The following is a 70,755-nucleotide window of genomic DNA, read 5'->3' as shown; positions in this document are numbered from 1 at the left end:
ATAAAAATAACAAATAATTCTTTTGTAAATTTTTAGATTTATTTATTTTATTATTATTAATTTTTTTTAAGGCATAATCTCTCTTCATAGCTCTGGCTATCCTGAAACTCACTATGTAGACCATGCAGGCCTCAGATTCTCAGAGATCCGCCTGCATCTGCCTCCCAGGTGTGAGGATTGAAGATGGGCACCGCCGTACCCCACCTATTTATTTTTTGTATGTGAGTATTTTGCCTGCATGTATGTATGCGCGCTACATCCGTGCAGTTCCTGAGGGGGTCAGTAGAGTGTGGTATCTCCTGGAACTGAAGGTACAGATGGTTGTGAGTGTCATGTGGGTGCTGGGAATCAAACCTGCGTCCTTTAGAAGAGCAACAAGTGCTCCTAACCACCGAACCATCGCCCCAGCTCCAAATAAACCTTTAGGAAAAGAAATAAGTGTTGTTTTCTTTCTCTAACACCTCATGGCAGAATTCCTTTTGAAGAAAGAAGCGTGGGTTGTGGGGACTGTTGTTTCACAGGAGACTGTGACGGTGTTGGCTGGTTTCCTGTCAGCTTGACACACGCTGGAGTCACCTGGAAGAGGGAACTCAACTGAGAAAACGCCCTGGTAGGACTGGCCTGTGGGCAAGCCTGTGGTGTATTTTCTTAACTAGAGACTGATGTACTGCGGATGCTGCCATCCCTGGACTGGTGGTGATCCTGGGCTCTATAAGAAAGTAGGTGGAGTAAGTCATAGGGAGTAAGCCAGTAAGCAGATTCCTCGGCTGCCTCGGCACTAGCTCCTGCCTCTAGATTTCAGCCCTGCTTGAGTTCCTGTCCTGCCTTCCCTCAGTGATGGAGTATGTCCTGAGAGCTGTAAAATGAGCTAATCTATTTCCTCCCCAAGTTGCTTCTGTATGTGTTTTATCACAGTGATAGGAAAGTAACTAAGACAAAGATTGAGCAAGCGCTGTAGAGAAGCTGGGCGTGCCGGCTGGTCCTAGTGTACCATAGATTGCATTCCTGGAGTGCTCCACTATCAAATTAAAACGTTGGTGTCTCTGGAAAACCCTGCAGGTGTGTTTTGAATAGCTTGAAAGACGGCCCGTGAACTGATCTACCAAGAAACTGCTGCAGACACAGCCTTGGCCCGAGAGAGCATTAGCAAATTAAAGAAGGGGAAAGAGGAAGGGCAAGCTACAGAAACACGCGGCTGAAAGACAGGAAGTCTGAGGTTTGTCAGTTGTTGAGCTTTTCGTGTCTCTTAAGGGTCTGTATGATCTGAGAGTTTCCTTTGGGATAACAAAATGCTAGTGAGCATTATTAAAAACCGACAATCAGGGGGTGGAGGCAGGAGGATGGAAAGTTCCAAGGCAACTACATAGCTACACAGCTAGGCCATGTCTGAAAATAAACACACACCACACACAGATACGCGCGCGCACACACCACACACACAACTGTGGGAGGTGGCACATGGCTGTAATTCCAGCACCTGGGAGGCAAAGGCAGAAGGTGGGAAACAAGTTGGAGACCAGCAAAGGCTTCCTGTGGAGACCCTGCCTTAGAATAAACAAGCAAATAATAAGAATAAAAATGCAAAGAGCAACGTAGGGTTTGGAGGTCTGGCGCCACGGTACAGTGCTTGCCTAGAATGTGCAAGGCTCTGGATTCACCTCCAGGGCTGCAGAAATAAAAACAAAAGACCTGAAGTAGGGTCTGGCAGTCAGCTCAGTTTGTGGAGTGCTTACCTCAAATGCAAGAAGTCCTGGATCCTGTCTCCAGGGCCACAGAAACCGGCAGTGACGCTGCATGCTTGTAATCCAGCACGTGGGGACAGAGGCGAAAGGGACAGGAGTTCAAGGCCATCCTCTACTACAGAGCATGTTCAAGGTCAGCCTGGGCCAGGAGACCCTGCTTCCCCCCCCCAAAAAAAAGACCCCCAGTAAAGCAACATGTTATTTAGATTCCAGAACAGTGGAGACCTTTCTAATTGAAGAAAGGGGTTAGCCTCCTTCTCCACCTTTCTCAAGAGATTCATTCTGTTTCCTAGGCTTTCAATTGTGAGTGGCCATTTTCCTTTCAAGTTCTGCACTCAATAACACAAAGCTGGGGACTGGGGAGATGGCTCAGGGGGCAGAGAGTTTGCTGTGGAAGTGTGAGGGATTAAGTTCGGATCCCTGGAGCACAGGTAAAGGCAGTACTCCTTGGGAATGCCAGCAGATCCAGAGAATCCCTGCAAGAGACCATCTCCAGAAAGGTGGAAGTCGAGAACTAACTTCCACGGGTGCCTAGTGCATCCATGCATGAGCTCACATACGTGCGCGTGTATACACGCACACACACACGCACGCGGCAGGCATCATAGCAGGCTTTTAAAAACTATTCCATAGCTGGTGGGGCATTGCACACCTTTATCCCCAGAACACAGGAGGCAAAGGCAAGCAGATTTCTATGAGTTCGAGGCCAACCTGATCTACAGAGTGAGATCCAGGACAACCAAGACTACACAGAGAAACCCTGTCTCAAAACCGCCTCGCCCCAAATTATTTAACTTTCAATTTATTCTTCTTTTGTTTTCTTGCTTTGCTTTGAGATAAGGTCTCTCTGTGTCGCCATAGCTGGCCTGCAACTTGCTATATAGGCCAAGCTGACCTCACACTAATAGAGATGCAACCATCCCTGCCTCTAGAATGCTGGAGTTAAAGGCATGCACCACTACAGCTCAGCTGCTGTGTTTTATATTCTTAAAGATTGTAACTAGTCTTTTTCTGTCCTGCAGGTCAGCTCCCAAATAATGACATGGAGACTTATGGTTATGAAAAAGTCAACCTATAGCTCAGGCTTGTTCCTGACTAGCTCTTGTAACTTAAATTAGCGTATTTATATTATCTAAGCTTTATCATGTAGTGTTTCCTCTCTTCCATTTTGCACCTCTTGCTTCCTCTCTGGGGTTCCTTATGTCTCTCTCCCACACCTAGATTCCTCCATCTTCCTTTCTCTCCCAGGAAGTCCTGCCTATACCTTCTGCCTAGCTATTGGCCATTCAGCTTTGTAATTACATCACTCACAGCAATACTCCTTCACATGGTGTGCAAATATCCCACAACAAAAGATATATTACTATTTTTATTTAAATGTCTGTGCCTGTGGAGTTTATGACACTTTGTGTACAGTGCCTCCCGAAGCCAAAACAAGGCCCCGAATTTCTGGAGCTGGAGTGGCAGGCATTTGCTTCCTCAGCAAGAGCAGCTCACATTCTTAACGGCTGAGCTGTCTCGACAGACCCAGTAACTGATTTTTTTTTTGTTTTATTTTTTCTTTTCGTTGTTTGCTTGTTTGTCTTGGTCTTGAACTCACAGACATCCCCCTGCCTCTGCCTCCCAGTGCTGTGATTAAAGGTGTGCGCCACCATGCCTAGCCCCTTAATCTTAATGGTTTTAATTATTTTGTTTTATTGATTTAGAGACAGGGAATCGGGGCTGGAGAGATGGCTCAGAGGTTAAGAGCATTGCCTGCTCTTCCAAAGGTCCTGAGTTCAATTCCCAGCAACCACATGGTGGCTTACAACCATCTGTAATGAGGTCTGGTGCTCTCTTCTGGCCTGCAGGCATACACACAGACAGAATACATAATAAATAATAAATAAATAAATATAGAGACAGGGACTCATTTACTATAAAGACCAGGCTGGCCTAGGAACTCAGAGATCCTGCTGAACTGACAGGTGGTAGATCTCCTAAGTAGTGGGATTACAGGTGTGCTCCACAATACCTGACTATCGTTTTGAGACAGGGTCTCGTGGACCCCAGGTTGGCCTGGGACTCCATAGCCTTTCTGCTGGGATTTCTCCAGCGCAATACTGCATTCACCTCTAAGCTCAGCTTGCTGTGTTACTTTTTTTTTTTTCTGTTTTGTGTTGAGTTTTTTCTTTGCTTTTTGTTGTTTTGTTTCTTGAGACATGGTTTCTCTGTAGCTTTGGAGCCTTTGCTGAAACTATCTACGTAGACCAGGCGGGCTACTCAACTCAGAGATCCGCCTGCCTCTGCCTCCCGAGTACTGGGATTAAAAGTGTGTGCCACCACAGCCAGGCCTCTTTCTGTTTTGTACATTTATCATGGATTTCCTCTGTATATGTGTATGTGTTTGTATACATTTGTGTATTACATGCATGTACACACACACACTACTACACATGTAGGTGCAGTACCTGTGGAGGCCAGAAGAAGGTAGTGGATCCCCTGGAGCTGGAGTTACAGATGGTTGTGAACCACCATGTGGGTGCTAGGAACCAACTTTCAACCCTCCCCAAGAGCAGCCAGTGCCCTTAACTGCTAAACCGTCTCTTGAGTCAAAACAGTTTGTTACTCTGTATCTCGGTCCAGGCTGATTTAGAATTCTCCATCTTATCATCTTCCGTCCTTGGCTTCTCCAGTGCCAGGGCAGAAGAGCGTGGCCATGTCTGGCCAGCTTGTTCTTAAACACAGAAGTCCTGTTTAAATAAACCACTTGCCACACTTACAGCATCCTCCATCTCAAAGCTGCTGTGGCTCCCTCTCCCAGGACCAGGAGCCACTGTTCTCACTTGGGACTGTATGTGGTCTGGTCCCCTTCTGCCTTCTGACCTCACTGCTCTCCCCTGGTGACAATGAGCTTCCTTGTCTCATTAGGAACACATCAGACGCGGTCCTGCCTCAAGGCTTCCAAATTTGCTGTGACTTCCACTCCGAGGCACCTCCAGCTAAATGCTAGAGTGCTGGTTAAAGCGCCCTTCAAGTGGCCCTGAGGACAGTAGTCAGCAAGTATTTTCCATCAGTATTCTATGGTTGGCTTTGCTTTAGTTGCTTTTTGTTGTCTTTCTTTCTTTGAGACAGGGTCTCTCTGTATAGCCCTGGCTGTTCTGGAACTAGCTCTATAGACCAGGTTGACCTGAAACTCACAGAGATCCTTCTGCCTCTGCCTCCCAAAATGCATCACGCCCCACCGCCCATTCCCCCACCCCCCCAGCAGTGTTTCATTATCTCACCATGCAGTCCTATCTCTACCTCCTGAGTGCCGGAATTATGGGTGTGTGCTGCCATGTCCGCTGTTGGGCTTCTTTCTAAAATTCTTATAATTCTTTTAATCTCAGTGCTTAGGAGGCAGAGGCAGGCGGATCTCTGAGTTTGAAGTCAACATGGTCTATAGAGCAAGTTTTAGGACAACCAAGGCTCCATAAAGAAACCTTGTCTTGAAGAACAAAAATAAAACAAACAAACACCTAGCAAAGTCAATTCAAGGGACAAAGGATTTATTTCAGCTCACAGTTCAACTGTACAGTTAACTATAGAGGGAGCATCCAGAAGGCCGGAGCTTGAGCCAGCTGTTCTCATCGCACCCACAGCTGGCAACAGAGAAGGACAAATGTTTGCTGACTTCTCCAAACTGTCCTGAGCCCCTGCTCAGGAAACAGTGCAGCCCACAGTAGAGATGGGTCTTCCTGAAAGAATTAACCTAACCACAACAGTCCCTCCTCATGGGCCCCAAGGTTAGCCTAAGCGATGTCATGCTATCTACACATGCCTAGAGGCTGTCTCTCCTGTGATTCCAGACCTTGTCCAGCTGACAGTTTGCAGTGACCATCATGGTGGTAAAGCATGTCCTGGCTGTGAGTTTTGTAAAGGCTCTACTCTCTGTCCTCTGGGCCCGCCTGAGAGGGCGTTGCTAGACGTGAAGGTTGATGGGAGAAGACCACCCTGCATAAGGGCATCCTCTTCCCATGAGCTGAGATGCAGGAATGGATAAAAGGAAGAAACGATGGGATTGGAGCCATGGTTCAGTTGCTAAGAGCACTTGCTGCCCCTGCTGCTCCTCCAGAGTTTGGGTCTCAGAACCCATGTCAGGTGCCTCATAACCATCTGTAACTCCATCTCTAGGGAAATGAAGCCTCAGGCCTCCATGGGCACAGATACTCACATGTTTATACACTATACACAGATGTGGACACACATAATCACCACATAATAAAAAGTAAATGCCAGGAGGTGGTGGCGGCACGTGCCTTTAATCCAAGCACTTGGGAAACAGAGGCAGGAGGGCTCTGTGAGTTCAAGGTCAGCCTGGTCTGCAGAGTGAGTTCCCAGACAGCTAGGGCTGTTAGAGAGAAAAACCCTGTCTCGAAAAAACAAAACAAAATAAAAACAAAAACAAAAACCAACCAAGCAAACAAACAAAAACCCTCTTTATCTGTTTAGAATCCTTTGAGAGTTCGAAGCCCCTGAAATGACTCAGTTGGTCAAGGCACGTCGTGCTAAGACTGACATCCTGAACTGGATCCCTGGAGCCTAGGTAAGTGGAGGAGAAAACAGACTCCCAAAAGCAGTCCTTTGACCTCCATATGCCCCCCCAACCCCATACAAACACAAGGAAATGATTTTTAGGAGGCTCCTGAGAATCTTCCAAATCACAGGGTCAGCGGTGGCGACAACATGATTGCATTAATTCCTATTTTTCCATTGTGACAAAATGCTTGACAGAAACAGCCTGAGAGAGGAAGGATGTGTTCGCTCTGGTTCTAGCAGTTTCCTGGGTCTTGGGTGGGGTGGGGTGGGTGGGTGGAGCAGAGGACTTCCCATCATGGAGACAGGAAGGGACCTGGTTGGCTACAACCAGGGAGGCCTGCCGCTGCCTCCCAGTGACCTCTCCAGGTGAATCTGCCTGTGGATTAAAGTCTTCATCCAGTCAGGGGACTCCAAGTCACACCCGGAGGTGTGCTGCGCTAATCTTCCAGGCATTTCCCAATCCAGTCCAGGTGGCGACCAAAACTAACCAATACAAACAGCCTCGTGTCAAACCTCATATTCAAAGAAGACCAAGGAGGGCTGGAGAGAGGGCTCATATTTGGTAGAGTATGTGCAGAGAGGTAAGGCCCTGGGTCTCATCCCAGCACCCCATAAATCAAGTGTGGTCCATGCCAGGAAGCCCGCTCCCCAAGAGGTGAAGGTAGGAAACTCAGACACTCTAAGCCATCCTCTGGCTCCAGATTGAGTTTGCAATCAAGCTGGGACACCTGAGATCCTGTCTTAAAAAGATAAACAAGCAGGGCTGGAGAGATGGCTCAGTGGTTAAGAGCATTGCCTGCTCTTCCAAAGGTCCTGAGTTCAATTCCCAGCAACCATTTGTAATGAGGTCTGGTGCCCTCTTCTGCCCTGCAGGCATACAAGCAAACAGAATAACGTATACCTAATAAATTAACAAATATTTTTAAAAAAATAAACAAGCAAACAAAAGACCAAGGCACCTGCAGGACATAGAAGTTGGCTTGCTCTATAGAGGTCATCCCTTACTCCTAGCAAATGAGTGAACAAAGAAGGAAATGTTTCCACACCTTCAAGACTAATTAACAGGTCAGATGGAGTGAAGGGGCACGTGTTCAATCCCGTCACTCAAAAGGCAGAGGTAGGCAGGGCAAACCAGCCTGCTTAGTAAATTCCAGAACATCCCTGGAGGGATGGCTCAGCCGTTAAAGGCTAGGCTCACAACCAAAACTATAATAAGAGTTCGGTTCCCAGCACCCATGGCTGTCCCTCCAGGTACATAAAAATAAATAAATAAATAAATAAATAAATAAATAAATAAATAAATAAATAAATAAATAATTTTAAAAAAGTAAATTCCAGAACAGCCAAGGCTGTCCTGTGAGAAGCCTATAAACAAACAAACAAAACAAAAGCCAAGGCAAATCTGAAATCCTGGCACTCAGAAGGCTGAGGCAGGACAATGGCAGAAGGCTTGAGGTAAGCCTGGGCTAGGGAGTGAAATACCACCTCAGATAAAGAAAGAAAAACGAAAGGAACAGACAGGCAGATGTGGTGCCTCAAACCTGTAATCCTAGCACCTAGGAGGCTGGAGCAGGATCGCCTCCAGTTTGAGACACTGTCACAAAACAAGCAATAAACTAACAGGGCTGGGAAGACAACTCAGTAAGGAGCCTTGCAAACATGAGGAGCTGAGTTCAGATTTCTGAAACCCAGAAAGACAAACAGACACACACACACACACACACACACACACTCACTTCTAGCTCTAGGAAAGGATTCTGGAGTTTGTTGACTGGTCAGTCTGGCCTATTCAGAGAGCTCCAGGCCAGTGAAAGACTCAAAATTAAGGTACATAGTTCCTGAAGAAAGATCAATACCCAAGGTTGACCTTTAGCCTCCACACACACGGGCATGCATGCACACTTATAAACATTCACATGCATTCACGCTTACACACACACACACACACACACACACACACACAAACACACTTACATGGATTCACCCAAGGAAAAAAAAAGCCCGGCAGTGGTGACACACACCTTTAATCACAGCACTCTGGAGGCAGAGACAGGTTCTGAGTTCCAGGCCAGCCTGGTATATAGTGCTGTTCCAGGCAGTCAGGGCTACGCAGGGAAACCCTGTCTAAAATAAAAGTAAAGAGAAAGATGATGTAATAATAATTAGTAGTAGTAACAATGTCTACAAATAGTGCAGACCCAGCCTTTGCAGTTAGACAAAATAAATAACTTCTGAAAGGTCAGAGTCCTTTTGGAAGAAAGCTGAGAATCGGGGGTGATGGGGGGTGTACAAAGCCAAAAACTCCACCTACCCTCCCCCGCAAAAGCAGAACTCATTGCTTCCCAGCCTGTTGCTTCTGTTCACCCACCTCCCTTGCTGTTTCGTTTATTTTTTTAATCTCTCCTCTTTTCATCTATATTTCTCTAACATTTCATGCTCCTTCTGGGCCCAGGGCTTTTGCATACCCTCTTCCCTTGCTTAGAGAACCTCTCAGTTTTCCACTTCCTCCCTCCTTGTTCCTCTCTGTCCTGTCTGTAGTAGGGTTTGGCTTCCAGTCTTCCATAAGGTTCCATTTACACACACACACACACCAGTCTTTTTTCCATTAATAATCTACATAGTATAGATTATAGTGATATTTTATTTATGTTTCAATAAATAGAGCTTACCTTTCTATAGTAACAATAAATTAATTAATACTGGTGGATCAAATCCCTTTCAACTGCCAATGTAGCCAAATATAAGATCTTTCTCTTTCTCTCTCTGGTTTATTCAAGGCTGGCCTCTATCTGGTTGTACAACCAAGGATACCCTTGAACTTTACTTCCAAGTGCTGGAATTTCAGGCCTAGCCCTGAGATGCACGTTCTAAGCAGTTACTCGACAAACCGGACTACATTCATAGACCTTATTACCTTGATCGAAACCCCCAAAGGGCACATCACCCCCACTCTGAACCAGGGTCTCGTTGTGTAGCATGGCTGTCCTAGAACTTGCTTTGTTGTAGACCTGGTTGGCCTCAAACTCAAAGAGATCCACCTGCCTCTACTCTGTTTGGGAGTCAAAAGTTCAGGAGTTCAAGACTATCCCCAGCTACATGGGGAATTCAAGGCCAGTCTACCTCACAGAGGCTCAGTTTCAAATAAAAGGAAAGAGATGAGAGAAACAGATCAGCAGTTAAGACCACTCATTGTTCTTCCAGAGGACCAGGGTTTGGTTCCCAGCACCCATGGAGCAGCTCAGAACCATCTGTAACTCCAGTTCCAGGGAAGCCTACTCCCTCTTCTGACCTCCTCAGACATCACAGTCATGGTGCACAGATACACACTCAGGCAAAGCACTCGTGCACATAAAATAAAGGACTAAATCTTGTTCTTAATTGTATTTATTTATGTGTATTTGTGCATCTTGCTGGCTCTCAAAAAAGTTTATCTTTCTTTTTTTCTGAGACAGGGTCTTGCTATATAGACCAGACTGGCCTCGAACTACCAGAGGTTTACCTGATTCTGCTTCCTGAGTGCTGGAATTAAAGGCATGTGCCACCATGGTCTGGCCTTTTTTTTTTTTTTTTTTTTTTTGGTTTTTCGAGACAGGGTTTCTCTGTGTAACAGCCCTGGCTGTCCTGAAACTAGCTCTGTAGACCAGGCTGGTCTCGAACTCACAGAGATCCGCCTGCCTCTGCCTCCCAAGTGCTGGGATTAAAGGCCTGCGCCACCATTGCCTGGCCGTCCGGCCTTTATAATCATTCTTTTTTTTAATATTTATTTATTTATTATGTACACAATATTCTGTCTGTGTGTATGCCTGCAGGCCAGAAGAGGGCACCAGACCTCATTCCAGATGGTTGTGAGCCACCATGTGGTTGCTGGGAATTGAGCTCAGGACCTTTGGAAGAGCAGGCAATGCTCTTAACCTCTGAGCCATCTCTCCAGCCCCCTTTATAATCATTCTTAACTCCAGTTCCAGGGGATCCGAAGAACATCAGGTATGCATGTAGTATGCATGTATACATACATACATGCAGGAAAGCTGTATATGCATAAAAATAAAATAAATAAGTTGTTAAATATGAGGAAAAAAATTTAAATTGTCATTATAAAACATTGCACGAGTCAGACAGTGGTGGTGCACACCTTAATTCCAGCACTCAAGAGGCAGAGGCAGCCTGAATTCGGTGACACAGTGAGTTCGAGGCCAGCCTGGCATACAGAGCTAGTTACAGGACAGCCAAGGCTGCATAAAGAGACCCTGTCATAAAAAACAGAAGCAAAGTAAATAAATGAAATAAAAAGTAAAAGAATCCCCCCCCAAAAACCAAAAAATTTCCATTGCTATTTCACATAGTAGGTGCTTTGCTTCTTTAAAAAAAAAACGTGTGTAGCAGGGTGCATATCTTTAATCAGATCACTCAAGAGGCAGAGACAGGTGGATCTCTGTGAGGGTGAGGCCAGCCTGGTGAATTCCAAGCCAGTCAGGTTACACAGACTCCCCGTTTCAAGGAAAAAAAAAAAACGAGTGAGGAAAGCCCACACAAAGAAAGCCATGGAGTAGCTTGGCGGCAGACTGTTTATAACGATCAAGGCTGCGGGCTTATCCCCAGAACCACAGAACAACAAAAATAAAATCAACAAAAGACGAAAGATTTAAAAGAACAGGAAAGAGTGTTTGTCTGTGTAAAAGTGAACCTTTTGTTGCTTACTTCCTCTTCAGACGGAGGTGGGGAGAGATCAGCAGAAGGGAAGTGATAGTGAGGATTTGGTCCAGAATAAGGAGTTTCCGGAACATTATCAAGTTGGTGTGTGTGTGTGTGTGTGTGTGTGTGTGTGTGTGTGTGTGTAACTGGGCTTCCTCCTGGACTCTGTCCACCAGCACCAATCACATGGATTCAGAAAGAGAACACTGAAGGCCTGTAAAATCTTCAAGGAAATTGACCTGTCAATTTGCCTGACGCTGAAGTAATTAGCCTCAGGCCTCACCTCATAACAAATAGCATTTTTGCCAAATCGTGGATATTTAAAGATTGAAAAAGCATTTCTCATACACTGAAAACAGATGAGAAATATTTACAAGGGCGTATGATACACTTTCATGTAGTTAAAAATGTATAAAAAGTTATGCAAAACGTTTACAATTTATTTTTATTTATTTATCTTCCTGTGACTGTATTTTGCCTGGTTATATGTCTCTGCACTACGTTGCCTGGTGCCCAGTGAGGGTGTTCTGTCCCTTGGGACTGCAGTTACAGGTGGCTGTGAGCCACCAAGTGGCTGATCGGACAGAAACCTACAAGCTTGGTCCTCTGGTCCTCTGTGAGAGCAGCCAGTGCTCTTGACCAGAGTCAGTCATCTCCTCAGCCCCCTAGTCTCCCTCCCAAAAAAAAAAAACCCACCTCTTTATTAGTGGCTGAGTGACTAGAAGCTGCAATTAAGAGAAACAGCCCTCCAAGCATATTAAGGCTAGAGTTTTTTTGCTTTTTTTTTTTAGTTTGTTCTGGTTTGCTTTGTTCGTTTCCATTTTTGTTTGGTCACCACTACTTTAAAAACATAGTATACAACTGGGTGTGGTGACCACACCCAGCAGGGGGTGAGGGGGAATGGGGACGAGGGGGGGTGAGGGGGGGGTAGGGGGCCGTGGCAAGAAGAGCTCTATGAGCTCAAGGCCAGCTTGCTACTTCAGGACTACTTACACAGAGTCTCTGTCTCAAAGAAACACACAGTTTACTTTTTTTTTTTAAAGCTTATTTTCTGTTCATGTGAGTGACTCAAGAGTCACTTCCCTCCTTCCACCGTGTGGGTTCTGGGGATGGAACTTAGGTTGTGAGGCAAGTGTCCAGTGTCCGTTGTCACTGACCCAGCCACCCTGCTAGCCCTTGGTACTTTCTTAACAGAGGAGCTACAGCTGTTCTGGCTGACCTGACTTGACAAGAGAGCCACTGTGAATGTATGATACGACCTGCCTGTGGGATCAACATTTAAAGAAACAAAAACAAAAAACCAGACAAGATTGGAGTGGCAACCCAGCCCGGAGACATGCAGTGCTGCTAGGTTTAGCTGTACGATCCTGGTCATGTCAGTTGCCATCCCTGGACCCTGTATTCCCCCTTCTGTGACTGGGGACATTCATAGTTTAGGATTAACTAAAAGGATACAGGTAAAGCCTGGTGGTAGTTGCGCACAACTTTAAATGGGTCTCTAGGAGACCAGCCTGGTCTACAGAGTGAGTTCCCAGAGAGGCTCCAAAGTTACAGAGAAACTCTGCCTCAAAAAACAAAAACAAACAAACAAGAATACAGATGAAGCTCAGTAGATGGTACCAGGAATGAAGGAGTGCCCGGAAGCCATGGACTCCTTTATGCAATGGTTGGTGACAATCCCTCTTTTTCCCTGCAAAAGGCTAGTGCTCTACAAATGAGACCCAGAGAAGCCCAGCACTACAGGGAGGGGTTTGCCACATCGGAGGGGCGCGTCACACACCGGAGAGCAGAGCTTTCTTTCACGGGGTTTGAAAGGCAGATTGGGCTGGAAGACAGCCTGAGAGAACACCACGGGTCGAGGGAAAGGCTGACTCCACCCAGCCCAGCCTAGCAGGAAGGCAGGACACAGGGACTTTTAGCTGAGTAACACAGCAGAATTCCTCCCCACGCAGCCTTCTTCCTCCTTCCCAAGATTGTAAAACCGCAAAAACAAAAAAAAAAAATCCAGTCTCCCAGGTGTTTTACTTACTCACTTGAGATAGCCCCCCCAACCCCCGTCCTTGATTGTCATTGATTGTCAACCTAAGCATTATACTGAGTTTGTCATCAAATTCCACAGTGTGTTTCCCATGGTGTCAGTATAACCACCCACTGGGTGAATTACTAGAAAAACGATGAGGTTTTTTTTTTTTCCTTTTTCTTCATTTCTCCCTCAATGATAGGGAAAAGCTGGTCTTACACCATTGTTCAAAATGTGAAATCAAACACTCAGCTACCCACACAAAGGAAATTAAAACCCAGTGGGGATCATTAATAAGATGTTAGTGGATGACAAGGATGGAATAGACAGAGGGTCTCGAGGGGGAGGAACCGGGATAAAATAATACCAGAATGCACTCAGGGAGAAAAAAGAAAGAGGAAGCCATGAAGGCCATTTCACAGGAAGCCCATACTTTAAACCACTTCCTTCTCTTACAGGTGATCTATCTGTTGTAAGGGGGAAGAGAGAGAGAGAGAGAGAGAGAGAGACAGAGAGACAGAGACAGAGAGAGAGACAGAGAGAGAGACAGACAGAGACAGAGACAGACAGAGACAGAGACAGAGAGACAGAGCAACACGAAGGGAGGGAGGAGAGGGAGGAGCAGGAAGCTTCAAGGCAGAGAGGAAACTGGCAGAAACCTTCCTTGCGGATCCTAGAAGTTGCTAACACAGGTTTTATAGGAGCATAAGACATACAAACTCCCAGGTTTCCCTTTCAAGATAAGAAGATGCAAATTTGGGGAAAGAAGAGACTGGAGTCCTGGAATCCCATAGGGCTGATTTTGTCTCTTCTGAGCCACTGTTAGTCAGTCAGGGGGGGGGGGATTCTCCTTCTCTCTGAGTCTTGAAGTCCTCTGTGAAATCCTTTCAACACTACTATGCAAACAGAAGGTGCTATCCAAAGAAGGAGGAACTTTACAGTCTTTGCTAAAGATGGAAAACAGAAGCTTCCAGCACCAACTATTCAGAAACTTCAGCAACTCAACTTTGCAGGATCTCCCCCTCCCAGCTCATTATTTTACATAAAATTATGTAATATGGTTTTGTTTCGTTCTTTTTTTTTCCCCCTCCAGACAATGAACTAGCTCTAGTAGACCAGGCTGACCTTGTCAAACTCAGACTTCCCCCTGCCTCTGCCTCCCAAGTACAGGGATTAAAGGCATGTGCCACCACCGCCTGGCTTGTTTTGTTCTTTTTAAAAAAAAATAATTTATTTAACTTTATTTTATGTGGATTGGTGTGAAGGTATCAGAAACTGGAGTTACAGACAGTTTTTAGCTGTCATGTAAGTGCTGGGAATTGAACCCCAGTCCTGTGGAAGAACAGACAGTGCTCTTAACCGCTGACCCCATCTCTCTAGCCCCTTGTTTTGTTCTTACTATGTAATCCTGGCTGTCCTAAAACTGCCTCTACTCACCAATTTCTGGAATTAGAGGTCCATACCATCATGTCTGGCCCAAAATTATGTTCTAAGATTAGAGACTTGCTGGGCAGTGGTGGCACACTTCCTTAATCCCAGCTCTCAAGAGGCAGAGGCTGTGAGTTCAAGGCCAGCCTGGTCTACTGGAGCTAGTTCCAGGACAGGCCCCAAAGCTACAGAGAAAAACCAAAAAAAAAAAAAAAAAAAAAAGAATAGAGGAGACTCAGACTCAGCACCTAGGTTAAATTCCCAGCACCCGTGCTTCTGGGCTCTCAACTATTCAACTCTGCAGAATTCCAGTGCCAGGGTTCTGGTGTCCTCTGGCCTCCCCAGGCACCAAGAATGTGCATAGTGCCTGAAGGCAAAACACATAAGATAAAAATAATCCTGTAAAGAATGCACATGAAGGTCTGGACTTGGCGGTGCACACCTTTAATCCCACCACTCCAGAGGCAGAGGCTGGAGAGTCTCTGTGAGTGTGAGGCTATCCTGGTCTACATAGTAGTGAGTTCTGGGCAGCCAGGACTATATAGAGAGACCCTGTTTCAAAAAAAAAAAAAGTATACAGAAACTATGTTAGGGATATAGCTTAGTTGGTAAACTGTTTGCTCAGCATGTGGGAAAACCTGGGCTCCATTCTCAGCATTCCATAAAGCCCCAAAGGTGACACCGCATATTCCAAGAAGTGCAGGCAGAAGGATCAGGAGTTCAAAGCCTACCTCAGCTGAAATCAAATTATAGATGGCAGCCTGAGCTTACACGACAGCACTTCTCAAAAATAAATAAACAAAATTAAGTATTTAAAATGAAGTATCCAGCCGGATGGTGGTAGCACAAGCCTTTAACTTCAGCAGTCAGGAGGTAGAGGCAGGCAGACCTCTGTGACTCTGAGGTCAGCCTGGTCTACAGAGCGAATTCCAGGATAGTCCCCAAAGCTACAGAGAAACCCTGTCTTGAAAATAAATAAACAAATAAGTAAATAAATAAAATGAAGTATTCCAAGCCACTCTTCCCTTCAGGAAAAAGACAGGATGAAACTGTTCTGAGCTAAAAGCCAGTTCTCTCACGTTTATTCTTGACACAAATATTTGTCGACTGCTGTTGGTCACGATGTGCTAGCCTGAGCTCAGGCAGTAGTGAGAAAGAGATCAAAGAAGTCAGTACTCCCTAGCCAACCAAACACACCCTTGCCTGTAACCCATCTCTGGCCAAATCCAGCAAGGGGTGAGGCTGTGCTGTATGTGAGGCTTCCTAGGAACACAGGCCAGCCTATCTGAGGGCCACGCCCATTTACAGTTCCCCGTGAAACTTGGAAGCCAGCCAGGGGTATGGCCAAATAGTTTACGGCACCAGAATTAGTTAATCACAGGCCCCAGAGAAATAGAGATAAGCCCCTCCGTGGGGGACCAGCAGGGTAAGGGGAGGTTTTGAGCTTCTGCCTTTGCTGGATCCTCCCCTCCTCCGCATTCTCCCCCTCCCCCAGCCATCCCAGTCCTGAGCAAATCTGGAACAGTGTCTGCCGGTTTAGGCTACCGTCTGCTTTTGACATAGAGAGAAAGAGAGGAAGAGAGAGAGAGAGAGAGAGAGAGAGAGAGAGAGAGAGAGAGAGAGAGAGAGAGAGAGAGAGAGAGAGAGAGAGAGAGAGAGAGAGAGAGAGAGAGAATGGTGTAAGCAGGTTTCGAAATCTTGATGATTTCATGAGGGAGTCAGTGTTTCCCTTGTTTCCCTTCAGAAAAGCGCCGTAATTGGCTTTGGAGAAGAACTGGCTTTGGGAAGCTTTTGAAACAGCCAGGAGCTCTGGGAGCAACCAGGCATCCCGGGCTGCGTGTTTACATCCTGCAGAGGGAGTTCATTCACCCGATACCGTGGGCTCTTGAAAAGAAAACTGTCACACACTCCCTCCTGCTGGCTTCCTGCTCTGTCTCTCTGTCTCTGTCTCTCTGTCTCTCTCTGACAAACGCTTTGAGGCTGTCGTTCTTTTTATTTTCCTTTTTTGGTTTTTCTATTTATTTATTATTTTTCTAGTTTTCTTGTCATAGAGTTGTTCACTAGTTTGTCCTTTAGATTGGCATATATTAATTATTTATAAAGATGAGTTGTATTATGACCTTTTAATACATGTATATAATGCATTTGGCCCTATTTACTCACTCCTTACCTCCTCTGTCCCTTCCTCACCCCCACTCTCTCACCTTCCAAAAAGACCCCTTTTACTTTTACACATGCATTCTGTTTTGTTTATTACCCAATGGGTTTAACTAAGGGCTGTTTATAGCAGGTGGGTGAGGGATGTCTTTCCATCTTACACCATTCAACAAATAAAAGTACACTTTCTCCTCGAGGAACTAGTGCTTTTCTTTGTTTGGTTTTTTGTTTGTTTGTTTTTCCTGAGACAGGGTTTCTCTGTAGCTTTGGAACCCGTGCTGGCACTAGCTCTGGTAGACCAGACTGGCCTCAAACTCACTCTTCCTGCCTCTGCCTCCCGAGTGCTGAGATTGAAGACCTGACTGCTGAAACTAGTGTTTTTAACCCCAGAAGGAGAGCAACTATGTTTACAGGAATGACACACTGTATGTTTCTTTAAACAGATAAACTACATGAATAAAACTATTTCAAATGTTACTTTTAAATCATTTGGCCACAATTCCATCTTTTTTTTTTAATTTAATAAATTTATTTTTGTGGCAAGTCAGGCAAGCACCCTGCTACTGAGTCACATCCCCCACCCAGTTCTCACTTCAATGTTAAAAGTTCCCTAAATATCCCTGAACCAATAAGAACTAAATGTCGTGACACAGGAATATGAAAATGCCACAAGGAAACCCTCACTTTCTTTGCGATTCTAGAAAAATTAATTTTAAAAATGCAAGAGAGAGAGAAAGATTTTTAAGATATCCTGTCTGTTTTGTGACTTGTAAGGCTGACAACAGAGGCCGCCCATTTCCCCTTTAGTGTGGCTTCTAGCAGTTTGGAAGCATAAATCCAGAGCCGTCGTCAGTGATTCATACGTGGAATATTGGTAATGTTATAGGTATGCAAATAGAAATTATTTGGGAAGACTCTGTAATTCAATAAATAAGGTTGAGGATATGTCTAAGGTTACTCGGAATCTATTTGCATACAGGCTTATCTTGTTTTGAAGGCAGAAGAAGGGTGGGGAGGGGAGGAGGAAGAAGAAAAAAAAATCCCAATTTCCACCACACGTTCTCAAAATACAGTCGCCGAAGACGACGGTCACAGGCCCTAAGTGCTGACTGTGGAGAATCCAAAACACACGAGAAACAGTCTCCAGTGTGACCGGCGCACACGCCACTGGCCTCGGGTCATCTTACTGAGAAAATTGCACAACCGCACTTTTTGTCCCCAGGGACTGCCGGGTTAGGTCGGGATTGGTTCCGTTTCCACTCGCGAGCTTTGCCTCTGCGTGGAGCCAAGGTCGAAGAGGGTCGCTGCACGTTTCCGCAAGCTAGACACGGGCAAGAGCGAGGGCACCCGGGAGACCGCAGCTGTGCGTTTTCCTTTACACCTAGTGCTTCTTTAATCCCGGCAAGGCAAACCAGAACCTTTGGTAGTTTGTGGGAGAAAAAAAAGGCAATAAGAAACAAAACCACAAAAAACCTGAAATTATCATGTATGTATTGGAAATGGTTCAAGAACACACCAGGATGAGCAAAGGAGGTTATTCAAAGAAGAGAATGGATTTAATTGTGAAAGTATTTATTTATTTATTTCTGCAAAGGGACAAACTTTATTCAGAGCAGAAGCAGGCCAGGTGGCTCTTGGTTACTTCCAGTCTGGGTCTACAAACTGAACAATGTAGTGGACCCTGTCTCAGAAACAAAACAAAAATGAAAGAAAGAACAAAGCTTTACTCTAAAGCAAGGCTACAGTACAGGTCAGTTAACGCCAGACTTAGACTAAGCAAGGACCAGCTGGTGTTAGGGCTCAGTGCATAACCGGCTTCTTGAGGAGACAGATGAATTATGTTCCTAGCACCAGTATGGTGGAAGGAGAGGGAGAACCTCTGACCCCCATGTAGGCCATGGCACAAGAGCCCCCACACACACAGATATATACACATACATAATTCTCAACAACTTATTTATATTTTATTTTAATTATTATCGTTATTTTTGTTTCTCTGTAGCTTTGGAGCCTTTCCTGGAACTCACTCTGTAGACCAGGGTGACCTCAAACTCATAGGTCCACCTGCCTCTGCCTCCCCAATGCTGGGATTAAGGTGTGTGCCCACCGTCTTCTGGGTATTTTATTTTAATTTTTGCTGTGTCATGAATTGAACCAAGGGTCTCTTGGATGGTGGGCAAGAGCTCTCTCTGTCAGTGATGACTTATTTTCGAGAAAGGTTTGACATAGCTGAGGCTCAACTTGTTTTGTAGCAGATGATGGCTTTGAACTTCTGATTCTCCTGTCTTCACCTGCAGACTGGTAGGATTACAGACTTTCACCAAGTACTTGTGTTTTTGTTTGTTTGTTTGTTTATTTTGGTTTAAGACAATCTACATAGCCTTAGTTGACCTGGAACTCACTATGTAGATTAGGCTGGCCTTAAACTGGTCTTCTAGCCTCTGCCTCCTGAGTGTTGGGTTGAAAGAAATATTAACTTTTTGTTTGGTTGTTTGTTAGTTTTTTTGTTCTTTTGGCTGTCCTGGAACTCACTGTGTAGAGCAGAGCAGGCCAGCCTTGGGGTAGAGATCTGCCTCCCATCTGCAGGCATGTGCTACTGCTGCAAGGCAGATAGTCTTCTAGGGACCATTAGAACGTAGGAGAATGAATTATAGACAGTCTACCGTGGTGGTAGAAACATCTCTGATCAGCTTGATAACTCATTTCCACTGTAAAAGCAGTTTTCAATTCTACGCTTGTGTGTGCTTCAAAACATACAAAAATAAGTGGGGAGAAAAAGATATTTTAATTGCTTTCAAATGTTCCAATAAACTCAGACCCAGAAACTGTTGCTCAGCACTTCCTTGCCAGATTATGACAGGCTTGTTTGCCAAATTTCCCTAAGCTCTCGCCTCCTCTTTCCAATCTTAGGAAGCCCCGAAGATATTAAGTGCTGCTGTCTGGTCAGTAATGCAAATGTTTGCAGAGGGCTTAAACCTCCAAATGCCCTGGGAAAGATGCAAACAGCAGGTCACTATCCTGACAACCACCCAAAACTTAAGGAACAGAAAAACAACAACAACAACAACAACTCACAGGTTTCCCCCAAAGAAAGAGCGTATATTTACTTTACGTTCTTGGTTAAATAATTCGTTATTTTCATAGCTCCTATTGACAGCCTCCCAATTAACTGCCAGTCTGTGACTAAGGAAATAACCTCAACCAATGAAGATAGGTGAGGGGATATCAGTAGGGCCAGGAGGCCCCAGGTTGCTATCTAACAGTCGGGACAACATCAGCAGTTCAAGCAGGCACCACGGCCTGGCAAAGGAGCAGAGAGTGCCTGAGCTAAGAGTGCTTCAACGGATGACTACCTGCCGGTGAGCACGGTTCCCACTGGATTCTAGATGAGCAGAACAGAATCTACCAGCTGTGGTAGGTGTCCTTGTGTCCTAGACAATAAAGCATAGAGTTAATTAATTAATTTCTGGGGACAAGATCTCAAGGAGCCCGGGCGGATTTCAACTACGCTGTAAATCTCTAGAACTTCTAAATCTTTTGTTTCCAACTCCCTAGCACTGGGATTAAAGGTTTGGATTACTATATATGTGGTGCCAGGGCTTTGTGCATAGTAGGCAACTATTCTGCAGCTCCTGACTGTATAATAATAATATTTTATATTATATATATAAGTAATAATAATAATATTTTTAAACATAAAGCAAAGAAAGCCAGCCTACAAACCACAATCCCAGAGAATTTAGACTATAATGCGGACACCAAGAGAGACTTACATAGATATAATCTACATGGGAAGTAGATAGTAGAAAAAGACAAGATCTCCTGAGTAAATTGGGAGCATGGGGACCTTGGGGGAGGATTGAAGGGGGAAGGGGAGAGGCAAGGAGGGCTCAATGTAGAGCTCAATAAATATCAATAAAATAAAATAAAATGATAATTATTATTATTATTGTTATTTATTGCTGTTGTTATTTTACATTGCTTCGGATGGATCCCAGGGACATGAAGTTCTCAAAGCTTTGAATCATAACTGCTGTGTTGGCACATGCCTTTAATCCCAGCGCTCAGGAGGCAGAGGTAGAGGCAGGCAGATCTCTGTGTGAGTTCAAGGTCTACAAAGCCAGTTTTAGGACAGGTTACACAGAGGAACCCTGTCCCAAGAAACCAAAACCAAAACAAAAGAAAAGAAATCTTTGATGCATTCTAGGTCTGCATTTTGTGTCTCCCTGAGGGTCGACACGTCCTGCTTAACCTGGGAATGCAGAGAGCTGAAAGGTTTTCAGTAGCTTTGGAAAAATAAAGAACAGGGTAAAAACTGGTTTCTAGCTCTTCTCTCTTGAGGAAAATGTACCCATACTTCTGGGCGGCCCCCTTTCCTCCTAACCCTCATCTTTAGGTTTACATTAAAATAGTTTTAATAAAATCCCTAACTAGCCTTTATTAAAAAAAGACAAAATGCTTTCTAATCCACAGGGGTAGGAGTCAGTTCTGAGAGTTAATTCAGATTCCAGCATTGTTATTGTTTACTTCTGTTTAGGAGACAGGGTTTCTTTGTAGCTCTGGCTACTCTCTGGGTAGACCAGGCTGGCCTCAAACTCAGAGATCCACCTGCTTCTACCTCCCAAGTGTTGGGAAAAAAGCATGTGCACCAACCAACCAAATCTTTTTTTTTTTTTTTGATGAGCAAAATTTCTGTTAGATGCAAGTATTTTCTCCCACATATCACATATTGGTTAGATCAATTTCTTTTTTTTTTTTTTTTGAGACAGGGTTTCTCTGTGACTTTGGAGCCTGTCCTGGAACTAGCTCTGTAGACCAGGCTGGTCTCGAACTCACAGAGATCCGCCTGCCTCTGCCTCCCGAGTGCTGGGATTAAAGGCGTGCGCCACTATCGCCCCGGCGTCTGGTTAGATCAATTTCATTTCAAGCTGGATTTCTCTGACATTGAACGATTTCATGTCTTTGGTTAAGGATTTTGTCTAGTAATGTACTAAATTGGCCTATGATTGTGTCTTACAAGGGAAACTGAGTCAGGGCAAGTGATAAACTATGGGTTTTACTTGACCCCCCAGTATAAAAATTCCAGGATCCATTCATTAATCTATCCATTTATTTATCTATATACATGTTTATTCATTTTGGTGCTGGTTGTTAACATTCTAAACTGGCGTTCAACTGTTAATGTACGTCCTTAATTCAGCTCACCGAGGCCATTGGCTTGCCGCAGTTATGTCTGTTAAACCTCACATAGTTTTTTTTTTTTAAATGTGTAGCCCAGGCTGGCCTCGAACTCGTGATCCTCCTGCCTCTGCCTCCTTCAGCAAATCCTACCGGCGTGCGCCACTACAACCGGCCTCACATAGTTCTTATGTTAAGTAAATATATTTCAGAGGGGCAGGGAAGCTCACACCTATAATTCCCTGCACCGGAAAGGTAGAGGCAGAACAATTGTTGAATTCTAGGTCATTCTGGGTCACAGTGCAAAACTCTGCCTCAAAATAAGTTAAAAGAAAAACAGATAAAATAAAATAACTCTATTTTAGATATGTGCATATAAGGTATATATGTAAAACACATGTGTGTATGTATATGTCCATATATACATATATGTATATATATTCTTTTATTCTTTTGAAATTTGGCCTCACTACCTGGCTTTCGCCTGAAACCTGCTATGTAGAAGATCCACCTGCCATTGCCCAGGATTAAAGGCGTGTGCCACCACACCCAACCTAAATGTTCTTGTTTGGAGGCAAGATCTTCCAATATTTCCAAGAGGGCTGACTCTATTAAATCTTTATTCAATCCTCCTTACCAATTGGCATGTGCCTCCATGTCTGGTTTAAACGTGTGTGTGCTTGTGTGTTTTCTTTTTGAGACATGGCCTTGCCGTGTAGTCCTGGCTGGTCTCCTTCTGCCTCTGTCTTCTTCTTCTTCTTCTTCTTCTTCTTTTTTTTTTTTTTTTTTTTTTGGTTTTTCGAGACAGGGTTTCTCTGTAGCTTTGGAGCCTGTCCTGGAACTCCCTTTGTAGACCAGGCTGGCCTCGAACTCACAGAGATCCGCCTGCCTCTGCCTGGGTGCTGGGATTACAGGTGTGAGCCACCACCGCCCGGCCTGCCTCTGTCTTCTAAGTGCGGAGATTACTGCTACAAATCATTCTGCCTTATTCACAGCTAAAGCAAACAGAAATCTACCAGAAGGAAAACACACCGTTTGAGGAAGAACAAGTAAATGAGGACACGTGGCAGCGTGAAGGTGCACACTGGTTAGGCAGGGGGATCACAAGCTCCAGACCAGCCTGAGGGAATACCTTGTCTCTAAATGAACAGATGAACACATACAGAAGGACCACAGAACGCAGTATGTCGGGGAAATGGGCTCTACCAATGTACAAACTGATATTTTTCAAAATAGTTTACCAGTTTAAAAAAAGCCTGATAAATCTGTCTCCTTTGGGTCAACCTCTATCACTTAAAAAGCTCTGGTCTGGCTGGATCCCAGCACTCTGGCCTTAAAGAAACCGTGTCTTGAAAAACAAAAACAAACAAACAAATCCACACAAAAACTCTGGGCAGGAGTTGTGGTCCTTCCTCGAAAACCTAGTCCTTTTGAGGTTGACTGTAATTCCATTTTAGGGGCTGAAGTAGAAGAATTACCACAAGGTTCCACCAGCTGGGGCTAACCCAGTGAGACCTGTTTTTTTTTTTTTTATTGTTGTTTTTTTTGAAACAAACAAAAAACTACAGAAGGCGAAACACAACGCATAACAAACCCCTCTGAACTCTATCCGAAGTAATTGTGCTGTATTCAAATCCAGTATTTACAAGGAAAAATATTCTGTGAAAATATGATTTTTTTCCCTTTAATTTACAGTAGTTTTGCCACCTATTTTCCCAATCTGATCAAATATGCCACCTAGGACGGCCAGGTAATCTTGCTTGGCAATCTTCCTCAAGGCTTTGTCTTCAGAAGACATAGAGTTGATTCCAGTAACTGGTACTAAAAAGGAAACTTCTGGCCACCAGGCTTAGTATCATTTGCCTATGAATAGCTGAGGAAGCTGTTTTTATTATTTATTATTTTGACCGTGTCTCACGATGTAGCCCTGGCTGGCCTGGAACTCTCTTTGTAGACTACACTGGCTTCAGACTCACAGAAATCCCCATGCCTCTGCCTCTGGAGTACTGCGATTCAAGGCGTGCAGCACCAGACCCTGCCAAGACAGCTGTATTTTCAAATTGATCGAGTAATTATCTATTCCTTACTGTGATCTCCAGACACATGGGGTATGTCTGAAGTCTTGAAGCTTCTTCTGGTAAGCATGAAGAACAAGAGAATGGTGTGTGACTCAGAATAGAGTAGAACGCAATAAATTAAGCCGCGCAGTCTGTTTTAGGCTTTTCCCCATTGTCCCGTATGTGGACCTGTGGTGTGTTGAGCACGCTGTGCGTTGGGCGAAATGGGAACTGCTCTGGCGGAAGTGGACTGCTTCTGATACTGCTAATTAAGGAATGTGGAACCTTTCCTTTCTGAGTCAGCACCGAGGTATGTAGAACTCTGCCCAGCTCTCTGCTTACTGCGTGGAAGTTTAGAGAGAAAACCAGGCTGCTGTTGCCAGCTAACATTTAAGAAGCAGGAAGGAGGCGCAGCGTGTGTGTGCCTGCCTGCGTGCGTGTGCCGGTTTAAATGGTTCCTGATCTTTGGAAGGGTTCCCCACGGCAGCTTGCGCTTTTATCATCTGATCGTATTTACAGCATAGTTCTGATGGCACAGAGAACATCGCATGCACCGGTAACAGGCATCGGTTTTCAGTCAGTAGGGCTTCCTTACAGGGAAAGCATCTCACCAGGATAGATTTTTGTTTTGAGCAAAGACATCTTTCCTTTCAAAGGCTGTTCCCGGCAGGTTTATGGGAAATAATTAGAAAACCAGGAAGTAGAGACAAGGTTATTCATATCCCACTATTGAAAAAGAAGACTGTTTAGAGATATTCTGAACAAATCTGAAGTGTATGTGTGTATTTAGACTAGCAAAAATAGAACAGTCCTCGCCAAACCCAACCCGGTTCTACAATTTCAATGTGTTAATCACAAATGTTTCAAATCTCTTATAATTTGGGAAAATTTTTTTCTTTGTTTTTTAATTTGGCAAAATATTATAAGTTATTTGTAGGCGTATTAAAGAGGTCCACAAGAAAGAAAATTAAAAAAAAAAAAAGAACAAACAAAAAACAAAAGACCCACAAGAGCCCAGAATGGAGTGCACAAAGGTTTATTTAATAACTGCTCTTATTTATCGTTCCAGTTTTCTATAGGTTTCTGTATAAATCTCTAAATATATATAGTTATAAATTATTAGAGAATTTTGCACATGCTATATATTTTACAGATAGTTTGTTGGTATCACATAATAGTTAATCTGTACTAAAAATTTCCATAATAAGAAAGTGTCTTCACTTTTTCTTTGTCCGTCACATTTTCTGGTTTGTCTGAATGGGTGTACGGACCCTGGAACACAACCGAGGTCAGAGGGCAGATGCTGGGAGTGAGCTTTTTCCTGTTACCTTGTTGGTCCTGGGACTTGAACACAGAACACAGGGAATTGAACGCAGCTTGGCACTCGATGCCTTTACCAACAGAGCCATCTCCCTGGCTTTATCTTTTTTTCTTATTTAGTGGGGGAGGTGTTTTGGGGCAGGATTTTTTTATGTAGTCCTGGCTGTCCTGGAACTCACGGCGCAGACCAGGCTGGCCTTGAACTCACTGAGGTCCACCTGCCTCTGCCTTCCTAGTGCTGGGATTAAAGGTGTGCGCCACCACTGCTAGGCTGATTTAAATTTCTTGTTTCCTTATTTTGGTTTTCTCTCTGAGATGGAGAGTCACGTTCTGCAGCCTCTCTGATGCTCAGTCTTCTAGCAGCTGGGATTTCAGGCTTGGACCACTGTGTGGTGGAGTTAAACATTTTCATAGGTGCTCTTCTTCTTCTTCTTCTTCTTCTTCTTCTTCTTCTTCTTCTTCTTCTTCTTCTTCTTCTTCTTCTTCTCCTCCTCCTCCTCCTCCTCCTCCTCCTCCTCCTCCTCCTTCTTCTTCTTGCTTTATAATAAAATGATTTGTGGGTTTTTTTTGTTTGCTTGTTTGTTTTTTTGAGACTCTGGTCCTGCCTCTGCCTCCCAAATTCAAATTCTGGTATTAAAAGAGTATGCCACTATGCCTATCTTAATTCATATTATTTATTTATTTATTTTCGAGAGAAGGTTTTCTCGTGTAGCCCCAGCTGTCCTGGAACTTACCTTGTAGGTAATCCAGGCTGACCTCAAACTCACAGAGATCCACTAGCCTCTGCTTCCTGAGTGCTGGGATTTGTAAAATCCTCCTGGCTTTGATTTGTAAAATTTTATCTATCTATGTATCTATCTATGTATCTATCTATCTCTATCTATCATCTATCTATCTATCTATCTATCTATCTATCTATCTATCTATCTATTTTTTTTGGTTTTTTGAGACAGGGTTTCTCTGTAGCTTTGGGGCCTGTCCCAGAACTAGCTCTTATAGACCAGGCTGGCCTCGAACTCACAGAGATCCACCAGCATCTACTTCCTGAGTGCTGGGATTAAAGATGGGTACCACCACCTCCTGCCTTTGGTTTGTAAGATTTGTAAAATTTAAAAAATCTGATTGCATCTTGCTATCAAAACCATTTCCCAGTGGGCTATTAAAAATTAAAATTTCAATTAATTAATTAAATTGAGAAAAGGTCTCCAAAAGCTCAAACTGTCTTGATACTTTCTATGTAGCCAAGGATGACCTGAAAGCCCGGATACCCCAAGTACTGGGATTACATAAAGTTCTGATTTCATCTTTACAGATTATTTCATTTTTATATATGACTGTGTGTATCTCTGTGTGTATGTGCACAGGTGTGCAGGTACCAGTTGAGGCCAGAAGATCGTGGTTAGTCCATGTTGCTAGAATTAATTACAGGCCGGTCGTGAGTAGCTATTGGTGGGTTTTGGGATCTGAACTTTGAACCTCTGCAAGAGCTGCAAACTGCTTAATAAATGAGTCCTTAAATCCAGGATTTGATTTAAAAACGGCTGTGCCTGCCAGTGTGGGATAACTCCTTTGACTTGGGGAAGTTTGTGCGTTCTCTCTTTTCAGCCATTGTTCCTGCATCTTCTCTCCTAAGAACTCTTCCTCCTTGGGGCCTGCGTCCTTCGACTCCAACCCAGCACTGTTACTGGTGCACCCAGCTATATGGACGTCTGTAAGGCCCTTGCCTGCCTCCCGGCTATGTGTACAAACGGGCTGTACCAATTTACATTTCATTTACAAAGGCTGAGAGAGGCCCTAGGAAGATGCTCAAAGTTGGAGGTTTTCAGAGTTCCTATAAATCACTGGCTGCAGGAGGCTGGCTTGTGTTGGTCACGTGACCGCGATCTTCGGAAAGTAAACACATTTTCTTTAGCTATAAAAACACGGGCTTCGAGCACTGCCAAACAACCACAAAGTGACTTAGATTAAAAGGGAAAACCGGAGGACTTGTCGAAAATGTGGTAATGAAACGTTTTCCCCCTGGGCCTGGGAGGGTGGGAGAGCTGGCGCTGTGGTCCACGGGCCACTGCAGTGTGACCAGCGCCCTCTCCATTTACTGGTATTAGTATTATTTTCTTTTTACAGTGAATACTGTTTTTGGCTAGTTCCATATCGCTGGTTCATGAAGCAACACTGCTGAACACTTTTGGCAGCCTCAGGAAGCGGGGGTTCCCTCTCCAGCCCCACTGTGCTGGGCAGTAGAGGATTAAGCCAGAGCCATTTACACAAATTCTACTTCGTTTTCTTGGAGGACACAATGTTTTTATTTGTGGACTTCCAATCACGCTGTTTATTCTGTCCTAGCATTCTTGTTTCCTTTAAGGGATATATCGCTGGCTCACCAGTTCTTGCAGGAAACACAGCTCTGTTGGTTTGGAGGTTTATGACTGCACCCCTCCCCCCACCCTTTGAGGAAGAGAAAGAAAACTCTTTAGTGTCTCGTTTATGTGAGGAAGAGCAACGATAAGATATGAGGGTAGTAGTTCTTTGTTAAAAAAGAAGCAGGTTTTCTTTAATTCTTTGACGTTTTTCTACATCTGAAGCATTCTTACTTCTCAAAAGCCTGGTATCTGAATTTTAAATTCCCCTTTTTTTAGCCAGGCAGTGGTGGGACACACTTTTAATCCCAGCACTCTAGAAGTGGATCTGAGTGTGAGGCCAGTCTGGTCTACCAGCTCAACAAAGTTGGTACAAACTATCAGGTGTTTTGACCCTTCTGTGATGTCAAAGTAAGCCTTTCCAGGAAGTACAACGAAATTCAGTCTCCCTTAAAATATTTTCAAGAAGACACCCTGGCTTGATATACTTTGTAAAAGTTTTTTTTCTTTCCAACAATTAAAAAAAGTGGTGGTTTTTTTTTTTTTTTTTTTTTTTTTTTTGGTTTTTGTTTTTTCGAGACAGGGTTTCTCTGTTTGGCCCTGAGTGTCCTAGAATTCTCTTTGTAGACCAGGCTGGCTTCGAACTCACAGAGATACGCCTGCCTCTGCCACCTGAGTGCTGGGATTAAAGGTATTCGCCGCCACCACCTGGCTAAGTTTTTATCTATCTATCTATCTATCTATCTATCTATCTATCTATCTATCTATCTATCTATCATCTATTTATTGGTTTTTGAGACAGGGTTTCTCTGTAGCTTTTGGAGCCTGTCCTGGAACTAGTTCTTGTAGACCAGGCTGGCCTTGAATTTACAGAGATCTCCCTGCCTCTGCCTCCTGAGTGCTGGGATTAAAGGCGTGCGCCACTACCGCCAGGCTTGTTTTTTTTTCTTCTTTAAAAAAAACAACAACAAAACTTTTGAAAGAAAAAATTGTCAGAGGGATTGAATCACAAAGTTCTTTGGGTACTGGGAAAGACGCAGAGAATCGTGGCTTATGTTATTTTGCTGGCCGTCACTGCAGGCCCCATCTTGAGAGAATGTGACTCAGTGGCAGAATACTTAGGTTCCCCTTCCCCTGCCCCCCAGGACTGCAGAAGCTGAGGTAGCCGCACAAGCCAGTCTCAGTTACAGAGTGACTTGGAGGCCAGCCTGGGCTACATAAGATGCTGCCTTAACCACAGAGCGACCAAAGGCCTCTGCCCTCAGTGTTGACCTATTATCCAGTTGTTCCACCAAGAGCACACAGCCAGGCTGAGCAGCCAAGGCAGGCTTGAGCACCGGAAGTCCATGAGAGCTGCTGCGCTCATTTCCGGTTGTCGGCTGCTCATAGGTTCGTGAGGGCCACGCCCTAATCTCGCTTTTAGGGCTGGCTCAAACCAGGTCCTTGCAGGCTCATTGGCAGCATTTTTGCTGGCCCGCCCTCCTGCGGGTGTTTAAAGTAAGCTGCTTTCCGCCGCCGGACCAGGATTGCGGAGGAGTTTCTTCGTGCTTCCCCGAGGTGAATTCATTGACGATTTCCCACAGTAAGGTATGTGCTTCGGACAGTTGCACCTGCCGTGTTCCCTACCGGGCTGTCTAGTTGAGGATTGCCTTTAGAGTCAGCAAATCCAACGCTCACCCCCTCTCCCCAGTGAACAAGAACACGTGGCTGTGGGTGTCTGCTCCTTGGCCATTGGTGTTCTGTGTCAGTTTGAATACTTGGCGGCGTCGAACCCAGTGCCGCCCCAGCTCTGTGTTCATTTTGTATTCAAGACAGGCTGGCGCTGAACTCATTCTGTAGCCCAGGCAGGCCCTTGAATTTTGTAACCATTTGTCCTCTTGAGTGGCTGGGATTACAGGTTTAGAATCAGTGGTCTTTATGGTGGTGGCGTTGCCTTATGGAGTGCTTGGTGGGCCAAAACCCCCAACACAGAGGGTGTCTCCAAGTAGCCTTTCAGCTTGTGAGACAGTGCGACTTATCCAGGTGGTGAAGGTGGGCTAGTGAAGCCTTGGTTTGGACCTCAGAAATCAAAGTATCCAAGGACATACAACGGAGGTGTTCTTATATTCTTACAGGGGTGAGTCCCTGCTTAATCTTGCCTTAGATTGTATTTGATTTGACCCGGAAGACCTATTCAGGAAGTGTTTGCTGATTGTGATGGCCCAAACCCATCATAAATGTTATTGGTGTTTTAATTGGGTCTGAAATACCATATGGCTTCCTTTCTGCCAGAGATCCTTAAATAAGAGAAGTTAGTAATCAGAAAGTTTGCTCATCTTGGATTTCCTATTTTCTTTTCTATACAAGATTATTTATTGGAGACTAGATCTCAAGTAGCCCAGGCTGGCCTTGAACTCCTGATCCTCCTCTCTCAACCTTCCTAGAGCTGCTGGGATTATAGGCATTAATAGGATACTTGGTTTCCTTTTTTTCCTTTTTTTTTTTTTTCGTTTTAGACAGAGGGAACATAAACTTTATAAAAGGAGAAGAGAAAAAAGACTCCCAGAGTCAGAGAGGAGAGAGGTTCCAAGGGTGGATGCTTATTATTTTTGGTTTTTCAAGACAGGGTTTCCCTGTGGCTTTGGAGCCTGACCTGGAACTCATTCTGTAGACCAGGCTGGCCTGGAGCTCACAGAGATCCACCTGCCCTCCATGAACTCCTAATTCTGCCTCCATCTCCCGAGTGCTGGGATCACAGGTGTATGCCAGCATGCCTGGCTCTAAGATTTACATACCTCAGCCACTCAGAATTTATTCTGTACCCAGGCAAGTGTACATTTCTTATCCACCTGCTTCAGTCTCTTAGATGTCTGGGATTTTAAGTGTACCCAAGTCACTCAGTTAAAACATTGGCTCCGAGTGTGACCTCAGGACATGTTTTCTTGTTTTTCCTTTTTTTTACTTTTATCCTAAGACAGAGTTTCTCTGTGCAATGCCCTGGCTGTCCTGGAACTCCTTTGTAGACCAGGCTGGCCTCTGATTTACAGAGATCCACCTGCTGTTGCCTCTCAGTGCTGGGATTAAAGGTGTGTGCCACCACACCCTCCCCTTTTCGTTTCTTTTTTCTTTCCCTTTTTGTTTCTTCTTGTTTCATTGTCCTTGTTGCAAAGGTGGCCTGGAAATTGGACACACCTATTTATGTGTGTGGCTGCAGCAGGTGTAGTCTGCTGCCTTACTGTCTGAGGAGACTACTTAATCACTGAGCCAGTTTGTTCCTGTGCCCATACCGTGGCCAGGAGATGCCAGGCAGTTCATTGGTATTGCCTTAGGTCAGTTTTTTAAGTGGTTTCCATGCCAGGCTGATCTTCTTGTTCTTTGAGTGTTTGGTCCCTAAACCTGGAATGATCTAACTTCTGGGGCTCCCACTTCAAACTTTTGCAAAAAGCAAAAGAAAACTGCAGGCATTCAATGTATCCCTGGAGGCCCTCTCCTGATTCCGCCTTCAGACCCTGTCTGCTTGCTTCTGAGCCTTAGGGGCAGGTAGTCTCCAGAGTGCTTCCCCTGACTGTGAGGACTAACGTAACCCTCTGAACAGAAGGCAGGCCCTTGAAGGGGAGATCTGTTTACTCCACGTCGTGGAAGGAAGTGTCTCAACAACGGATCTTCGATTCAATTACATAACCATGCCCCTGAATTTTCCATCCACTCTTGCAGGTTCTTCTTACATAATATAAATATTTAAGACCAGGTGTGGCACACACCTTTAACCCTAGCATTAGAGAGGCAGAGGCAGGTGGATCTCTTTGAGCTCCAGGTCAGCCAGGGTTACATAGTGAATGCCCTTAGGGAAAAAATTGTCGCGCGAGGTTGGACCCAGGGTTTGTGTCCGTGCTACACAAGTACTGCCATCTTCCGTGTGCCACACGTCATTCTGGGTGCTGGAGACACAGCAAGAAACCAGAGAGGACAAAGTGCCTATCCTCAAACATACTGGACTTTGGTTTTTGTTTTTTGTTTTTTTTCCAAGACAGGGTCTCTTTGTGTAGCCCTGGCTGTCCTGGAACTCACTCTGTAGACCAGGCTGGGCTTGAACTCAGAGATCTGCCTGCCTCTCCAGTGCTGGGATCAAAGGTGTGCGCCATTTCTCCTGCCCAGAATGGACATTTGATCTGAAGAGTGGTAGATACTAACTAGTATTGAGGGAAGAATGCGGGTACTGACAGGCTTGTTAAACAGCCCACACCGGCTTCACTTTTCTTAGGTGCTGGAATTAAACTTCAGATCTTTTTTTTTTTCTATTTTGGTTTTTTGAGACAGGTTTTTTCTAAACTCAGGATCTTCTACAAGCTCTGTAACCACAGAGCTGCAAGTACTGTATATTGCTTTGTACATGTATGTGGTACTTGGCGTGCCAGGGGAATTTGAAAGTCAGGGAAGGGCAGGCAGCAAGAAGGAATAAATACAATCAATGCTCATCAAATGTTTGTAACATTATATTTCTAGGGCAGAGCGCTTGCACAAGGCCGTGGATGTAATGCAAAAAAAAGTATTTTTAGGTCTTTTCCTTAGATGCGTGTGTGTGAGTACATTTATAAACATATACATGTGTATACATACATACACACATACGTGTATACACACACACATTTGGATTAGGGTGTCACTGTAGCCCAGGCTGTTTTGCACAAAAACAAAACCATAATTTATTTCCTTTTGATCGGCCTATGGTGATTTGTGTTTATCTGTGGGGTACAATGTCATGTTTAAAGGTATGCAGTAGAATGAGAAAATGAAGCTAATTAATGTATACATTATATATTTATATTGGTGTATGCGTTGAAAAAAATTTTTTTTGTTTGTTTGAGACATGTTTTTTCTGTGTAGTCCAGTTGTCCTGGAACTTGCTCTGTAGTGTGAGTTCTGAACTCAGATCTACCTGCCTCTGCCTCCTAGATAGGTGGGATTAAAGGTGTGTGCTATCACACTTAGCCAAAAAGTTTTTCTTAACATTTAGATTTTTTTATATGTTTGCTTTTCTCTTTTTTTTTCTTTTCTTTTTTTTTTTTTTTTAAAGACAGGGTCTTGCTATGTATCCCAGCCTGGCCTGGAATTTACTAGATAGTTCAGGTTGGCCTGGAACACTTGGTGATCCTCCTGCCTCAGCTTCTCAAGCACTGGGATCATATGCTGGTACTACCATGCTTGATAATATTTAAAATCTCTTAATACGTTACACTCACACACATACACACACTCTATATGTATATACATAGACATACATATAATCATATATGTATTTGCACATACACATACATATGTTTTACTGTTGAAAGACAGGGTCTCTGTTATGTAGCCTTGGCTGTCCTGGAATTTGCTGTTGAGACTAGGCTGGCTTTAGACTCACAGAGATCCACTTCCTTCCACCTAGAGTTCTGAGATTAAAGGTGTGTACTATCAATGCCATTATTATTTTACACACTAGTACGTGATCAGCCAGCCACACTTGTGCTGTGTGGTAGATCTCCGGGAATGTTTTCTCCTGCCTAACTCAGTTCTCCAACCTCTGATAACTTTTTTTCTCTGTGTGTTTCGAGACAGGGTCTCTCTGTAGCCCTGGCTGTCCTGAACTCCTTGTAGACAGGCTGCTACCACTTATTTGTTGAGATAGTTTCTCAGGTAGTCTAGGCTGGCCTCAACCTTGTGCTATAGCCTAGGATGACCTTGAACTTCTGATTTCCAGTCTCCACTGCCCCACCACACCTGATTTAGGTATTTATTTGTATTCTGCTCTGAGTTCAGTTTTTCAGATGCTACAGTTTGAGGATGGAGTGTTGGTCTTTCTGTGTTTGGCTTATGTCATTATATGTCAATTATATGTTTATAGGCCACTAATTTATAATTATCTAGAGAAAATATAAAATACCTTACATGCAAAAGATGAAAACATTTATCACCAGACTGTTGTGATTTTTTTTTTCCTTTGTTCAAGATGTAGTGACTTTTGTGGGGGTCTTTCCCCGACCTCCAGCAAGTGCAGGGGCACGGCTCAGGCTCCTGAGTTCCTGGTGTGCCTGTAAATACCCATACAGATGCAAAGCTGTTTTTGTAAACAAACTTGCAGACTTGGATTATTGTGTCAGTTCTTGCCTTGGTGATCCAGCCACAGGAGGACCCGGGCTCTTTCACTGCTGATTTAAGCCGCTCTCCGCACTCTGAAATGTGGCTCTTCCAAGTTCGAGATTGCTCCTCTTATACATGAGCTGTGTCCTCCTCCCGGTAGACTCCATGGTCTATGCTGCTCTGCTTGCACGTGTTTAAATTTGGTGACCGTCTACTTCTGTTGAGATAGAAGCCTCAGGAAGGTAGGACTCTCGTAATTACTACCTCGCTTAGTTGCTTGGGAGAAAGGAATGGACTGTAAATATTTACTAAGTGAATCATGCTGCAGGGTTGGCTGGGGCCACAATATCGGCTTGCATCCTGGTGTCCAGAGAGTGAACTAAGGCGTGTTCTGGTAAAATAGGAGATTTTCATATGGGATAGAAGTGTGCTGGTCATTGCATGACTGGGAGCAAGATGGGGTCAGGAGGGTGAGAGTCAGGTGACGCAGGACAAGGATGATGGAGGAACAAGGATGATGGGAACAAGGAGGAAGGGGTCCTGAGAGGCCTAGGAGGCCATGCAAGCACCTTTGAGGGGCAAAGTGAAGGAGGTGTAGGGGCCGTCGGTACCTACGTTGGCATTTTTATTTTAGTGTTTTTTGGAGACAGGTTGTTCTTGCTGTGGCTGAAGGTGGCCTCCAGCCCTCAGTGCTGACATAGGTGTGGGCTACCAGGCCCACCCTATGTCTTTCTGCATAGCTCAGGCCAGTTTCAGATTTGCAAACCTTTTGCCTCAGTTTCCCGAGCCCTGAGATTACAGGCCTACATCGCAACATCAGGTCTGGGACATTGATCAGGTCTCAAGGAGGCAAGGCTGTTTTAACTCTTCCGCCCTCTGTTCTCCAGGTGTTGGGATAACAGGCATGTGACACCGTTTTGGTCTGGGATATTTATTTACTTACTTTTTTTTTTTGAAAAAAATTACATTTCTTTTTTTTCCGAGACAGGGTTTCTCTGTAGCTTTGGAGCCTGTCCTGGAACTAGCTCTTGTAGACCAGGCTGGTCTCGAACTCACAAAGATCCGCCTGCCTCTGCCTCCCGAGCGCTGGGATTAAAGGTGTGCGCCACCACCGCCCGGCTAAAAAAAATTACATTTCTTTAGTGTGTGTATATGTATACATATGGGTGTGTGTGTATTTATATTTATATACTAGCACACATGAGTGGCGTGGCGTGCAAATGGAGGTCAGAGGGCAACCTTTGGGAGCCAATTCTTTGAATTCTTTTCTTCCACCATGTGGGGCCTGGGGAACCTAACTCAGGCTGGTCTGGTTTGGTAGCAAGTGTTTGTATCTGTTGAACCATCTTCCAGGCTTTTTTTTTTTTTTTTTTTTTTTGAGACAAGTGCTATCTTGGGGCTTAGCCTGTATACCATGCTCCTCTTAAATTTGTGCTGAGGTCTGCCTCCCAAGTTGACAGGAATGATGACATCACAGATGCCCTTCCTGGCTGAGTATTTATTTACATTTATTGAATTTATTGCTTTCTGCTCCATATGGGGAGACCCCTGGGTGGGACATGTTTTTTTTTTTTTTTAGTTTTTCGAGACAGGGTTTCTCTGTAGTTTTGGAGCCTGTCCTGGCACTAGTAGACCAGGCTGGCCTCGAACTCACAGAGATCCGCCTGCCGCTGCCTCCCGAGTGCTGGGATTAAAGGCGTGCGCCACCACCGCCCGGCTTTTTTTTTTTTTTAAATGACCGTTCCTACCACTTTCAAACACTTTGCCATCTCTTGAGGAACAAAGACGTGGGCATGCGTGGCAGGAGTCATGACTTAACATCTTGGTGAGCACATGCTGTATTGATGGTCCCGAGTGGCTGAATATCCGGGAAACAGTGTCAAATATGTGTTAGGCAGGATGTGATGATATGCCTTTAGTCCCAGCGCTTGGGAGTCAGTCAGGAGGATCAGAGCTGAGTATAACCTTCATCTACATAAGTTCCAGGCCAACCAGAGGCTAATGGTGAGACTCTCACTGTTAGAAGTTTAGGCTCTGGTGCTGCCTAGACAAAGATTTGTTGTATTTGTTATTCCAAGAAAGTTATGCTGTTACCCTAATAAATAAATTACACAGCTGTGAAAAGATTAATAAGTAAAAAATCTATACTAAAACTTTTTTTGACAGGGTCTTCCTCTATTCTGTAGCTCTGGTTGTCCATACTGTCTCTTGATGTTGGTGCTGGGAACCAAGTGTGGGTCCTGTAGGTTAACAGCAGTGTTCTTTTTTCTTTTTTGAGACAAGGTTTCTCTGTAGCCCTGACTGTTCTGGAACTCGCTCTGTAGATCAGGCTGGCCTGGAACTCAGATCCGCCTGCCTCGTTAGGTTCTTAGCCACCGAGCCATCTCTATAGTCTTGCAGTCTTTGTTGCAGATTTTGCCTTTTTTTTTTGGTTTTTCGAGACAGGGTTTCTCTGTGGTTTTTGGAGCCTGTCCTGGAACTAGCTCTGTAGACCAGGCTCACAGAGATCCGCCTGCCTCTGCCTCCCGAGTGCTGGGATTAAAGGCGTGCACCACCACCGCCCGGCTCAGATTTTGCTTTTATTCTAAGAGAGAGATACTGTGGACATGTGATGGTCCCAGTATTGAATATTGAACCAATTGGGGATGAAACCACTGGAGTTGTGTTTTTGAGCTGTTGGAATGGGGGAGACGACTTGGACAGGAAAGGGGCACCAGGGGCATGTGGAGACCAGTATAGAGGGTTGAGGGGACTCAGGAGGGGTGGGGGCCACAAACTAAGAGGGTTAACAGTTAACAGCTCTGAGGGGTGCTGTAGAGTGCTGAATGAGAAAGAAGAATTAGCCTTTGATATCTTATTGCAGCCCGACTCAACTCCCCAGGCATTGCCATGGTCTTGTTAACTGATATATATGCTACTTTTTTTTGTTTTGTTTTTCGAGACAGGGTTTCTCTGTGCAGCTCTGGGTGTCCTGGGAATTGCTCTGTAGACCAGGCTGGCTTGAATTCAGAGACCCACCTGCTTCTGCCTCCACAGTTAAAGGTGTGAGCTACCACCACCCAGCCATACCTTTTGTTCTTTTTTTCCGAATCTTTTGGGGTAGTAGAGTTTGACTTTAAACCGATGGTCCTTTTGATTTCACCTCTCAAATGCCAGGATTATAGACCTGAGCTGTGACATCCTGTGCATCCCATGCTGGGGACCAGACCCAGTGCTTTGTGTAGGCTAGGCAAGCACTTTCCTAACTCGGTTACAGCCCCAGTACTTGTGTGTGTGTGTGTGTGTGTGTATGTGTGTGTGTGTGAGAGAGAGAGAGAGAGAGAGAGAGAGAGAGAGAGATGAGGCAGTGCGTTTTGCTGGGTATTCCTTATTCTCCTGACTTACCCCTTCCCAGTTCTCAGCTCATAGAGCTAGACTCCCACACCTGGCCATAATGATCGTGGGTTGATTTCCTTCCTTCTGGGAAAGGAATCTCTACTTCTCTCCAGTTCCCTTTTCTCTGTCTCAGGAGATGAGCCCAGAAAGGACAAGGACTCATTGTTCTCCTATCACTCTGCCTCCTTGGCTCCAGCCAGCGCAGGGTACCTAGAAGCCTGGGCTGTTAGGGTTTGCTCAGCGGTCTCATTAAGACCCCAGAGTCCTAGAGAGATAATGCATTATTTCTGCAGGAAATCTGGATAATTGCATTGCCGTTATATTTCTTGTCATGCTCATCTTCTTTTACATCATATTTTTTCCCCCCAGTTCTGGGCATGTAATCTAAGGCCTCTTGCATGCTAGGGAAGTGCTCTATCGTTGAGCTTCATCCCCAGCCCTGTTTTGTTTTGAGGCAGGGTCTTCTTCTGCCTCGGCCTCCTAAGTATTTAGGGTTTGGGGCATCCAGCTTCATGATTAATTGATTTTGTTAATTTTTTGAGACAGCGTCTCTTGGAGCCCAGGCTAGCCTAGAACCTATTTTGTAACCCAGGTCAACTCTGACCCTCCTGCCTCTGCGTCAGGAACGCTGAGCCCGGCCTCACGCTGTCCCACCTTTCCTTGTCAGAGAGTCTCACTCCGACCTGGGTGGCCACAGACTTACAGAGGTTCACCGGCCTCTACCTTTACTTAGTTTCCATTATTTTGAGACAGGGTTTCAGGTTGCCCAGGCTGTTCTTGAACTTGTGATCCTCCTGTCTCAGTCTTCTGAGAGGCTGGAGTCACTGCCCGGGGCACCAGGCCACGTTCACCACTCACTTTTCTAGGTAAGGAATCTGAACCTTAACAGATGAAATAATCGTTATTTATTTATTTATTTATTTATTTATTTATTTATTATGTATACAACATTCTGCCTCCATGTATGCCTGCATGCCAGAAGAAGGCACCAGATCTCATTACAGATGGTTGTCAGCCATCATGTGGTTGCTGGGAATCGAACTCAGGACCTTTGGAAGAGCAGGCAATGCTCTTAACCACTGAGCCATCTCTCCAGCCCCGAAATAATCGTCTAAGACTATGTGACTCTTCAGGGCTGGAACCTGAAGATTTGTGCCACAGTGAAGGGGAAGGTGTGCCTGTCCAGGCCACCCTCTCGGATCCTTCGGGAAAGGAAAAGTAGTTTTTTTTTTTTTTTTTTTGGCGTGGGACATGATGGTGGCAGAGGCAGGGCAGGCGGTGGAAAGCCCCAGTCTGAGAAAACTGCTGGTTGGTAGGGGTAGAATTGGAAGTGAAAACCCTGCCAAGACTTGACTATAAGAGTTAGGTTAGACCCAAAGGCTAGCCAGACTGCCCACGGAGGCGCCCAGAGCCATGGGAGACCCTGAGTAGGGTGGTGACAGGCTCGGCCCTCCTTTGTGAAGGTTGTCCTGTGTTATGGGTGCAGGACGCTTGGAGGCCCAGCTAGATAGAGCTGAGAAACAGATATATGGACACTGTGTTTGACGGAGGAGGGAACTGGGTCCCCCACACCACACTGGGGTTAGAGACACACATAACTGACAGAAGTGAGGTTCAAAATATTTTGGAGGTGTGTCCCTCTGCATGTTTGAGTTATTCCCAGTGCCATCATTGAAAACTTAGGAGACAGTAGGATTGGCTGGTAAATGCCTATAGTGATATTTATTTATTTACTTTATTTATTTATTTATTTATTTATTTATTTATTTATTTATTTATGGTTTTTCGAGACAAGGTTTCTCAGTAGCTATGGAGCCAGTCCTGGAAATCGCTCTGTAGACCAGGCTGGCCTCGAACTCACAGAGATCTGCCTGCCTCTGCCTCCTGAGTGCTGGCGTTAAAGGCATGTGCCATGACCGCCTGGCATGTTTTAATAAATAAAGCTTGCTTGAAAATCAGAGGGTAAAACTAAGCCACTAAAGGCCACGCAATGGTGACACACCCATTCAATCCCAGGATTTGGTTTCTTTTTCTTTTTTTTTTTTTTTTGTTTTTCGAGACAGGGTTTCTCTCTGGCTTTGGAGCCTGTCCTGGAACTAGCTCTGTAGACCAGGCTGGTCTCGAACTCACAGAGATCCGCCTACCTCTGCCTCCCGAGTGCTGGGATTAAAGGCGTGCGCCACCATCGCCTGGCCAATCCCAGGATTTGGGAGACAGAGGCAGCCGTGTCTCTGCGAGTTCAAGGCCAGCCTTGGCTACACAAGCTCAACGTAGAAACATCCAGGTGGTGGTGGCTCACACCTTTAATCCCAGTACTAGGGAGTCACACGCCTTTAATCCCGGTACCAGAGGGGACTATATAAAATGGGAGGAGAGAGAGGCTCAGGGCTCAGTCTCCAGTCACCCAGCCTTGGTAGAGGTCAGACTTCGCTAGTGGCTTGGCTGCTTTGTTTTTCTGATCTTCAGCTTGAACCCTAATATCTGTGTCTGAGTTTTTATGATTTGTACTACAAATGTGGGTGTCTATAATATTTAATTTGGCTGTTTGTGGGGAAGAAAAGTTTGATCCTAAGGCAACAGGTTGAACAGTAACTAGAATATTCCTGTAGCTTTAAAATATTAACGAATATTAGCATAATATTACTACATATTAATAATACAAATATTTGTAAATAATAATAACAATAATAATAATGAAAATGTTGTTTGAAACAAGGTCTTTCTACTTAGCCCTGGCTGTCCCAGAACTCACTATGTAGACTAGGCTGTTCTTAGACTCAAAGAGATCTGCCACCTCTCCGCCTCTGCTTCCAGAGTGCCAGTATTAAAGGGCAGGCATCACCATGCCCTGCTGTTATTATTATTTTGAGACAAGGACTTATGATATAGCCCAGGCTGGACTCAAACTCACTGTTTGGCTGAGAATGACTTTGAGAATTTGATCCTTCTGCCTAGTGCTGGGTTTTAGCCATGGTGACCACTCCTAAAAATGCCATGCTGGAGAGGCAGGCTTCCTGCATGTGGGCAAGCACTCCACAGTGAACTATATTCCCAGCCCTGGTTTGTCTGAGACAGGATCTCAAGTATTCAGGCTAGCCTTGAATGCCTGGATCTGCCTGCTTCCATTTGAGTGTGTGACTAGAAAATGGTTCTCTTGATTGAGATGGTGGCCATGACTGGATTTCAATGGTGTTTACTTTTCTGTCTCTCTTCCCTTTGTCCCATTGGGAAAACCTGTTGACTGGAAGAAGTTTTGAGAACGTTATAAGTATAAATCTTTAGGGCACTTTCCACGAATGTTTGGAGAGAAGGCAGCCTTGGGGAACAGCAGTATTAAAGGAAGAAACAATTGTGCCTTTAAAGGGGTTAACAAAGTTGCTGAAGGGACAGATGTCCTTAGAATCAAATGGTGTTCTTAACCCAATCAAGGTTGATTTAGTCAATCAAGTCGGATTATATCTCAACCTCTATTTAAATTGAGCTTTACTCTTAGCCCCTCCCTTCTTGGTTTGCTCGTAAAAACCAGCAATCCACCTCTCCTGTATTGTTCCGGGCCAGGTGGACTGGCAGGCTCCTTAGGATTTCCAGGTTTCCGCACACCACCACCTTCCATCCTGAAAGGTAACTTCTGCTATCTACTTTTCCCTCGCCTTACCTAGTGTTTTCAAAACAGGGGACTTCCATGGGGTTGAAATTTAGGAAGGGAAAAGTGGAGTGCCCTCCCTTCCTCCCTCCCTCGGCTTTGTTATCTCCCCTTGATTCAGAGCTTTCAGTCAGGGCTGCCCTGACTCCCTCTCAGATGTCCTTTGTAGTTTGTAAATGCAGGTTTGATTAACTTTTTCTGTTTCCTGCTGCCTGCAGTTTTTCTGGTTTTCCTGTCCTGAGTTCTTTTGAACTTATGTGCCGTTTCTGCTGCAGCTCCATGGATTTCGTTTCCAAGTTGTTTCTCTGTAATCTGTTCCACAGTGAAATAAATACTTAGGAAAGATTATATTCCATCTGCACTTCTAATTAGGACTTAGTCTCAAAAAGATAATTCCTGTAGATAGGTATATACAACAAACCAGGCCTGTTCTTGTTTTTGTAAGATTTTCGAATACAGGCGGGATCTGGAGAGAAAATAAGATGTTAGTTTAGGGAACAGGCTTGTTAGCACTAAGATGAAATCATAGATAATAGTGATTTTTTTTTTTAAATAAGCGCACATTGGGAAATGTGTCTTGGGTGGGGGCTGTTTGGGGACTATGAAAAGGACAAGACATGGCTGAGGTTTGTCGGGTTCAGGAGGTGGTGGGATAGAGCCTGCGTTTGGGTACACGTGCAAATGCCAGCAGTAGGGACCGAGAAACCGGGTCCCACTCTCGGTGGCTGCGGCTGCGTCCTCCAGCACCTGATTCCTTTAGAGGTAGCGCAGCCTGGGAAGTGAGTGATGGCGAAGCTGGGTTCCGCGTGGGCGGGGCCAAGGCCGTGGAGACCAACGTTCGATTTTTCAGTTTCCACTTAGCCCAGGAGTGGGGAGTTCTTAGCTGCTTATTACGAAACCAAACGTCCCTCGGGTTCTCCTGTGACTTTCCGACTTTTAATTGTGTCTAACTACCCACGCTCCCCAAATCAATGCGAGGCACGAGCCTCAGCATTCTAAGGCAGGAATTCCGATTCCTCTACGTCCCCTGGAAAACACGGTGTGTGTTTGCAAGCCCAGCCGTCACTGGCAGAATTTTGCAACGATTTCCCAGTTTTGTTGGCACATTTCCAGGAGGGAAGGTTCTTTGTAATTCTTTACTCAGACATCAGGATCACATACAAATCTCTTAGCAGATAGACAAGGGAAGACAATTCTCTTTCAATTTTAAAAGCTACAACATAGTAAGTTTTTTTTATTGTCCCTTTTATTTGTGGTGGGGGGAGGGAGGGAAGGAGAAACAGTAACAGCCCATCTGATGCCAAAATGGCTTAGAGTGGTGGCTTTGTGAGGGCATGGAGGACCCCCCCCCCTTCTCCCTTTGCTCTGGAAATAACTCAGTAGCTACAAGGTCTGAGAGCCCGGGTTTCATTGTTCTTAGCCATACGATTATTTGTCAAAATATTTGACTGTTTCCCTATTGCTGCTGAGAAGTTTGGACTTTCCTTTATGCTCCATCTCCACACTGGGCTTTCTGACTATCAGCACTGCTGTGTTTACAGGATTCTAGGCTTCAGAGTGCAAAGGTTATCCATTAACGCGGAGACTGAGGCTACACGGTTTAGCCTCAGCCTCCATCCACTTTACTTGGTCATAGTTTTCTTTGTTTTGTGTCAACTGCCCCCCCCCCATCGTTTTTTGGGACAAAGTTAAATGAAGTCTCCTGCTTATGAATGTTTGAGCTGTTGCGTGTAGAGTGTGAACATTTATTAGGCTTTAACCAATACTTTAAGGGCAGATATTAATCTGGTGAGGAAAGGAACCCTAGTACAAAAAATGATCGATATCTTATGTACTTGAATGAGAATCAGGGCTGGCTTAAGGATCTCTTTCCAGCGCTGCTAATTAATTGTGAGTAAGTAATTGATTCACTTCCTTTGAAAAAAAGACTAACGAGACCATATGTGGGTTGGTAGTTAAGTAAAACGACAGCAAAAACATTCTACAAGGCAGATTCTTGCCCCTTGATAAGCTGGCTTCTTGAATTCTTCCTATTAACAACTGCGTTGCTTACTAGTTCCGGTCGTTTTTTTTACCCCCCATCCCCCCTCGCTTCTTTTCATTTAAAAAATGGGTATGAGTGCTTTATTGATGTTTTCCCACATTTTGACACGGGGGGGTGCACCTTGAAAAAAACAAGTTGTTCTTTCTGTATGAAGCAATAGATCTTTTTTATATTTGAATTCATTTGCATTTTGGAGCAGAAAAATTATTGGATGTGATTGTGGCCGCCATAGTTCCTCCCTGAGGCTTACTTAAAACAGGGGGCATCTGTCCCAGGCCTTTGGAGTCATAACCTTTTCCTGTCTTTTCTTTCATCTTTTCTATGAGTCAGGAACAAAACAGTAGGGGAACGTTTTAAGTGAGTTGGGCATAAAGTGGGGGGTGTATTTTGTTTTTGACCCCACTTTTAAGCCTAGTTTCACCCAAGTGAGTTTCTATGCAAACTTAGATTTTTGATACTAAGTCCAAACTCGGACATGAAATTATAATAGAAACGCAAAACCAGGGTCTTAAGGGAAAAAAAGATAGCTTTATGAAGATAGTACTTTGGGGAAATTTAATCCTCTTATCTCACATTGAATCTCTTTAAAGTGTTTTCCTGAACACCGCTGTCCCGTAAGCTCCCCAAAGCCAGTGGCAAAATTTTTTTCTTTTTGTTCCTGATTCTGGGCGACCCGGGAGTTGGGCAACCGGCTCCTCCCCTCCTCTCCCCTCCCCTCCCCTCTCCTCCCCTCTCCTCCCCTCTCCTCCCCTCCCCGGGCGCACCTTGCGGGGGCGGGGGGGGGGGGAGGGCAGCGAGGGAGGATGGGCTGTGCGCCTGCGCGCGGTGCTCGCAGCCCCCACCCCACCCCCAGAATACCTGTCACTTGAACCGCCCGGGCGCGAGCGCGCCACGTTAGGCCGGAAGGCGGGAGGTGGAGCGGGGCGCGCGTGCGCGGGACCTCGTGGGGCGAGAGCGGAGTGCGCGCGCCGCTCAGCGGGGCTCGCGCCTCGGGGGGCCCGTGGGGGGCGTGGCCGGTCTCGGTGGGCGGGTCAGAGGCGCGCTTGCGCACACGCTCGGGCTCGAGGGGGCGTGGCAGGCGCGGCTGGGGGCGGGGCGTCGGGCGGGGCGGCCGGGGGGGGGAGGGCGCAACAGCTGCTGCGAGCACTTTCTGCCCCAACAGTCCCCCCGCCGGACGCCGGCCGCCCGCGCAGGGACCCCGCGCCTGCACTGTCCCCGCGCGGACGAGTAGGGGGCGCCCGCGCCGCTCCCTCGCCCCGCGCCGGAGGTGAGCCCGGCCCCCCGGAGCCGCTGTGTGGGTGGGGGTCCCGGCGCCCGCGGCCGTGGGAGGCGGGCATGGTGCGGCCCCGTCCGGGGCCCCGCGTCGTCGGGGCCCTGAGGCGGACGCACAAAGGCCGCGCCGTCCTTGCCGCTCGTTCAGCCCGCGGCCCGGGCGGTGCAGCCGGACGGCCGCAGGTAAAGGGGCGCCGGGGCCGCGTCCGTCCCCACGGCCGGGACCGCGCGTGGGGCTGGGAGGGACGGCCGAGACAATGGCCCGCCCGCCGCGGCGTGGCCGTCGGGGGTCCGCGCCCCTGTCCGACCTGCGTCCCGCAAGTGAGGGAAGAAGGTGTTCGGTTTCACGCCCAAACTTAAAACGCCCCGCAAACTCCCGTGGGAAGTTGGTGCGGGGCGTCGGGAGGCGGAACCGCACACTGGAGGGCGCGGCCCCGAGAGCCTCAGTTTAGCCCCAACGCGAGCGGGCGGGCGCACGGTGATGGGCGCCCCCGCCGCGGACCCTCGGAGCTCGGGAAGAGCAGTCTTGGGCGCGGAGAGTGGGGGTGGGGACACCAGGAGGGGGTTTTTCCCAAAAGGTTTGCTTCCTGAAGTGAGCCGAAGCCCTGGGGGCCCCCATTTGGGACCCCCGGTGGGGGCCGGTTCGCATTCGGGCTATAGAAACTTTTTAACTTTTTATTGTTTGAGTCCGGGATGGGGGTGGGGGGAATAGGGTGGTCGTTCCCAGACGGAAGGTTTCTGTCCTTGAGCCTTAGTTTCTCTTTCTGAGAAACAGGAATTCTTGAGCACGCGTTGATTAAGGGTAGCCAGCCTGGGGTCCCTGGTTGTGGGGCACCATGTGTACCACGGGTTCCCGTGGCCGGTTGGTTTCCTGGTTTGGGGATGGGTTGGAGCCATTAAGCTGTATGTTTTAAGAGGCCTAGGTCTGATTTAGTTCAGGTTGATTCAATTATGTCTTCATCGCTTTTGAGTTGGTTGAATAACTTGACATGAGATTAAGGCCAACAAAAGAAGAGGCCGGGTAGCCACAGCTGCTGGCCAGGCCTGGAGGCTAGGTAGGGGCCTCAGGGGGCCTTTCACCTCCCTTTGTAAGTGAAGGACGTGCAGAGCGTTCTTCTTGACTACTTTCCCCCTAGTGGATCCACTGCCTTGATTGGTATCAAACCAGATTTCAGATGCCTAATTTTTACTTCGAGGATGAGTAACAGGTCTAGCCCCCCTCCCCCCAAGCTATTTTCTGTAGTGACAAGTGCAGAGAACTAACCTAATTGCCGTCCGAAAAATGTAATCGCCACACCACTCGTTTGTGCTTAAAGTACCGAGAACTTTTAAGGTGTGTCCTTAATGGTAGATGCCTTTTTTTTCTTCCCGAGAAATCCTGTTTATTTTAGATACTGTTTTTCAAACTTTTGGAGTCCAGTGACACATTTTTTTCCATTTTGGTTATTTTGATTTTCATTTTGAATCCTGATCTTTTATTTATTGGGAGTTACCCCCAAGGCTCCCCTACCCATCCTGCCACTTTCCCAGTTATGTAAGTATAAAAATCCAAGAGGCAGTGACCTCTAAAGATCCTACCCTCATGCATACAGAAGGAGGAAATAGAGGGAAGGCTTCTGGGGAAAGGGCCTAGGTCTTTAGTTCCAGCTCCTTTTGATCCTTTACCCTCTCACCACCGGCTCCCATTTTGCAGTCTGAGCTCGTCTTTTTCACTGTAATATTTGGTGAGATTGAAGTTTAATAATTGTCTCTCTCCGCATTATTCCCTTTCACTTCTTACTTTAAAAAAGGAACTAAGATGCACTTAGAAAATTTCCCCCTTTATGCTATTTTAATAATAGCTCTCTTTTCCTCCAGGTGGTGGGGAGGACCAGGGGCAGAGAAAGTTCAGACTCTGGCTTTTTTTGAGGGGGGGGATGTTTGCATTCGTTTTGGAATCCTCCATTTTTGGCAGAGAAACTTGGGTGTCTAGGAGCCCCTAAACCTTTTCTAGTGGGCCTTTTTTTAAGAGGAAGTCTGAAAATAAGACTTAATCAAGTCTCTTAAACTGATGAAATAATTAAGGAATCCAAAGGCATAGGACTGCTTAGTCTATGTTCTTCTGGCTGATAAATGCTAATGACCTTTTTTCCCTTACCATCACTTCGGTCTGAAGCGGTGTTTGCCACAGCAGGGCTGCCACCTTCAGTCTAGGAGCCTTCTTAATTCTGAGCTGCCTGATTAGAGCCTCGGGGGTTCCAGAAGATGAGCTCTTTGCCCACTTTATTAAATGACATTCTTTTTTTCCCCAGTTGTTCTAAACATGATATTGTTGATGAGAACTTTGAAGTAGTTTTAATGACCCTTGACTGCCTTAAAAACAGTACTTCATAAAAGATCTATTCTGACTGCTGTGGAAACAAATGACTTAAAAATACTGTATAGGAAACTGTGTTTCCAATCAGAAAACAATTTGAAACTGTCCTATCTCATGCCGTGTGGCCTCCATCGTGGACTTTTGAGGTCACTGGCTATGATTTCTTTTAAATGACTGGTTCCTGATTTCCCATTTCAGTTTAATCCCGTGGCAGTATGTGTAATTAATAATTTGGGAAGTTGAAGCTGAGTTATCAAGAAGTGGGTTTTCCAGCTATTGAATTAGAAGGAACACATGAAGCAGTTTAGGTAAACTGTCTGCTCTTCTAGCATCAAAATGTGCCATTTTAAGTCACAACCTAGAGTACGGAATAGTTTTCATTCACTAGGGTGATTAAAAAATAAAAATTTGGAAGACGTGTATACAACAGTTACCAAAATTGAATTAAAGGATTTCAGTCCTATTAAATATTCTGAACCAGGAAGGGCTTAGCTACAGGCATGTAAATAAAAGCTGTGACAATGGAGGCGCTCAGCTCATACACCTCAGCTCCAGGTTTTTCTGGGGAGCGGGGTTAATAGTTTAAATGCATGTGAAAGAAAGTGTGTTATTGCACACAGACTGGAAATGTCCTCACTCTGCTGTGGGGGAGTCTGGTGGAATATCACTTGCAGCCTCGTTGTGGGGGCACTGTAGAAAGTGCTAAGAAGTGGTCTTTCTGTTAGGTGATCTGCATTAAGGCTCTTGGCTAGCCAGTAATATAGCCAGACAAATTTACAAGGGTATGTGGGCCAAAGGGTTTTAAATTCAGACCACGAGGGCAGATAGAAATCTTGCCTTTAAGGAAGTGTGTGTGGGGGCGGGAGGGGAGGGAGTGGGGACACACATCGCATGCCGATCTCTCATTCTCCTTAAAACATCTTCATCTTCCCATGAGTGAATTCAGTTGTTGGACCTATCTACCTTCCAGATAAACGGTGGTGGTGGGGGGCAAGCCCCTGTTAGCCAGAGCCACCATAGATCACCCTTTATGTCGTGCTTCCTAGAAAACTTGACATGTGAGCCTGTGTTGACTGCAGCATTCTGAAGAGCCATTGCTTCCTGCCCAGGCTAGCAGCATTATTGAGTTACTGGAAATTTGGGGCCAGTTTGGTAATTTTATGATAAAATTGAGAAATACAATTACTAAACCTGAAAAGACAGCTCAGCGGAGGTGAGCAAGGGGAAGAGTTGACCCTTGGCTTTTAGATTTTTTTTTTTCCTACACTATTCCCAAATCAAGCTAGCTTTTTAATGGTTGATTGTCTTTTAAGTTTAAGATAATACTGAATGGCCCGGTGGCCTTTTACTTTACTTTGTATTGTCTCTTAGAGGAGGATAATTTAAATGTTTAGTAACTTGATGTTTGTTTGACACTCTGCATAAGTGAATATTTAAAAGGACCTAATTCAGTTTGGTGGCAGTTTTTATTTCCTAGTAGCTGCTGTGTAAAACTATCCAACAGTGATTGGTCTTACGCATTGAAAGGAGTTTTTGTTTTTATTGATTTGAGATGCAAACAGGTATCTATGAAAGCGCTGGACACAGCTTTAGTGTTTATTCAACTTTATGTAGGAAGTGGTCGTTCTGTGAGGTCGAGGAAAGTTGGATTTTAAGGGCATTGCCTAAGCTTGTGTTTTATTTTTACCTGGTTAGTTAAATTGGCTCTAATTTAGACCTTGCCCATTTAACCTTCTGAAAAAAAATGGCATAGTGAGTGTTTAATTCCTGGTGCTACATAATGGTTACACTACTTGTTGTTGTGTGTCCAAGGATGCGATGCGCCGTGCAGACATGAGTCAGTGCACAGCTTACGAGTGTTTGCTGCTGTTTGCTGAAACCCTTCTCTCTGTTGGGTTGGCCCAGTCAGATCTAAAAGCAGATGGAAGGTTGCTCTGATAGGCAAGGTTACTGAGAGAAACCGAGGACACCGCTGTCTCTTCCTGCTTAATTGACAATTAGCAAAAAAGTTACTTCGCCCATAAGCTGCTTTGCACATTGATACGGAGTGTTTGAAAAGCAGTTTACAGATCTCAGTACTGATAATATTGAAAGTAAAACTGGCTTCCTCAGTACACCTGACCTGTTTTGGGGGCGAATCAGGCTGTATCTCTTTAAAGGGCTTGGATCTTACTCCTGCTGCCAGCCCTTGGGCCTCCTGCTGCTGGGAGTGGAGTGTTCTCAGGGACTTTCAGGAAATGGGATTTTGTCCAGGACTTATCACCTTGCCTTGCAGCAGTGTTTTGTCTGTGATGGATTATATTATGATGCTGATGCTGAATTTAAACTGAGCATTTACATTTAAATCTTTCTGTTTCTCTGAACTTTTAAGTGTTTTTTCCCTCACCTGCTAGGTAAGTTGGCCTGACCACTGAAAGATCAAAAGTAAACAGGCTTAGGTGGTGGTAAGGTCCCTTACCCAAGTCTAATACCCTGCATTTTGATTCTTGAGACATGTTGGAAAGAGAGAACTGGCTTCCAAATATTGTCTGCTCTTTGCTCCCCACATATGTGGTGTAAGGCACGCACACACCCCCATATACAAATAATCGTTTTAGAAAGTGATAGGTTTTGTTTGATACTGTAGACTGATGTAGAAGTTAGTCCTTTTAAGAAAACAATGTAGTAGACTGGAGATGGCTCAGTAACTGGTTAGAGCCCTTGTTGCTCTTGCAGAGGACTAAGATTCGGTTCCTAGCATTCACATGGTGGCTCACAGCCATCCATAACTTGAGTTTAAGGGATCTGATGCCTTTTCTAAACTTCAGGCCCTGCATGTAGATGTTTCACACACATACACTTGGCAGAACACACAATAAATCTCTATTTATTTAAGCCCTAGATCCTGGAACTAACTTTGTAGACCAGGCTGGCCTTGAACTCACTAGTACTGGGATTAAAGGCGCGCGCCACCACCACCTGGCTCGATAAGTAAATCTTAGCAAATCTCTCTCCCCACAAACTTTATATTAATGGATGTTTGGCCTGCGGGTACTTCTGAGTACTGTGTGTGCCTTTGGAGGCCAGAAGAGGCTGTTGTACCCCTAGAACTGGAGTTAGAGCTGTAAGCCATGTGGGAGCTGGGAATTGAACCTATGTTCTCTGGAAGAGTAACCAGTTCTTTAACTACTGAGCCATATTTCCAGCCTGAATTTTATAGTTTTAAAGATAGAAATAAATTGGCCAGAGGGTAGTGCTGTGTGTTGAGTGTTTTAGAGTGTCTGTTAGGACACCTAGCCTGCATGACACGTCGGAGGATGTGGCGGATTGCTGCCTGGGAGAGGAGCAAATGCCTTCCTGATCCTCAGTGGGATGGCCCTCACCAAGAATGGGGGATAGTGTGCTCTTGGGAAGGACAGAGATGTGTTACCTGAGGCTCTGGGTGACCGTGAGCACGTCTGTGCGCAGTGGTGTTTCACGTCCAAGTATAGTGGTTGTCAGGAGTGGCAGCTGCCCTGATTTGCTGTTTGAGCAGTTTGTCTTTTCACTATCTTGTGTAGTTGGTAATTACAGTCAGGTACTGGGGGGTTCTTGGTTGGTTTAGTCACATCAGTGTCTAGTGACTCACAGAATAGCAGACACACTTGAGCAGTTAAAGCCATATGGTTCTTACTGAAAACTGAGACCAGGATGCTCTCAAAATTGGAGGGCATGTTGAGTGAGGTGCCTGGGGGGTGGGACTGAAAGGTCAGTGCCTCCTTTATGGGAGTGAAGATTTATGTCCCCCCCCCCCCCCTTTTTTTTGGCTATGTACTTTTTTTTTTTTTAACAAGTTTGGTATGGTTAGAATCCTTGCTTTCCTGACAACCAAACCTAACATTGCAGATATGTCCCTTCTGTCAAGAAACGGTCCTTAAAGTACTAGGATTTGTGTTGCCTTCTGCACTTGAGGAGGAAGGCTGGAGTCTTCTGGGAAAGTTGAGTTTGCTTGCCCTCTTCAGGTAGAAGGATGACCATTTGTTAGGTAGCAATTACAGTAGAACAGTTGTTTTGATAGACTCAGACACTTAAGTCTATTGCAGTTCTTTAATGATTATAGTTCAGCAAATTGATGTTAACACTTTAAGTATTCTGTCCTTGTCAGTGGAGAAGAGTGAGCACCCGCTGCCACTGAAGGGGACAAGCTCACGTGGTACACCCTTGTTTTCCTGTACTGAGGATGGAACCCCAGACCTGCATATGGTGCAGCAGGCCAGTGCTCTGCAGCTTGGCACACTCTGGTCCCAATTCGGCACAGCTGTTTGTGCTGGTCAGTTTTATAAGGTGTGTGTGTGGGGGAAAGTCTGGCGCACACCTTTAATCTCAGTGTTTGGGAGGCCGAGGCAATTTGAGTTCGAGGCTAAGTCTAGTCTACACAGCAAAATCCATGCTAGCAGGGGCTATGTAGAGAGACCCTGTTTCAGACAAAAACACCCAAAAACAAAATCTTGATGGTATGGAAAGATGATTGATTGATTTGTTGACAGCATTTGTTGCTCTTCCATGGGACTCTTGTTCAATTCCCAGTACCCATGCCAGATGGCTTTCTACCACCTCCAGCTTCAAGGGATCTGTTCTTAAGTTCTCTTATAGTCTTGATTGCAGTCATGGTCATGGGGTGGTGGCCTTTTGACTCTGATGAGGAAACCTTGTGAACATTTGGGTTCATTTTAGCATCAGATCTGGTGGGCAGGGGCCATAGCCCGAGAAGTGGCTGCTGCTTTGGCGCTTGCTTCCTGAAGACATAAGTGTCACTTGGCCCAGGTCCAGGTTCCAGAGAGACAGCCGTGAACCAGCCAGAAAACTCTGTCTCTAGGATTTTTATATTTGGTAAAGTTTTAAAAATAATCTTTAAAATTATGGTAGAGAAAAATAATTTGTTTTACCTTTTTTAAATCTTAATTTTTAAATTTGTATTTCCTCCTAGGATAGTTTTGAATTGAACTAAAGTCCTGAGAGGATGTCACTGCTGAGCCATGGGGATGGTGGTGTGCAGGAGTTGTGGGGCAGGCTTGCTCCTGAGTCTTCAGAGGCTGTAACTCAGGTTGTCCGAAGCTGCATCAGTATCAGAATCTGTTCTGGAAACTTCTCAGGAGAAGGAAGCACTTCCAGCTTTACTCTTCTCTTGCCTCTCTACCTCTGAGTCAGATATGGCCCCATTTCTGTCTCTGGCCACCACTCTGTGCCTCTTGTCCTTTATTGGGCATGTCTCAGGGGGCCGTCTCGAGCATCTTTGCCTTGAGCTGTAGTCATTGCCTCTCAGGGAGCCGAGGAGTTCACATGTGAAAATTGTAGCTATTTTCCCCCCTGAAATAGCAAGAATACTTTCTTTATTCCAAACCTAGTGTCAAACACAAGGACAGTGCAGATTTGAACAGAATACACTGTCCAGGAAGCAGGCTGTATGAGTGAAGGTGCTCAGATACTTCCCGGGACTGTAGTTACCCTTACCCCCCAGCTGAGTGGTCATGATTTGAACCAGGATGGTAACCTTTTGGAAAGGGAGCTTTTAGAGAAGTGGGGTTCTTCCAAAAGCTTAGACTTCACAGATGAGCCCTCCCATATTGTGCCCCCAGCTCAAGCAGGTTTGCTCTTAGTTTTTTTGAGATAGGGTTTCATACTTTAATCTAGGTTGGCCTGGAACTCACTGTTATTCGATGTAATTGCTTCTCTACCATTTTTAAAATAAAGAGGAAAGGATGTTTAGTAGCTTAGTGACTACTCAAACTGCAATTAACCCTGTGGCTCTGAACAGAAGTGGGTCAGCAGGCTGAAATCCTGCATTTCTAGAGTATGTACCTAATTTTCCAGTGAACATTGTGCCCGGGTTATAGGTGTCAGGTTAGTAAATATGTATAAATCTAAAATCGGTCCCAAGCTTAGATTGCTGTCAGTGCTTCGGTTGTGTGGATCTGTCCTCAGCCATAGACAGGGTTTAGTGCTTGTCAACCTTGCTGTAGTTTTAACCTCAGGAAGTGCCCAGGTTGAGTTAGCTTTGCCAGGACACCTTGGGCTAGAACTCAGGTCTCTGTTACATCACAGGGTGGTAACTACTTCGGGTACTTAGCCTCCATTGTGATTGTAATAAAGGCAGGGACAAAGAAGTTACAGCACTGCCAAAGGCTTGCCCTTCCGCACTCTGCTCCAGATCTCACAGCTGTGTAACGTGAAGCGGGAAAGAGCCGCCTTCACCCCACCAGTGGGGTGGGGTATAGAAGGGAGGAGAATGGTACTGTGGCAGGTGGCTTTGTGCCCTTTGGTTTCTTTAGGTGGAATTAGCCACTTAGGAGAAGAGGAGGAAGGACTACGTAGTAACAAACCCTTGAAGGACCCTAACTTTCTTAGGGGTTAGTTCTTGAAAGGTGAAAAACCAGCCTCTGAAGCAGACCCCTTAGTGCTAAGTGACTCCTCCCTGCCACCTGGCCAGTGCCCAAGCGGAAGATGGAGTACAAAGAGGGAGGTGTTTTCTGCTGGAGGAATGGGCCACGCGGAGCCGGGTCTGTGGAAGCCTGTTAGAGATGTGAACATTGCAAAGTAAGTGGCCTCTGCATCTGAGGTCATTACCCTGTCTGGCCACATCCAGTGCCCAAACTCGTCCAAAGCTCTGGGCCGAGGCGAATGCCCATTCTGAGGTTTCTCTGAATGGGGACCTCCTGTGTTGTGTGCTGAGGGTTTGGATCTCTATGTGTCTGAGATACTGAGACCTTGTGTCCTATGTGCAGGTAACCATTTTGAGTACTGGTGTTTTAGGGTATTACCTAAAGCAGTCTCATTTTGTCAGCTCGTTTTCATAACGTTTTTCCTTAGAGACAGGGTCTCCTTATGTAGCTCTGGCTGTTCTTGAACTTGCTATATATAGACTGGGCTGGCCTCAAACTCTGAGACCCACCTTCCTCTTCCTGAGCACTAGGATTAAAGGCTTGTGCCGCCATGCTTGACTTTTGTAACTTCTGTGGTCTGTGTATACGAGGCACATGTGTATTTGGTGGTGTCTGAGACAGCAGGATTGAAGCAATTCTATCCTAAAACTTGACCTCTTATTTATTATATGTATTATATTTATTTTTGAGACTTGTGTTGACAAGGCTTACTTTGAACTCACTCTGTAGTTCAGTCTGGCTGGCCTGTTGTAACCATTCCCTGTTTAAACTTGGTTTTTATATTTCAGTGAGCAGATCTTTGGCTTAAACTCTTCTCACTGTTGAAATTCTACTCAGTAAGTGTATCGGCTGGGAAATATGCTAATTATTTAATTAACAAGCATGTTCAGCATAATAATGCATTATGGATTAGTTAAAGGTGATGCAGTTGAGTCTAGTCCCTTTTTGTGGAAAAGACCATGTGACTCATCGGCCAAGCCCTCTTTCTGAGCTTTCCTCACCTTGTCTTGTTTTTTCCTTCCAGAGTTTGGAAGTTCCTTGCTGGAATCAACGTCTTGCTCACCTGAGCCACTCACCCAATGGAGACAAACAGAACTAGGGCCCTTGTGCTGACTAACGTCTGAGTCACAAGGCAGCCAGGAGACTTTGTGAAAGACCCATTTCCATCACTGTGCTTTTCCCAAACTCCAGAATACACACTCCCCTCTGAACTGTAGTTACAAGCCCAGGGCTCCTGGAGGTTTGCGTGGCTTCTCACAAGTGGCCTTATTCTAACTCAGAGATCCCCAGCATTCGGCTGACCCCGAAGTGGCAGGCAGCATGCCTACTCAATCGCTCCTCGTGTACATGGACGGGCCGGAAGTCATTGGTAGCTCTCTCGGCACCCAGATGGAGGTGGATGATGCTGTGTCCATCAAAGGGCCAGCTGTAGTCCCCTTCCGGGCCGCACAGGAGAGGAGCATGACCCCAGCTGAAGGGCACATGCCCCTGGACTGCATGTTCTGCAGCCAGGCCTTTTCCCATGCAGAAGACCTCAATCAACACGTGCTCCTGCAGCACCGGCCCACCCTCTGTGAGCCAGCCGTCCTGCGTGTGGAGGCCGAGTATCTAAGTCCTCTTGATAAGGGTCAGGTACCAACAGAACCCCCGAAGGAGAAGAACTGCAAAGACAATGAAGAACTGAGCTGCGACGTGTGTGGGCAGACATTCCCAGGGGCCTTCGATGTTGAGAGCCATATGAAGAAACATAAAGACTCCTTCACGTACGGGTGCAGCATGTGCGGGAGACGGTTTAAGGAGCCGTGGTTTCTGAAGAACCACATGCGGACACACAATGGCAAATCTGGCACCAGGAGCAAGTTGCAGCAGGGCCTGGAGAGTCCTGTCACCATCAACGAAGTGGTTCAGGCACATGTAGCTGGGAACATCTCCACTCCCTACAAGATCTGCATGGTTTGTGGCTTCCTCTTCCCGAATAAGCAGAGCCTCATTGAGCACAGTAAGGTTCATGCCAAAGAGACCACCTCCAGTGCCAGTAGCACAGCCCCTGATGCCCAACAAGAGGGACCCACATCCCCCAGAGAAGAGCTGCTGCAGTTTTTGAACTTGAGACCCAGATCCCACCCAGAGACTACAGTGAAGCCCATCACCTGTATACCTCAGCTTGACCCGTTCACCACCTACCAGGCGTGGCAACTGGCCACCAAAGGAAAAGTGGCCATTGCCCAGGAAGAGGTGAAAGAGTCAGGCCAAGAAGGAAGCACGGACAATGACGATTCATGTTCAGAGAAAGAGGAACTTGGAGAAATTTGGATTGGGGGTAAGTCGGAAGGTTCTGCAAAGTCCAAAACAAATAGAAGCAGTTGTCCAGGTCTCTCACAAGACAGAGAGAAACCTAGACATGCCAACAGTGAAGTGCCTTCTGGGGATGGTGACCCCAAGTTGCCCAGCAGCAAGGAGAAGCCCACACACTGCTCCGAGTGCAGTAAAGCCTTCAGGACCTACCACCAGCTTGTCCTGCACTCCAGAGTGCACAAGAAGGACAGGAGGGCTGATGTGCCATCGCCCACCATGTCTGTGGATGGAAGACAGCCTGGGACTTGCTCCCCAGACCTCGCTAGCACGCTGGAAGACAGTGGGGCCGTGGACCGAGAAGGGGGCTCTGAAGATGGGTCTGAGGATGGGCTCCCTGAAGGGCTCCATTTGGGTGAGTACTCTGCTGCCTTGCAGGCAGTGCTGCCAGGGACTGTGGGAGCCAGACTGGAATCATCCTTTCGTCTAGTCGTTAGCATCCCTGCCCTTCTTTCCTGTCACTGTTTACTGGCTGTCCAAATGGTTTTGTAGTTAGTGCACCAGTGAGTAGAAACTGGGAATGCTGCTTTCCTCCTCGTGCACTGGAATGAACGCGTCTAACAGTGACCTGGTGCAGAACACAGGCGTTCTGGGACTGAGACCCAGCACTTTGTCCCAGTTCCTGGCATTCCTGTTCTTAACTTGAAAGACTGGGACTGTCTGTCAAGACCCATGTTCATGTGGGTTCAGATGGGTTTTTCTAGTGGTCCTAGAAGGAGCGGGGGTGGGGGATGGTGGGGGAGAGGGAGACTTCCAACCAGTCAGCTAGTCCTGCTGTGGACTCAGGTGCTGCATTCTGGTCACCTTGGTTGGTGTTGGTGAGGCCAGTGTTCATAAGTGAGCTTCCAAAATGGCCTCTAGGTGAAATCCATGCATGTCGGCCCACTTCAGGCCTGCTCCATGAATTTGGTGTGTTTTAATGGTGTTTATAGAAACAAGCAATTGTCCAGGTTCTCATGATTGTGTGTGAGCCTAGAGCCAAGGAGTCCGTCCACCTGTGTCTCATCCTGCTGCCCACCCACACACTTGAATCGTTGTCACTGAATGGGGCTCTGCTGCTTAAAGTAGTTCATACCCCTGATGTGTGTGGGGGGGGAGCATGGTCCACAGGTTAATGACAACTCTTGAGATGTGTTTGTGGCACTGTGTGGTGTGTTGGCAGTCTATATGAGACCAGGTGAGTCAGACAGTTAGGCTAGACCTGTGCCTTTGAACCAGTACCCCATTCCTTTTCTGGCTACTGATAGGCTTGACAGATGACAGATGTTTAGTCAACTGAGTTTCCAGAGTCAGTGGAAACCTAGTGAGCATGGTTCCATTCCTCAGTCCTTAGAAACCTGCAGTACACATGGTGTCCGTGTCATCGTAAGAATGACCTCATAGCAGCACTCGGGAGGCAGAGGCAGGTGGATCTCTGTGAGTTCGAGACCAGCCTGGTCTACAGAGCTAGTTCCAGGACAGGCTCCAAAAACCACAGAGAAACCCTGTCTCGAAAAACCCAAAAAAAAGAATGACCTCATAGATAGTTGCTATAGCCACAGTACTGGAGATGCCTGCCCTCATGTTTCCAGAGAAAGAAGTCTACCAGCCATTAGAGTTGGTGGGAAACTCCATGGGGTTCCTAAGGGTGACTCCCTGGCCTGACTGCCACAAGTGGGAGTGCCAGGGTCTGGCTGTGGTTCCTGTGACCCATTCATTACACGTTCATTGCCCAACCTTTCCTTAGGATTTCCGTGTTTGCAAAATCGACTATCCACCTCTGGCACTCCTTCCTTCCTAGGATGAGTCCAACATTAATTGTAAATGCTTGCAACCCTTTACAGAACAGCAGCGTCCCAGTCAAGCTCCGGGCTAGAAAGCAGGCCCAGATGCCTGTGTGTTAGAGGTGTTTCCTATTTAGCCTTTTGCATGTGCTGTAACAAAGCCTACATGTAGCCTGACAGCTGCGAGCCTAGCTGTAAGTGCAGTGGGACTGTAAGGGCACCCATCAGTCACTGTGCTGTTGTACAGTCTGCTTTAGGTTATTTTCAAGAGGTTCTAAAAGAAGCTGATGAATTTTCAAAGCCTCTGGTACCATGTTGGGCCAGGGGTTGTGTTTTATGGGTCCCCTTCCCTAGTAGGGATCCGGTGTAATGGAGATGGCATAGGCCCATTCATTACACCTGCTCTTGCCCAGGTGTATGGATCAGCTGCCTTTGCAAATTAGTAAGAAGGAAGCATGTGGCAGAGCAGGGAAGAGGCCTGTAATTGGAAATCATTTCTAAGGCAGAATGACTAGTTTAAATATGCCTTTTTGAACTGCTGCACCTGTGATCTACCACTGCCTATATCATGGCCCGATGGCTAGACTTAAGATGGCTGTGGTGGGTCCTTTCTACCTACTGCTAGAACTGGCAGAGAAGGCCATGGTGGGTCATTTATGCCTACCTGCTGTAAATGGCAGAAACTCACTAGGGGAGTCTTAACAGCTGCAAATCACTTCAGGTTAGGGGGCTGGTGAGAGAAAAAAGCCTCACCCGGTTTCGGCCGGCCCATTTCCAGTGAGTCCCTCACGCAGGCTGTTCAGCCTTGCCTTTGGAATTGACTCAGCCAGGTCTCTTCTGCTCCTGAGATTGCTTGGAATCCATAAACTCCACCTTCCCAAACTTGGCTAAATTTTGACTTTCCTAGGTGCTTGCCCAAAACCAAGCCAGGGGTTGCTGTTGAAGTTATTTTGTGTTTGCCGCCCTCTAGTGGTAATTTTCTTAATCTCAAGCTGTATTCTGCTGGTGGATGGGAAGTTTTATATTGCCTCCAAATAAAACAGTTGTTTCTGAGTAAGGGGGTTTCTCTGGCTAGTGGGTACATCCACCTTCAAGCATGAACCGGGTTTCATCTATTAAATGGTCACTTTGGAACACAAAGAGCAAAGTGTGGTGCTGGGCGTGGTGGCACACACCTTTAATCCCAGCAGTAGGGAGGCAGGCAGGTAGGTGGGTTTCTGAGTCCCAACCTAGTTAGGGCTGAATAGTGAAACCTTGTTTCCAAAACAAAACAAAAGCACATAGCATAAGACATGAAACATTGCCTTATGGCATTTGGTATGTTATTTTTAGCCTTTGAAACTTCTACTTAGAACTAAAATAAAAAATTATTTCATGGTTTCCCCAACTGCTTTGTCAGGAACACTGAAGTCCACATGCCTGAATTATGTGCTTCGTCTGACTTACCCAAATATTTTTGTTTCTACTTTAAGATAAAAATGATGATGGAGGAAAAGCAAAGCCCCTCCCGTCCTCGAGAGAGTGTAGTTACTGTGGCAAGTTTTTCCGTTCAAACTATTACCTCAATATTCATCTCAGAACGCATACAGGTAAAGGACTTGTTTCTTAAAGCATGTGTTAGCTAAAGCGATTATGTGCTGTTGTGTGGTTCAGATGGTTTAACTGTGTGCTGTTTGCCACTGTTGCTGTGTCCTTTAACAGGGCAGCAAACTTGACAGCGGCTCCTGTTCTCATGGTTTATGGCTGCCATATTCTCTCATCTTAAGGCAAACATGCAATAATTTTAATGTCACTCTTTCTTAATCTGCTTTATACTTTTGGAATGAAGCAGGGGTGTATTTGTTGCTGTTCGGATGTAGGTGCAGCTCTAGTGTGGGCTAGGAAGTTAGCCTGTCTTGAGGCTTGGGAGTATTGGTTAGTTCTCTGCTCATGGGCTAGTAAGTCCTGAGCTTGCCTCGAGCCTTGGGAGCACTGGTTAACTCTTAGTGCTCCCATTTCTGTAGCTGGAAAAGTGCACAGACTCTGCCACCAGGCAGCAGCGAAGGTCAGGTCATTTAAAGCATGCAGTAAGTTTTTTCAGGGAAAGGCAGGTTTAAGTAAGTGTGCAGCGCACTGGGGTGCTGAGATGGCCTAGATAAGAAGATTGACAGATAGCTTGTCTAGCTTGCAGAGCTGTTTTTGGCGCCTTTCCTAAACGTCATGCATGATACAGTGGAATATCTCGTTGTAGGTGAGAAGCCGTACAAATGTGAGTTCTGTGAGTATGCCGCAGCCCAGAAGACCTCTCTGAGGTACCACCTGGAGAGACATCACAAGGACAAGCAGCTGGTGGATGCTGCGGCCGAGGCTAAAAGTGAAGGCCGGAACCAGGAGACACAGGAAGCATTACGAACCACTGACAATGCGCACACCAAAAATTTGAAACGATTTCTTGATGGTGCCAAAGATGTTAAGGGCAGCCTGCCTGCCAAGCAGCTTAAGGAGACGCCTTCTGTCTTCCAGAGTGTTCTCTCACCAGCACACAAGGATACTCAGGATTTCCATAAAAATGCAGCTGACGACGGCGAGAAAGTGCAAAAGAGTCCTGCCCCTGCTTATCTGGACGTGCCGAAAAGGAGAGCAGCTGGCGAACCTCAGGCCAGTGGCCCTGCCTGTAAACTCGAAGCGGGTGGGCCCCTGGCCTGGGAAGCTAGCCGTAGGGAGAAGATGGAGTGGGAGGCCGACGGCAGGTACAAGCCCGGTGCTGACTGCCAGGACAGGCCTTTGAATCTGTCCCTTGGGGCACTCCACCCCTCTCCTGCTATCTCTCTGAGCAAGTGTCTCATTCCCAGCACCGCCTGCCCCTTTTGTACCTTTAAGACCTTTTATCCGGAAGTTCTGTTGATGCACCAGAGACTAGAGCACAGGTACTACCCTGACACCCACAAGAACTGCAGTAGCAAGTCAGTGCTGAGGAGCCGGCGGACAGGCTGTCCTCCTGCCCTGCTGGGCAAAGATGTGCCTCCCTTATCCGGCCTGCACAAGCCTAAGGTCAAGCCTGCCTTCTCATCACAGGCCAAGTCCCTGCACCCAGAAAAGGTCCGACAGGGCACTTCGGGACCAAGCAAAGCTCCCCAGACATCAGGGCCAGACAACAGCACTTTAGCTCCAAGTAACCTGAAGTCACACAGGCCACAGCCTACTGGGGGCCTCGGGGCCACCAGGCAGCAGCAGTCAGAGCTGTTTCCCAAAGGTGGCATCTCTGCTGCTATGGATAAGGTGAAAAGACCCGAGCCGAAGCTCAAGGCCCTGCCAGCTGCCCCATCTCAGACTCCACTCAGCAGTAGTAATGGCAACGGTTCCATGGAGTATCCCATGAAGGTTGATAGCCCATGGGTGCCTCAAGGGAGAGACTACTACTGCCATCGGAATGCAGGCAGTGCCACAGCAGAGTTCAGTGAGCCACTTCCCAAAAGGCTCAAATCAAGTGTGGTGGCCCTGGATACAGAACATCCTGGGCCCAACGGGAGAAGGGGCTTTGAGCTGCGCAAGTACCCTGTGGTCAGGAACATCACCTCGCTGTTACCAGAACCTGTGTGTCCATCGTCTGTCCTGTCCCCCAAAGCCTGTTTCCTGAGCCCCGGGGAGGTGGAGTCGCCCAGTGTGTTGACCATGCAGAAGCCCTATAGTGCCTCTGGACCTCTGTATACCTGTGGGCCTGTGGGACACACAGGCACCAGCCCAGCCCTCGAAGGTACTACCATAGGCACTGGGTTGGTGCTGAGTTTAGGGGCTCAGGTGCAAGCAAGCATTCCTCCATACCCACCCAGCATGCAGCAGTGAATTATGGATGGGCCTTCAGAGCTTAACTTTGCAGGAGTGTCTTGAGTTTCTTTTAAGGAACTGATGTAGAATAAAACAATAAAAACAAACTAAAAGTAGTTCCTTTCCTTGCTGTTGAAGTCCAGGTACTAGCTAGCTGGGCATGGTGGTGCATGTCTGTCATCCCAGCATTGGATGATCGAGGCATTTGATTTAAAGCCTGGCTATATAGACCAATCCCAAGAAAAAACTAAACATGACTGCCACCATGAGAGACCCTGCTTAGGTCCTTTGTCACAACCCTCTTATCCTTTCCACAAGTCATGGCCAACACTGCACCCACTGTGGTGTGGTTTGGGGTTCTTCTGTGTTGTTGTGCTAGAGACTGACACTGGTACACTTATTGTCTGCTGTTGGGTCTGTTGAGGGTGTCTTGTATGTAATGGTCATCTTGTGTGTGTCCTCGGAGTTCCCATGGGGAACTGCTTTCCTTGCTGTGTTTTATGGAGCTTTCTGGTGCTTTCCAGTGCTTGGGGGAAGGTAGACCACCTGTCTAAATCGTGGTGTTGTGGGTTTGTGCTGCTCCAAAGAGACAGCCAAGGTCAGACTTTTTAGGGTTGGAGTGATACTGGGGCAGAGTGTTGGCCTGGGAGGAGAGACGGTTTGATTCTGATTTGTATGTAAAGCCCTGAGAACCGCTGTTAGTGCAGTGCACTCCGGGCACTTGCTGCTGCAGACACGAGTGTTTCATCGATGGCAGTGCTGAAGTGGTAATGTGTGGCTTTTGTGGGTGTAGGCTGTCTGACCCAGGGCCTTTTGTGTGCTTTTGGCAAACATACCAACTGACCTACATCCCTACCCCTGAAGCAGTAGTTTTTCTACATGTGGATTTAGGTGTCCAGTATTTCATGATCTTTCAGCAGAAGTGCTTAACCTCTTTCCTGTTTTGCAGAGTTTTGATTTATGATATGTGTAGACTTAAGTGCCTTGTTTTCTCTTGCTTGTGTGTGATGTGTGTAGACACTTGAGTTGGTTCTCTTCCACTACATTCAGGTCTCCAGTCTTATGTGGCAAGTGCCTTAACTGAACCAACTTGGTGTGTGTGATTGCTTGCTTGTCTGTCTGCCTGCCTGCCTGCCTGCCTGCCTGCCTGCCTGCCTGCCTGCCTGCCTGCCTGCCTGCCTGCCTACCTACCTATTTTTCGAGACAGGCTCTCACTATGCAGCCCTAGCTGCCCCAGAACTCACCGTGTAGACCAGGCTAGACTCAGTCTTCTAGACAGCCCCCCTGCTCTACCTCTAAGTGCTGGGACTAAGGGTGAATGCCACCAGGCCTGGCATTTCTTTGTAAGAGAAGGTGTGTTTTTGTAGGCCTGACTGGCCTTGAACTCACTTTGTAAGCTAGGCTGTCTGCCTGTCTCTGCCTCAGCCTCTGGGATTGAAGGTTTGCCCCTTCTTAGTCTCTGATCGGACACCTTCATAGACAGACCTGGACCTCCTGTCGTATTGCTGGTCCTGGCCTCTGAGTGACCTCATCCTTTCTCTTCAATTAGGAAAGAGGCCTGTGTCGTATCAGCACCTGTCCAATAGCATGCTTCAGAAGAGAGGCTATGAGAACTGTATTGGAAATACACATTACCGACCAAATGACAAAAAAACTTGATTTCCGATTTTTTGGGAAAAAGGTGAGTGTTACCTATCTTTATTGTATTCTTCTTAAAAAAATTAATGATTATTATTTTTAAATGATGTATGTTGATTGTGTGCTGGGGGTGCGAGTAGAGCGTCTTTGTTTTCTCTTCCCATACATGAGATACTCAGATCGGCAGGCTCGGCACCCAGTGCCTGCACCAGATGAGCCATCTAAGTGGCCCCAGTTCTGTTTTTTAAAACTATTTTAAAGTTTACAATACTCAGGGACCGAGAGTAGAGTGTCTTGCCGTAGTTAAATAGTCACGATAGCCCATGAAGTAGTTGAATATTTTTATGTAGCGAGTATCTGGTGAATTGTACTGGAAGCCTCTCTGCAGCCATGCGGTTAGGTTAGGTTAGGTTAGGGCTCCACGGGCCACACCCCAACTCCTGCTGCTTGGAAAGGAGGCTGAATTGGGGTGCTGCACACACAGTCCATGGCTGCCCTCCTTCTACCCAGTGACCAAAGGTTACAATAGGTCTGCTGGAAATAGACGGGCCTTGGACCTGAGGCTGGGAGGCACATACTCTGAGCCAGTGTGAGAAGACAGGCTTCCTGGAGTCCCGCCTCTGCCTAGCATTGTCTTGGGTCTATACAGAGCTGAAGCTGCACCTGCTTTCTTGGTTCAGAACCGATTCAGAATATTCAGAGTCCTTAATCTGTTCCAGGAAAGGAACTGGGGACCGGCAAGCAGAGGTATGTTTGGGCTTAACAAGTCAGCCTTGTATGAGTGGCAACTTCCTGAGCTGAGGGAGGCCTTGTTAGCCAGCACTGCATGGCTGTCTGTTCAGATGTCACAGCCTGGGCAGCTGCTATGTCAAGATGCCTCCTTAGGCTTAAGCCTTATTGAGCACTGCAGTTAAATAGCTAGGCTTCTGGATAGAGGCAGCTGTCTCTCTGGTGAGTTCCATAAGGCCATCCTGTGTGCACATGGATGGAGCCAGCCGGGATGCAGAGATGAGAAGATGCTCCAGCGTCGGGAATAGGGCCCGGGGTAACCCTTCAGAGGGTGTGGTGTGACAGTTGTGGTTGCCAGATGAGTGCTGGGTTCTGGTTCTTGATGTAATTATCTCATCCCTCCGAGTAGTCCATGAACACATGATCTAGTCTCTAGCTGTATAGGTTGTGAAGTTGGTGTAAGAGGAATCTTTTGCACTTTTAGGTTCCCCTAGTCGATTCATGTGTGCTTTAAAATATTACTCTTATTTTTTCATTATTTTTATTTGCATCGGTGCTTTGCCTGAATGTTGTCTGTGCGAGGTTGTCAGATCTTAGAGCTACAGACAGGTGTGGGTGCTGGGAATTTAACCCGGGTTCTCTGGAAGAACAGTCAGTGTGTTCTTAGCCGCTGAACCATCTCCAGCCCTGAAGTACGATGCTTATGTGTGTTTCTGTGAGTGAATGGCCTGTGAGTGCAAACGCTCTTGACTTTTAAAAGAGGGTGTTTGATCCTTTGGACAGTTGTGAGCTGCCTGACGTGGGTCTTCCTTTGGAATTATAGAGCCATTTTCCCAGCTCATTCCATACGATCGATCCTTCAACAATGTGCTTTTTCTTAATCCCTTTCAACCCTTTCCCCTTAGGTCTCGCTGGTTGCAGTACATACTTTCCACGGAATCACAAGTTGATCCATCTTGTGAGAGCTACTGAACAAGCCGTGACTGTGCTGGGCAGAGACTCTCGAGCAGAGAAGGAACACTACATTCTCTAAAGTTCTGTCAACTTTGTACCAAATAGCAATAAAAACTAGTGGGGGCAGTTGGGCTGCACAATGGGGATGCAAATCTATTTTGTCCCTAAATACTTTTTTACAGAATTGACCAAATAAGTTTTTGCATACTTGAGCGCTGCTGAAATGAAATCATTTGGGGGTGGGGTGGGGTGGGGTGGGAACTGTTGGAAAGCTCGCACCTCAGGTAACTGTAAATACCTATGTTGTAAACCTGCTTTAAGTACTGTGTGTTTCCTTCCTCGTGGAGCTCAGTGATTTGAGCAGTTTCTGCTTTTCTGCTTTTTCATTTAAACGTGTTTTAAAGCAAATCTGCTTGCCCTGTATGATGCTGAGTCCTCCACAATCTATTGTTTGTCTTAACAAACTTGCTGATGGAAGTATTGACAGTCTGGAGATGCGCTGTGCGTCTGAGGTCAGCAGGACTGAACCTTGCACCTTTAGTCAGCTGCTGTCAGCTATTCAGCCAGGAAGATACCGTTGTCTTTGTGTGTGTACAGGCTCTGGAACCCCAGCATCCTGCCTGGGGGTGGCCTGTGGTGCTTCTGAGCGAATGTGCCTACAGAGAAACTACCGCTCTGTAGAGTGGCCAACGATGAGTGGACGAGCCAAGCTCCGTGGGGAGCTACTTCGGTTCTTCATTTCTGCTGTAAGATTCAGTTTCTTAGAGAGTTGTCTTGAGTTAAGTCTAAATAAATATGCCAAATTTCCTTGTGTGAATTGCATGCTGGGAAGCAATTTTAAAGGGAGTGAGAGGTTTGGGGAAATTTTTTAGTTTGTGTCTGGAGTCTTGGTGTGTCTGTGAAGTGGGAACGAACACCTGGAGTCTGGGTGAGAGCTGCTGGCTGAGCCTCCTGGGAGGCAGGGTGAGAAAAGCTGCCGTAGTAACCCTTGTCTCCATGTTTTTTTGTTTTACAGTCAGGGTGATTTCCTCAGTGCACAGGCAGCTTGGGATTGAGGGGCGACAGCCACCAGCTGGCTCACTCGGCATTTTAAACTTGAGTTCCTTTGATGCCTTGAGTTTAGTCAACAATTCTTGGGTTTAGCAAACCCAAAATATTTTACTAAGAAACTGTTTGAAAAGTAAATTTGCACTGCTTGTTTTTCTTGCCCCACCCCTCTTGTTAGGACAGAAGGGCGAAGAGCGCCAAGAACCCAACGTCTCCCCACTTTGACAGTGGAACATGGGGGTCCTGTGCTGGGGATACCCTGGGTGAGATGTGTCTGCTCTGGCAGAGAGTGCTTTTTGTATCAGGAACATGTACACTAGGCCCTGTTCCCGTCCACAAGCTGAGCCATATGTACATAATCTAGACTGTTTTCTTAGGTTCTGCACTTTGATAGCCTATTTTTGAGGATGAACACATTTGCAAGATGATTGACTCAATCTTCGCCTAAATCCAGCGAGTGTGCAAGAAGCTCGCAGAGATGGTAAATGTGAATCTTGGTAGGGGGGGCAAAATTAAGCCTGCATTAAAAAAAAAATCACCAAATCTATTAGAAAGCACGTCACTGTGTTTAAGGCTGAAATTCTGGGGGCTTTCAGATTTTTCTAGTTACATTTTCTGAATGCATAAAAATTGCAGGTTTTTGTTTGTTTGAACAGCCCTTTGTACTTCACAGTCTGTTCTTGCCATCAGTATTAACTCTTGATACTACTGGCTTCCTGTGTCTTTCCTGTGAGACAACAGTACATGTGATAGAGGTACAATTCGTTGGATTTTTGTTAATGTATTTATTTCATTCCGGTTTGATTTAATTGTTGATACTTAAGTTGTCAGACCGTAGACATGCTTTATTTATGATATATTTCAGCTTAAAGTTATGTATGTTGTTATATGTGGATGTAAATATAGATTTGGTGTTTTACAGTTCTGGTGTTCTGGTTTTTATTGTGTTCTTGGTTCTTGCTGTGTGTGTGTAAACTTCTAAGAGTTAGCTTTTCCTCCCCCATGAGCCCTGAAAGGAGAAACTGACCTGAACTCATCACTAGGCTTAGCTGCAGATGTCCTTACCCATTCACCACCTTGCTGGTCTCAGGTTCTGGTACCTGTTTTAAATTTAACTTTGCCTTGTTTGGCAGGAGTTCGAGGCCAGCCTGGTCTACAGAGTGAGTTGCAGGACAAGCTCCATAGCTACTGGGGAACCCTGTCTTGAAAAATAAACTTTTGCTTGTTTTGTTGACTTAAAAAAATCAACTTTTTTGTGTGCCCATGGACCTCAGAAGAGAGTGCTGCATCCCCTGGAACTGGAGTTAGGAGTGGTCATGAAGCCACCACATAGGTGCCAAGAACTAAACCCTGTCCTGCCAGAGCAGCCCGCACTCTTTAACTCCTAGACCAACTCTCCACTTTTTTTTTTCTTTTGGTTTTTAGAGACAGGGTTTCTCTGTAGCTTTGGAGCTGGTCCTGGAACTTGCTAGCTCTAGGTCGGGTGCTGAGTACCGGGTGCCTTTTATACAAGGAAGACAGTCTTCAGGACCCGGGACCTGCTATGCCGGGCGATGAGTGCTTGTCTGAGTGCCTTTTACACCCAAGTTGTAGCTTTCTTTGTATTATTGTTGTTGTTTTTATTTTCTGTGGGAATGAGGGTTTGGCAGCCTTTAGTCTTTCAGCCCCTTTCTTGGATTTTGAGGCAGGCTCTGTCCACTGTATGTAGCCCAGGCCCATCAGACTGAGCATGTGCCCAAGTCCGGCTTTAAACTTGCTCTCTTTCCATTGCTTCCCACGTCCTGGGATTACCTGCCCAGCTTTGCGTGGGTTGTTGGGAAGCAAACCTCAGCCATAATTGAATCTCTGAACTATGTGAATGTGCATCTCCAGCAGATAAAGACTTACATGTTTACTGTATGTGTGTGTACCATGTGTGTGTGCTGCTCAAGGCAGTCAAGAGGGCATGGGACACCCCAGAACCGGAGTGAAGGATGGTTGTGAGCTACCATGTGAGTGCTTGGAGTCGAACCTGAGTCCTGCTGGGCCAGCCCTCCAGCCCCTGCAATACCAGCTGTTTCTCACTGCCAGCCTCTGCTAGTCCATGAATTTTGTGGCTTTTCAAAAATACCTTGTGACATTGAGCCAAAGGAGCCTGGAGTTACATTAGTTAATTACAGCATCTCCCCTGTGTGGTGCGATGCCAGTTAGGGTGAGGTTTGGTTCTATCAGCTTGGGGTTTATTGCTCTTGTCTCTGACCAGTTAAACCTTAAGCTGAGTTTAGGTTTAGTTTTTCTGGAGTGAGGGTGAATCCCTTGTGCTGTTTGTAGCCTGTGGGGATACCAGGCCGAATGGTGAATTAGGGTGAGTAGAAGGACATCATCATAGTCACCCCACCTTTCCGCTTAAGTTCTCAGTGGCCATCAAAGCTGTGAGTATGGAAAGGGTCTTTTTATGAAAGTTGCATGGGGCTGGTGAGATGGGTCATGGACAAAGGCACTTCCTGCCAAGCTTGACCCCATATGGTGGGAGGAGAGAACCAAGGCCTGCAAGTTGGTCTCTAGCTTCAACAAACACATACTTTGGGACCAGTAAGATCGTTCAGTGGTAAAAGCATTTGCCCTCCAAACGATTACCCGAGTTCAGTCCCTGAAACACATGTATACTCACACAGTCATGTAAAATAAGTACAATTGATAAATAAAAATGTAATGGAGTATTTAAAAACTTCCATCGTTGATTGTCTATTAAAACTATAAAGGGGGCCATGTGAGTGGGTCTTGGAACTCGGGCCTGTAATCCCAGCGCCGGGGAGGCTGAAGCGGGATGGGGTTACTCAAGGAAAGCCTACGTAACAAGCAGGACCCCCAAACTTGCTTCGTGACTCAAATATAGACTAAATCAAAGACTAAATTCCTGGCTGCTGCCTCCAGACCTAGCAGCCCCTGGCCCCTTGGCCTTCTGGGTCACTACCCAGGAACAACAAGGGTGTGTGTGTGAGAGTGTGTGTGTGTGTGTGTGTGTGTGAGAGAGAGAGAGAGAGAGAGAGAGAGAGAGAGAGAGAGAGAGAGAGAGAGAGAGAGAGAGAGAGAGAGAGAAGCGGCTGGCCATGCTGAAGCCTAGTGTCTCCTGGTGGCCCAGGGTTTGTTGAGAGTGCTTGGCATCAGTCTTACTGTGACCAGATCTTCTGATTTCGTCTTGGGTTCTTTGTATTATTATAAAGTTAAAAAACATTAAAAGTATTTGTGTGTCTCTCTGTGGACACTCACAGGGGCCAGAAAAGGACCTCAGATGACTGGAGTAATAGGAGGTTGTCATCTGCCCCCTGTGGATGCAAGTGCTCACGATGGCCGAGCCATGCAGTCGGCCCTTTCCTTTCCTTTGTAATTATGCGTTATGTTTATGTGAACACACTACCCATGGGGGCCAAGAGCCACAGCTGGAATCTGCCCGAGATGGCTGCTGGCAACTGGACCTCGGGTCCTCTAAAAGAAGTTAGTACTCATAACCACTGAGCCGGTTTTCGAGCCCTCACATTCTTACAGGTATGCACGTGCCTGCAGGTGCCACAGGCCAGAGCGTCTTCCGTACGGTCTAAAGGGTTGATCTTTCTTTAGTGAGAAATGGAGGTCAGGCCTCACTGGGGGGCAGCAGGGGCTCGAGCTCATGAGAGTACACTGTGGATCACATACCTTAGTGAACTGTGCTGCTCTTGTCCACTCATATTCTAGAATCTGACTTTTCGTACTGATCTGAGCACCCAGGTTCTGGGTGACACTAACATCATGGCTTATTACTTCAGTTTACTGTACACAATCAATGCTGTTACGGGATCGCTTACGGAGCCCTTTATATTTCTTTTGAAGCTGTTCATCTAAAGCAGCCCCAGAACAGCAAAGTGCTTAGAAATGCAGGTTGTCAGGTTTCACCAGACCTGTTGGGTGGGTGGGGCGGCGTCCAGGTCCTTTCCTGAAGGGACTGTGGGACCCTCCTGAGGACGAGGACAGCTGTGGAACAGTGAGCTGGGGAGGATAGGAATCCCTCTCCAGACACGCTCTTTTAGCTGGACACGAGGTATAACTGTCCCGCTCTCATGTCCTGAGGGCTGGGATTACAGGTGTGTGCCAGCACGTTAGATTTTTCTTGATTTTTGAGTGGTGCTTTCTTGAAATACTAATTGAATGCTGGAGTAAACTCCTGGGTGGCTCCCCTAGGATCCAGAGACCGAGAGATAGGACCATTTCCCTCAAAGCTGTTGAGTGTCACCACCAGGTGACTCCTGTATAAACAGCGAAGACCATTCCTTTTTCTCAGCTTCACTGTTCAACTTTACTACCTGGGGCAAGTTCTCAAAGATGTATGTGTTTGAGCCAATGGGAGGGTTAGTTTAACGTTCATGATCCAGGGAGGTACTCTCCACTCCACTCCTTACATAATGTGGTCACGGCATTGGAATAAAAGGGCCCTTAATGCAGTGTGGTCACGGCATTGGTGTAAGAGGGTGCAGGTGCTTTTTGGTATTTTTCTCAGGGACACCAGAAACCCAATTTAACTTTAAAAAGAATGAATCATGCTGAGGATTGTTAGGGTGCTCATCTGGTATGGGGGGATCCCGCGTGTATCCCTCCCTAGCACCGCAGAAACTAGCATGGTGGTGCATGCCTAGATCTCCGTGTGTTTGCCTCATCCATCACGGCCCCAGCAATGGATCCAACTCAGGCAGTGAGGCAGTGAAGAAGAGAGCCGCCAAAAGGACACAGAAAAGAAGTTGGCGATCGGGTGGGCTGGGCTGGGCTAGAGAAACACCACCACCAGGGGGACGCTAGTGCAAACAGCTGGAGAAGGAGGCGGGGCTTATGCTGTGCAGCTGCTTCTAGGAGACAGTAGCTCATCTTTGTAGGGTTGTAGAGGGATAGGCCATGCTGGCCTTGAACTCACGTGGCCATAAACATCCCGGGAGGAGGAGGGGTTGCAGTGGACATTTCCAACACAGGTCAGCATTTCCCTCAGACCCGAGGAAGGCTTTGCCATCCCTCTGATGGTGTCCTTGACACCTGGTGCCCGTGCCACCAGCACACACTCTCAGGACTTAACTCGGGGCTCTCTCTGCTTTGGACACGTGTTGGAAGCAGAGCAGGGAGGATTAGAAGTTGCAGATGGTATTGCTACTGCTGTCTTCTCTACTTGGGGTCTGAATTGGGATGTCTCTGTCTTCTGGTGCGCAAAGTGGATATGGGGTAAGTGGGTTCCAGATTAAAGTAAGGTGTTCTGGGGGTGGGGGTGGTGGCTCAGGTCTGTAATCCCAGTATGTGGGAAGTGGAGGCAGGGGAATTGGGAGTTTAAGCCTGGTTTGTCTCAAAAACAAACCAGTCGCCCATCACCACCAACCCCAGCATGTCACCCTGAAGAGGAAAGTGAGGGCATTCCAGGATGAGACTGGTCCTGATGTAAGAGAGTGAAAGTTGAGCCTGTCTCTTTCTTCTCCACCACGCCTTCTGGGATCCCTGTCTCACTTGTACCTGTCACCATCTTTAAAAGATGATTCCAGCGTTTCGTTCCCAGTAGCTCACAGCTGCTTACCTCCGAGGGCCCCTGGACTCGAGTGGGTCACATAAGCTTCAGCAGGCTCACACACACGTGTGTAAGTAATGAATCTTAAGACATGACCTTGCATTACCCCTGGCCTCATGGCACCATCACTGACCACACAAGTCACATCTGGAATTAACAAGCTTTCTTTCACTAAACCTTTTCATTTCTTTTTAAAAGATTTATTTATTCTGGAATCAC

At 46.2% G+C, this 70,755-nt stretch overlaps 1 protein-coding gene across 7 annotated transcripts; it reads left to right on the top strand.

Moving 5' to 3' along the window:
• The first annotated feature begins 19,991 nt into the window (after nt 1-19,991).
• Nucleotides 19,992-66,029, top strand: Znf217 (zinc finger protein 217). Of its 7 annotated transcripts, none has more exons than XM_075963179.1 (6): nt 19,992-20,013; nt 53,723-55,405; nt 58,286-58,402; nt 59,044-60,546; nt 62,167-62,298; nt 63,890-66,029. In XM_075963179.1, exons 2-5 carry the CDS (start codon nt 54,019-54,021, stop codon nt 62,274-62,276), a joined length of 3,117 nt encoding a protein of 1,038 aa, XP_075819294.1. In that variant the 5' UTR covers nt 19,992-20,013; nt 53,723-54,018; the 3' UTR covers nt 62,277-62,298; nt 63,890-66,029. The 7 variants fall into 7 exon arrangements, with proteins under 7 accessions (XP_075819294.1, XP_075819295.1, XP_075819292.1 ...); XM_075963180.1 differs by lacking the exon at nt 19,992-20,013 and adding an exon at nt 24,126-24,144; XM_075963177.1 differs by lacking the exon at nt 19,992-20,013 and adding an exon at nt 40,585-40,606.
• Nucleotides 66,030-70,755: the final 4,726 nt, after the last annotated feature.

The sequence above is a fragment of the Microtus pennsylvanicus genome, chromosome 2 (assembly GCF_037038515.1).
Source record: "Microtus pennsylvanicus isolate mMicPen1 chromosome 2, mMicPen1.hap1, whole genome shotgun sequence".
NCBI lineage: Eukaryota > Metazoa > Chordata > Mammalia > Rodentia > Cricetidae > Microtus > Microtus pennsylvanicus.
This window is presented reverse-complemented; position numbering and strand designations above follow the sequence as displayed.

Coding starts and splice junctions, on each gene's coding strand:
- Znf217 (XM_075963179.1), top strand. CDS start 54,019: ATGCCTACTCAATCGCTCCTCGTGTACATGGACGGGCCGGAAGTCATT. Junction 55,406..58,285: donor CCCTGAAGGGCTCCATTTGG/GTGAGTACTCTG, acceptor TTCTACTTTAAG/ATAAAAATGATGATGGAGGA. Junction 58,403..59,043: donor TCATCTCAGAACGCATACAG/GTAAAGGACTTG, acceptor ATCTCGTTGTAG/GTGAGAAGCCGTACAAATGT.